Source organism: Balaenoptera physalus, assembly GCF_965194825.1.
Source record: "Balaenoptera physalus genome assembly, chromosome: 4".
NCBI classification, from domain to species: domain Eukaryota; kingdom Metazoa; phylum Chordata; class Mammalia; order Artiodactyla; family Balaenopteridae; genus Balaenoptera; species Balaenoptera physalus.
This window is the reverse complement of record NC_138891.1, coordinates 72,084,866-72,152,996: the sequence shown is the minus strand read 5'-3', so window position 1 is coordinate 72,152,996 and position 68,131 is coordinate 72,084,866. Positions and strand designations below refer to the sequence as shown.

At 50.7% G+C, this 68,131-nt stretch overlaps 2 protein-coding genes across 3 annotated transcripts; both read left to right on the top strand.

The window, feature by feature from the left end:
• The first annotated feature begins 13,890 nt into the window (after nt 1–13,890).
• LRRC15 (leucine rich repeat containing 15) lies at nt 13,891–29,194 on the top strand. 2 transcript variants are annotated; one of them, XM_082461513.1, is made up of 2 exons: nt 13,891–15,818; nt 23,583–29,194. In XM_082461513.1, exon 2 carries the CDS (start codon nt 23,588–23,590, stop codon nt 25,313–25,315), a length of 1,728 nt encoding a protein of 575 aa, XP_082317639.1. In that variant the 5' UTR covers nt 13,891–15,818; nt 23,583–23,587; the 3' UTR covers nt 25,316–29,194. The 2 variants fall into 2 exon arrangements, with proteins under 2 accessions (XP_082317639.1, XP_082317640.1); XM_082461514.1 differs by lacking the exon at nt 13,891–15,818 and adding an exon at nt 15,891–19,773.
• A 411-nt stretch (nt 29,195–29,605) lies between these two features.
• CPN2 (carboxypeptidase N subunit 2) lies at nt 29,606–40,705 on the top strand. The gene is made up of 2 exons (XM_082461515.1): nt 29,606–30,309; nt 38,771–40,705. The coding sequence occupies exon 2, from the start codon at nt 38,780–38,782 to the stop codon at nt 40,421–40,423; it is 1,644 nt and encodes a 547-aa protein (XP_082317641.1). The 5' UTR covers nt 29,606–30,309; nt 38,771–38,779; the 3' UTR covers nt 40,424–40,705.
• The last annotated feature ends 27,426 nt before the right edge of the window (nt 40,706–68,131 follow it).

Genomic DNA, 68,131 nt, shown 5'->3' with positions numbered 1-68,131 from the left:
TCCTGTGCCTCTTCTTCTAGCTACCCAGCCCCCCGCCTAGGGATCAGATGCTCACTCGGCTACTGACCAGCTATGTGACTGTGAGTGAGTTCTTTTCCCTCCTTGGGCTGTGGTGTCCGCATCTGTAAAATGGGGGTCTGGACCAGGAGGTCACTCCCACTCTGATGCCACAGAAACCCAGAGTCTAGGACCTGAAAAAAATCACTTCCCTTCCTTGTCCATTTACCTCTGTCCTTTCAAAGACACATCCCTGCCCCCTCCTCCCCGCCCACCCCAGGCTGCCTTTGAATGGCTGACCCTGCTCATCTCCCTCCGAACACTTAGGCAGCTACAGAAAGGGCCTTTTCCCAGAACGAGTGGAGAACCAGTCTAAGTGCCTGTCCAGGTGTCCCCGTGCCCATGCCTGTTCCTACTGCCTGCACCACACTTTGTAGAAACGCATTTTGGCTGGTTGTGCTCATGACTCCTGGTTGGAGGGCACCTGGAGAGGTCCCCTCTGAGCCCCAGGTTCAGTCCGTGCTGTGGCGGAGTCCAAGGCTCCCCGCTAACTAGGAATGCAGCCTGCGTGTTCTGCAGCAGCTACCTGCTGCCCAGTCCCTGCCCACAAAGAGAAAGCTCATCCTCTGGCACCAAACCTGGAGTCTCACTCGTCCTAGTGCAATGGCCAGAGGATTATCGTGGGTTATCGATAATAACCCCTGGGTTATCGTGGCCCTGCTCTTGCCCCCGCCGCCGATGGCTGGGGATAGACGTTCTTGGAACAATCATGGTGAGACACGGGTGAGAAAGTGCTTTGTGATTTGAAGAGCTCCATGTGAGGAATGACTACATCTGGGAGGTCCACTGGGCACCCATGGGACAGTGAGGCAGGGCCTCCCCAGGACTTGGGTTCTCCCTGGTAGCATCTGGGGAGGTGTGTTAGGTCAGCAGGTGCTACTGTACGTGGGCTTAGACGTGTTGAGTCAGGTGCTTCCTGGAAAAAGAGTGCGAACCAGAGCAAGAGCAAGACAGAGAGAGAGAGAGAGAAAGATGGAGAGAGTGAGAGTACACGTGGACCCCATCTTGGCTGTGCCCCTCACTGCATGGCCCTTGGCAAGTTCTTCTCTCTAAAATCAGTTCCTTCAACTGTAAAGCGAGAAGGTTGCTTTCAATGCCAGACATCCACATGCCCCTATCGGTGAGGCTCTGTGAACTCAAGGCTCTTCTCCGCCTCCTTGGGACTCCTGGACCACATAGCTCCTGAGTTGTCACCAAGGCTGAGGCAGAAGGGAGACCAGAGCGGTCTGGGCAGCTCGGTGGTTGGAGGAGGGAGCCAGTGGGGCCATGGAGATCCCTGCTTGGGCTGCATCCTCCACAGGCCTCCCTCACCGAGCAGGAGCCAGGGGGAGATGTGAGGCTGGTTCCCAGGGGCCCGCCCGCATGGTGGGTGGTACAGCTTCCCGGGCACGTCATCCTCCTGACAGGCCTGCAGTGCCAGCCTCTTAATCAGAGCCCAGCCCTTTGGACTTGGTTTATAGATCGAGTTATGGGACATCACATAAACGCCCAGTGGAAAACCAGTTCCTGCATCTTCCTTTCTTCCTGAGGAATTCCTGCTTCTGCTCAGAGTAACCAGGTGGTCCCATTGTTGGGCATCTAAAGACTCTCCCTTTTAAAAACGCTTGATTTTATAAGAAGTCAACTCGAAGATGGGCAGGTCTGGATTTTCTGGAGGGAAGCCCTGCACTTCAACACTTGGCCGAGAGAGCGGGGTCAGCCTCACGGCCACTTGATGTTGTTTCGAAGCTCAGGTGACAGGAGCAATATTTAGGGCGAGTTGCTGGAAAGAGAAGACATGGGAAGTGGCTCATACACTCCCCCAGATACCCTAAAAGATGTCTCTCAGACGAGCCAGAGGTGTAGAGAGCTGTAAATGTATTTTAAAAATTCCTATCCATAAATCCATACAGAAAAGTATATAAATCGCATGTGTGCCGCTGGATGAATGATCACAAAATGAATTTTGAAGTATTCACTTTTAGTCGCATCCCTGAATACCTTTGAGTCCTTCACTTCTGTTTTCCCTCCTTCTTTCCTTCTTGCTTTTTTTTTTTTAATTAAAATTATTTTTTTTTTTCTTTTTGGCTGCCCCGAGCGGCATGTGGGAATCTTAGCTCCCCGACCAGGGATCGTACCCATGCCTACTGCAGTGGAAGTGCGGAGTCCTAACCACTGGACCGCCAGGGAAGTCCCCCTTCTTGCTTTTAACTTAGGTTATTTTGTTACATTTTATTTGAGCCACCTCAAATCCTTTCTGGAACCAGCAGGGCTGAGAGTCAATATACAGAAAGATGAATGGGTTGAGGGATGAAGACCTATTTCTCTGAGATGACTGGGAAGCTGCTGCACCCAGAGTCACCAGCCCTGAGGGCCATGACTCCATCCTAGACGTGCGGAAACGCCTCCCAGCAGGGAGGGGGTGGTGACCTTAGCAGGGGAGAGCCCGGGGTCATCCTTGTTCTGCCCTGACGCCAGCTCTCTCCTCCCCGTCACTTGTCACCTGGGTCTCCATCCATCCTGTCAACCACTTCCTGCCTTCCTTCCAGGTTCCCAGTTGTAATAAGTACTATCACGCATTCCTGTCTTCAAAATCCTCTGCTGTCAGCAGCAAAGCTTAGTCATTTCCCTTAATTTGCCAGCAGGGAAATGGCCGATGCCAGAGAAGACAGCCTGTCATTCCAAGGACTCAGGTGATGGCTCTGACAGTGGAACCCAGGCACCACGGTCATTTAGCCTTGTTTTCCCCTCAGAGCAATAACCAACAGCTTCATCTATGAGGAGCGGCAGCTCTTTCAGCTCTCATTTCTTATGCAAAGGCTGACCAGAAGGCAGTCTTCAGGGATAATATGTTGCTCCTCTGAAGAGCAGAAACTGATGGTCAAAGGTGTGGTGTAACACAGAGAATGCTGGATTCTCATCCCAACCTTTGACTGAGACTTCTCTAGAATTCAGTTTCCTTTTCTAGAAGAGCATAGATTTAAACTGGATGAAATCTAGGCTCCTTTCCGGTCCACGCCCTCCTCCAACCCCTCCCCCGAAGCACATGGTTTGGGTGGGTAGTGGTGTGAGAACCACACATTTTGGCACTTTTAGGTGCCAAAAATGGTGCTGGATAATAACACGTGTATAAGCAACCGTTTGAATAAAAGAAGAAACCCCAATTCCTTCTGATACCGATTTTATTTAGAAAACTTTGCTAGACATTTCTTTTTTGGACAAGTCCTTAAAAAAGGGAATAGGGGCCAAAGGCCTGAGATGAACCTTGCTATGAGAATGTCTCACTTTCTGAACTGCAGATGCTGCAACCTTCCAAGGTACTGGATTGAATAAATGGCCTAAAAGCACAGGTTGGAGTTTTTCAAAGCAAATGAGGGGGCAGAATTACAGAGGCCTCAGCTCAGGCAAGCTGTCTGAAGGGGCTCCAATCTGAAATGCTCTTTTCAGGTCTTACGATGGAACTGAGTCGCTGAAGGCTCCAAGTGCAACGAAAGCTCTGAAGGAGTTGGTCACAACTTATGCAGACCCAGCCCAGCCGACTCCCATCCTGAAAGAGCCGCTGCCCCCCAGCCCAGCCTGGGGAGGAGCCTGGGTCATTCTATGCACCTGCGCGGTGAGAGAACGCCAGAAAAACGTTTACCATTTACATGTAATAAATGATAATAATAACAATAATAATAAATAAAGCTGGAAGCTGTCGGGTCTGGGCACTGATGTGTGCGGTGGGCAGTGCAGAGTCAAGAGGGTCTGAAATTAGTCAAGGCGAATGCAAACATAAACTGTGAACAAAATTTGCCCACCTCCCTCCTTCACTTCCCTCCTCCCTCCCTCCTTCCTTTCTTCTCCTTTATCAGATGAGATCGGGTGAAAAGTTATGATGTTTTCATAGAATAACAGACCGTCATAAATAGTTAGCTCGTGTAATGTCCCCACTTTATGGATGGGAAAACTGATACCCAAAAGCGGAAGTGACTTGCTAAGGTCCATGTTCTGGGCTCCTAGCTGTCCATGCCTTTCTTGAACCTGTTTGTCTAGCTAACTGCGTTTTCTTGCTCCTTTTTGGGTTGTATACTGAGAGGAATTTATAGAGAGTGTGCTGAGCAAGGCAGGTTTCTCAGAGTGGGGAGCAGGGGAAGGATGCGGCTCCTTGGATTGAGCCCAGGTGCCCCTGTGTTTTTGCGCAAACTTCAGTCATGTAGGTCATTCAAAACAGACTTGTTCATTCATGTAATAATTAAGGAAAACACAGCAGCTCTTACAGCGCTCATCTCTGACCTTTAATTAGGTGTAGTGACGCGCTGGAAGCTGCTCTAGCCGTGAGGACCACGAAGTTGTTAGTTTAATCATTTCAAAGGCTGCTCTGTTTCATTGTGGCATAAAATTTGGAAGTCTCATATGAAAATTTACAATTAAATATAACTCGAATAAATTGCTTTAGGCCAAAGAGAACTTTACCCTTCTTCCTGTGACCAGCCCTGTCCCCTTCCCACCCCCATCTGTTAACTGTCTATTTTCAAACTCCCTGAATCCCTTTGAGGTAACTAGATGATTGGGCTCTTTGAAAAACAGTGTTTAAAAAGACATTTGGTAAGCTTACCGGCGTCAGTCTGTAGATTTCAGAGAGAGCTACTGGTTAGGCTCAAACTGTCCTACCTGCGTGACTTGAGGCTGCTGGGACAAGAAAGCAGACTCTGAGGCCTCTTGGTCTACATGGGCTGGTCTCTTGATAAAGTAATGAAACCATAACAACCACTACCCTTCCTGGTTTGCAGTCAGCTATGGAAAAAATTCCAAAAAAGTCTCTCAGCCTGGCATACAAGGGCTTCACAATCCAGTTACCTATAAAAGCTCACACCCTCAAACAAGTACCCTTTCTTGCCTTTGGGCCTTTGCTCACCCCATGGCCCTTGTCTGGAATGTCCACCCACCCCCTTCAAACTCTTTCAAAATCCCATTCATCCTCGAAAGCCCTGCATCCACCCTGCCATGCCTTCCTTGATCTATCTCAGCTAGAGAACGTTCCCCTCCTCTGTCCCTTCTGGACACAATGTTTGCATGAGGTCAGGACCTGTTTTTAGTTTGGGATGCTTTATGTTGGTTGTTTATGTGTCTCAGGCCCCTGAGACTGAGCTCTGAGGATGGGGGCTGAAGGTCATTCCAGATGGTCTCTGCAGACAGTTTGTCCCTAGCAGAGCGCCTACCTGGAGCCCAGCTGATGGCCACAAAGGTTTGCTGGGACATTTGTTCATCTGGACTGTGAGCCTAGCCCATCCCTATGATCCTACCTGCATGACTCACTTAGAAAAACAGCATTTCACCTGGGGGCTGGTCCTGGGCAGTGGAGGTCCCTCCTGAGAAACACTGAGCCCTGGCTCACAGGGGCTGGCATGGAGGATGGGGTCTTTAAAATATGGGGAATTTCAGGAATGTTTTCTTCATTATAAAAGTCGTCAAATCAATTTCAGAAAATGTGGAAAAAATATAAAAGACAAAATTATAGGGGAGGGAAAGATGCTTCTTATTCCCGTCACCCAGAGGCAGGCCAGTCTTCCTCCAAGGCTCAGACATGTCTGCTGGGCGAGGGGAGCTGAGTTCAGGCCAGAGCAGGGGGGTGGCTTCTGTGACCTGTCCGCGTCTGGGTGAACCAGGAACCAGCTCACTTAGACTGGGTTTCTGTGTTCTTTATTTCGGATAATGTTTTCAGAAAGGCCTAATTTTTAATTTCATAGAAAAAACATTTCACCAGTTAAATAATCATCTTCAACTCTGTCTAGCATACCATTTTTAAGGGTACAGTTCTGTGGCATTAAGCATATTCATATGTAACCGTCATCACCATCCACCTCTAGAACTTTTTAATTGTCCCAAACTGAAACTCTGTACCCATCAGGCATTAGCTCCCCATTTCTCCCTCCCTCAGCCCCTGACAGCCACCATTCTACTTTCTGTCTCTGTGAATATGAATACTTTAGGCACTTCATATAAGTTGTATCATACAGTATTTGTCCTTTTGGACACTTGGGTTGCTTCTCCCTTTTGGCTATTATGAATAATGCTGCTATTAACATGGGTGTACGTTTATCTATCTATATCTATCTACCTATCTATCTATATGTACATATACGTACATACACCTGGAAGTGACATTGTTGGTTCATATGGTAATGCTATGTTAAATTTTTTTAATTTTTATTTTATATTGGAGTATAGTTGATTTACAATGTTGTGTTAGTTTCAGGTGTACAGCAAAGTGACTCATTTATACATATACATATATCTATTCTTTTTCAGATTCTTTTCCCATATAGGTTATTACAGAGCATTGAATAGAGTTCCCTGGCTATGTTTAACTTTTGAGGAACCAACATACTGTTCTCCATAACAGTTGCACCATTTTACATTCTCACCAGCAACACACAACTGTTCCAATTTCTCCACATCCTCTTCAGCATTTACTAGGTTCTATTTTGGGCATAGAAGCCATCCTAATGGGTGTGAAGTAATATCTTATTATGGTTTTGGTTTGCAATTCTCTGATGACTAGTGATGTTGAGCATCTATTCATGTGCTTATTGGCCATTTGTATATCTTCCTGGAGAAATGTATACTCAAGTCCTTTGCCTGTGTTTTAATTGGGTTGTTTGTTTGAAGACTGCTTTTTCACATGTGAAATCCCCTCTACTCCCAGGCTTGACAACCTCTGACCAAACAGCTTCCTTGGGACACTCATGACTCAAAACACATCACCATCATCATCAGGAACAGAACCCCAGGATGAAAAACCATCTCATGACACCTGCCTTTGGAGAAACACCATTAATAACCTGGTATAGGTGGAGATGAGTCTGGGAGCTGTCACTGGGGATTTTAAGAAGGTGACTTTCAGAATCCTCCTACGCTGTTGGTGGGAACGTAAATTGGTGCAGCCACTATGGAGAACAGTATGGAGGTTCCTTAAAAAACTAAAAATAGAGCTACCATATGATCCAGCAATCCCATGGGCATATATCCAGACAAAACTCTAATTTGAAAAGATACATACACCCCTATGTTCATAGCAGCACTATTTACAAGAGCCAAGACATGGGAGCAACCTAAATGTCCATCAACAGAGGAATGGATAAAGAAGATGTGGTGTGTATATATGCAATGTAATATTACTCAGCCATTAAAAAAAGAGTGAAAAATAATGCCATTTGCAGCAACATGGATGGACCTAGAGATTATCATACTAAGTGAAGTAAGTCAGACAAAGACAAATATCATATGATATCATTTATATGTGGAATCTTAACAAATGATACAAATGAGCTTATTTGTACAGAATAAGCTCAGACAGAAACAGACTCACAGACATAGAAACAGAAACAGACTCACAGACATAGAAAACAAAGTTAGTTACCAAAGGGGAAAGGGTGGGGAGGGATAAGTTAGGAGTTTGGGATTCACAGATACACACTACTATACATAAAATAAACAGTAAGGACCTACTGTATAGCACAGGGAACTATATTCAATATCTTGTAAAAAACTATGATGGAAAAGAGAAAAAAGAAGGTGACTTTCTGCTTGTTTGTTCCATTAATATTATTCTGCATATTTTAAGTGTTTCATTCTTCCCTCATGAGGCTGGTGTGCAATACTTTACATGGCCCAAATCGTGCCACTTTGGGACAAGAAGGAAGATTAGAAAGTCATTTTTTTCAAAGACTGCCCTTTTCCTGAGAAGTAAAAAGCAGCCATCCTCTTCTATAAGAAGAGGAGGGTGGGGAAGGGAGAAGGGCCCGCCCACCTACTGAGCATCTACTGTGATCAGGACTGAGCTGGGCCCTTCTCACATGATTTTTCTTCTCATCCTTTCATCAGTCATGTCAGGCAGGTTGTTACTGAGTTCACACACGGGGACAGGGAGGCTTGGAGAGGTGACGAACTCACGAAGGACCCAGCCAGAGACAGGTAAAGGTGGCAAGCACCCCAGAAGCCTAAGCCCTTTCTGTGACAGCAGGCACTTCTGCTCCTGGTGCTGGGACCACACCTGAATTTGGTGTCAGGAACCTGTTTCAAGAAAATATCATTCGCTGTATTTCTTCACAATTCCTCCCTCTCTGCTGGACATTTCCACTCAACCTCTGACATGTTGAATCTTGTCACCCCAAAAGCCCGGTGTCCCCTCCAGGATGAGCCTTCTCTCCCATCCCTCGCTCCGGGACCCTGCCTCCTCCGCCTGCTCATTCTACTGCCCCCACAGCACTGCCACGCCCACGGGCTCCCCACCACCGCCACGCCCACGGGCTCCCGCACCACCGCCACGCCCACGGGCTCCGCACCACCGCCTCGCCCACGGGCTCCCGCACCACCGCCTCGCCCACGGGCTCCCCACCACCCCCACGCCCACGGGCTCCCGCACCGCCGCCACGCCCACGGGCTCCCGCACCACCGCCACGCCCACGGGCTCCCGCACGACTGCCTCGCCCACGGGCTCCTGCACCACCACCACCGCCACGCCGATGGGCTCCCCACCACCGCCACGCTCACGGGCTCAGCACCACCGCCACGCCCACGTGCTCCTCCGTCAGCTGCCACATTGTCGTAAACTCTGCCCCACCCCTCAAACGCTGCATCATGCTGCTCCTAACACCTCCCTCACTGCTCTTTTTGGTCCCTGCAGTTGGCTGCTCTGCCTTTGTCAGCCTCAGTAATATTGGGAAGCCCCAGGCTGCCTTTCTGAACCCTCTTCTTACCTCACTCTGCACCCAGACCCCTTGAGAATCTGACGAAAGTCATGAGATTTTTTTTTTTTCTCTCTAGAAAGTCGCCCATGCACAGCACATGCACTGACACGCTATCTCACGGAGTCGCCTGCTGCCTCTCGCGCTCATCCTTTAGGTGTAGAGCCTGCTTTAATCAGTGAGGTTCTTGGACTCCAGATTAACACCATTTCTGGACAACGTCCTCATCTATGGCTCCTTAGACCTCCATCAGCACCCAGACCCTTTCCTGAGCTCAGACCCTGATTTCAGACTCCGCCGGACAGTCTACATTGTGATCCCATGGGACTCAAATGCAGCCTGTCCAGGTGAGTCTGCCACCTTGCTCCCAACGCCCTCCCCTGTGTCTTCTCCCCCTCTTAATGGTACGCACCATGCTGAAAACCTGGTTGCTTTCCTTCATGAGTTTTTTCTCTTTCATCACCTGTGGCATGGACTGCTAAGAGCCCCCCAGTGACTGTGCACACCTACTTTCATAGTTGTAAGTGTTTTACTTTTGTACGTGGCGTTCAGCTCAAGACTACATTTCCCTTGCAATAGGGGCAGCCATACGACTAAGTTCCGACCGATAGAAAGTGAACAGAAATGATATGTATAGCTCCTAGGTCATGCCTTGAAAAAGAAGGACTGAGCCCTTCCTCCTTTCCTTCGGCTGGAATATGAATGTGAAGGCAGGGGATGAAGCAACCATTTCAGCCATGAGATGGCAACCATGGATTGAGATGGCAGAGCAATTAGGTAGATGGGATCTCAGTCCCTGATATACCACCATTCCAGCTCCAGATGGAAAATAAACCTTCATCTTATTTAAGCTCTTGCTTTTTGGGGCTCACTTTGTTGTGACCTAACCCATATAGTGACAGCCCCATTGTGTTACCCCACCTACCACCATAATCAATCCATCACCATGTTTTACCAGTTTTACTCCTTACATAACTTTTGATTCAGTCTCCTCTTTCAGTCCTCACTGTCTGGTCTTAGCTTAGGCTTTCATCATCTCCCATCTGAGCTATTGCTACACTTTTTTTATTAGGTCTCTGTACCCACACCCCCTCCTCCCAAGCAATCCATCTTCCGTACTGCTGCCAGAACCATCCATCCTCTACACCAGTGTTTCTCAACCTCAGCACTCTTGACATCTCAGCCCAGATTACTCTTTGTTGTGGAGGGCTGTCCTGGGCACTGGAAGCTATGTAGCAACATCTCTGGACTGTACTCACTTAACGCTACTTGCATTCTCCAAGTTGTGACAACCAAAAATGTCTTCAGTCATTACCAAATGTCCCCTGAGAGGGTGGCAAAATCACCCTTGGTTGAAAACCACTGCCCTACACCAACCTGACCACATCTCTCCTTGGCTGAACCCTTCCATGGCCCTCCATTGCCTACAGAATGAGTCCGGTTGGTGGGACCCTTCAGACAGTACATCCTGCGTTCCCCCTGGATGGTGTTCCTGCAGAGCCCTCACACACACCCTGCCCTCTGGTTATCTGGAACTATTTGACACATGCTCCATGTGCCATGGTCCTTGGTGCCTTTTAACTTTTGCAAATGCTATTTGTTCTTCCCAGTGTACCCAAATGCCTGCTCATCCTACCAGGCTTAGACCAAGGGTCACCTCCTTGGGGAAGCCTTCCTCCCATGGCTCAGGCAGGCTGGGCGGCTCCCCTGTGTGGCCCCATCTCATACATGCCTTACACTTGAATATGACTGTTCACGTGTTTGAGTCCCCTTCAGACAAATTCACTTCTGTATACGGGCCCTTGGCTGGGCCTGACCTTTAATGAATGCTTGGTTTGCTGAGCTGGGGCTCCAAGCTGAGCAACTAGGATGGCGGAGGGAAGGAACTATATGATGTGTCCAAAGGTGCAGGAGAGGAAAGGGCTTGGAATGAGGTGAGCCTGATCATGAATCCCAAATGTCTGAGGGGCTGGCCTATGGGCGGGGGCAGGGACGATGGGGCCTGAAGTGGGGAAGAGAACCATCTGTAGAGGGTCCAGGGAGCCAGGATTCAATGTAATAAAAAGAAACATTAAAAAAATAGAATTTTGTTTTTTGTCTTAAAATAGTTGTCCTAATGATCAATTAGATGAAATTCAGGAATGTATGTTTATTTATTTAAAAAAAAATTTAAATTGAAGTATAGTTGGATTTACAATATTGTGTAAGTTTCAGGTGTACAGCACAGTGATTCAGTTATATATATATTCTTTTTCAGATTCTTTTCCCTTACAGGTTATTACAGAATATTGAGAATAGTTCACTGTGCTGTACAGTAGGTCCTTGTTGGTTATCTATTTTATACAGAGTAGTGTGTATATGTTAATCCCAGCCTCTTAATTTATTCCTCCCCCAACCCCCCTTTCCCCTTTGGTAACCATAAGTTTGTTTTCTGTGTTTGTGAGTCTCTTTCTGTTTTGGAAATAAGTTCATTTTTGTCTTTTTTTTTTTTTTTTTTAATGAAACATAAAGCAACAGATAGTTCTAAAAAATCCTCATTCATCACTACTCCCTACCCCCACTACTGGAGCAGTTTTCTGTGTATCCTCCTAGATCTTTTTCTGTGCATTTATATAATAGATATAGACAAAGATATACTTGTGTGTACATGTAAACACACACACACACAGATATACATCTGCGCTCTTCTCTCTTGTGTCTCCTTATCTGTGCTGGGAAAGGTTTTTTATAAAACGGAGTAAATGGACAGAGACTTAGGTGGCGGCCACATCCCAGTCCTGTTAGGAGAGGCTGTCTACGTGAGCACAAGGGATGCCTGTTTGTCTTTGAGATTCACTGCTCTGAGGAACAACCTAAAATTCCTCCTTCAGAGAACAGCTGGGGCTGTGGGAATGAGCTGGGAACCACAGCCATTCATCTGGAGCTCAGGGGCGTGGCCTTCTCTGCCTCCAAGACAGCTGGGCCACCGGGAGGGGAGCAGCAGGTGGGGGCAGAACAGGGCCACCTGGGGAAGGTGAGAAGTTGGGGGACAGGCAGAGACAAGAGCCCTGGGCGCCCATCTCAGGCTGACTCCGTGGGCACTGAAAGGGCCATGCGATGGGAAAACTGAAGTTTTGTACCATCTGGCTTTTTGTGTGATCGTGATCAACAAACGGAAAGAGTGCTTTCCTAAAACCAATAAGTGCAACCATATTATATATATTAGCCTGCTTAAAACATCATATACATTTTTCTTAGCAAATAGAGGTGAACCCCCTCTTTTATATTAGCTACTTGGTATGGGTTTTCATGATGCAGGGAATCATCGTCTTATGGACGGACATCTGCATTATTTACAAAGATCTGTTATTACCAACAATGCTTGAACATATAGCTTCGTGCCCACATGGTCCTGTCAGTGAACGTGGCACTGACACTGGTTTACATGTTTTGAGTTTTGATATCTACTGCTCCACCAATTTATATTCCCGTTAACAGTGCGTGAGACCACCAGCATCCTTGCCAAGCCTGGGTGTCTCCATCTTTTTTATTCTGCCAATCTACCAGAGGACCTCATTGTGCAGTACTGACAGCCCCATCCTGGAAGTAGACCAAGTGGGTCATAACTTCACCTCTTGAGGGTGAGGTGGAGGGGCTTCCTCCCCAGCGGGGTGGCTGGTATGGCTTGCAGTTCCCTGGATTCTGTGCTTATTCACCAAACTAAAGAAACATGCGTGGGTGGGAGTGCTGAGTTCTCTGAACCCCGAGGCAACCTGGTCCTTCTGGTTCTCCCAGAGGGGCTGGAAAGTGAACCCTGAGGTTTACAGGACCTGCGGGTAGTGAATCAGGCTTTTACTTTCACCAATAATAGATTTCACTTCTGGGGACTGAGTGGGGTCATTTTGCTTTCTCTGTAGCAGAGAGTATGCTTCTCCGTGAAAGAGAGGGGCTCAGTGAGCGGAAGCTCTGAGGTCCTATAGCTGGATCCCGACAGATGCTCTCATTTTTTAATTTTTTTAATTGAAGTATAGTTGATTTACAATAATGTGTTACTTTCAATTGTATATAGCAAAGTGATTCGGTTATACACATATATATGTGTATATATATATACACATATATATGTATATATCTATATTCTCTTTTTTTCGATTCTTTACCATTATCGGAATTTAGTTCCCTGTGCTATACAATAAATCTTTACACTCTTAATCTGGGGAACGGTCCTTCCTGCACGGCCTGGTTACTGTATTGAAACTCGTGTCTTTTCATGAGGACCAAAGAAAATGATAGAAGTGCTTTGAAAACTGCAAGCACCCAAGGGTCCTCCATGAAACCTGGAAACCCTGTGGTACTGCACGTCCTGCAGCGTGGCTCTGACTGTGCCTCTCTCCTCCTCCAAGACCTTCGGTGGCTCCCTTCTGCCTGCAGAGGGACATCCCGCTCCTCAGGGATGCATCCCAGCCCTCCCAGCTGGGTCTGTCACACACCCTGGGCTCTAGCCACACACAGTGTTTGGTTGTGAGCTCTCTCGCCTTCTTGCTCTGACTCCGTGATTGTCCTTAACTGCCCCCTCATTTCCAGATCCTGTTCATCTTTTTTTTTTTTTTTAATTTAACAAATTTTTTTCTTTCTTTATTTTGGCTGCACCACTTGGCTTGCAGGATCTTAGTTCCCCAACCAGGGATTGAACCTGGGCCACGGCAGTGAAAGTGCTGAGTCCTAACCACTGGACCGCCAGGGAATTCCCCCTGCTCATCTTTTCAAGCCACCTTTTACATGAAACTCAAGCCCTATCCCTTCAAACGCACCCACAGGTATCAACCTTACCCCAAGGAAGCTTCTGTCAGTGACTTCACTCCCCTCGTCCCCGCCTAATCCTTCCTCTCCACCAATCCCAACACAACCGCACTTCTATCTACAGTATTATGTGTGTCCGAGCACAGAGTGTGGTGGAAATAGCATACAATCCACAGTCTAGGATTTGAATCCTAGTTCTGCCACTTAGTGTGTGATCTTGGGGAAATTAGTTAACTGCCCAGGGCCTCAGTTTTCCTATCTGTAAAGTGGGGGCAATTACTCCCACTCGCAGGATTATTTGGTAGTCAGTGGTTCTCAGTTGTGTGTGTGTGTGTGTGTGTGTGTGTGTGTGTGTGTGTGCGTGTGTGTTGACTCCCCAGGGGACGTTTGGCCCTGTGTAGAGACATTTTTGGTTGTCACAACTTGGGAGGGATGCTACTGGCATCTAGTGGGTAGAGGCCAGGGATGCTCTAAGTATCCTATGATGTATAGGACAGCTCCCTACGACAAAGAATCCTCTGGTCCCAAATGTCAATAGTGGTGAGGCTGAGAAAGCCGGTGTAGATGAAGTAAAGTAATAAGGTGCTGTGGGCTTTCTGGCTCACAGTAGGTGCTTCACGAACAGCCTTTCTTTCTTCCTGCCCACTGAGTGTCAGCTCTTTACGGGCAGGAAACGTATCTGATTAATCCCTGCGTTGTCTGGAGCTCCCAGCATAAGGCCTAGCACAGGGCAGCTGAATATCAGGATTGGGAAGGAAGGAAAGAAGGTAAAGAGGGAATATTCTTATTCTTTCAGGTTCTATGGAAAGGCAGTTGAAGACCCGAATGTGGGGATATGGAGGCTCCAGGGGAGTAAGAGGGAGGGAGTTTTCCACGTGGACTATTATTTGGAAGGAAGGCTGGTGGCTGAAGAGATGGGCTGGGAGCTTTGTGGAGACCCCCTCCAAGTACCCTGCCCCTTTTGTGCCAACATCACTTAATGGACAGGGCACTTTTTGTTTCTGCCTCTGAATCATGGGGCCACGGTGAGGAGGAATGTGGCATGATTCAGGCTGAAGGGCTTGACCATGGCAAGCTCCCTAAATGACTGTTTCAGTAATAACACTATGCACTTTTATGTTTTCCTTTCATCACAGCTCTCAAAGCACAGTGCAAACATTAATTAAGGCTTTCAGCATGCCATGAGGCACTGTGTGTAAACATTAGTCTCCCCACTTGGCTGAGAGGGTAAACTGAGCCAGGGGAGGGCAGGTGGCTTAATCCAGTGTGGCTCATACCTTGTTGAGGCTCCACCTTGGAGAAGTTGGGGTTTAACAGCCTCCCTGCCCCTCCAACTATGACTTCTTTCTCTCCTTCCCAGGCCCTCTTGGTGATACCATGAGTAGAAATGGTTTCTTATTTCCTACTGGGGCAGCAGGACGACAGCTCCAATGCAGAGGTGCAGGGCATAGGGAGCTCCGCATTCTGATATATCCCTTCACTGCCATGTGTCACCACTTCTGGGAGGGGGCAGTGAGGGGACAGAGCATGATGTCAGAAGGCAATCGAAACATTGTTTTTATGGACTTCCCTGGCAGTCCAGTGGTTAAGACTCCAGGCTTCCTTTGGAGGGGGCACAGGTTCGATCCCTGGTGGTGGAACTAAGATCCCACATGCCCCGTGGCACGGCCAAAAAATTTAAAAAATAAATAAATAAAATAAAAGAAACATTGTTTTTAGGAGGGACACTGGGGGTAACTTTATCTTTCCTCGGAATTTTTCCAAAACCTTAACAACAGGTGAAGCGGGTTAAGCAAATAGGAGGGTTCCTTGTATTGTTCCTGCAAATGTTCTGTAAATTTGAAATTACTTCCGAATTGAAAGTTTAAAAGGAAAAGAACGGATGTCTTTTCTAGAACCGCAGCGGCCAATGCAGCGGAGAGAGTCCTAAAGAAACACTGGAGGAAAAGAGACAAGAGGAAAATGTGTTCTTAAAAAAGAAAAAAAAAAAAAGTCCAAAAAACTGGCAGAAGGAAACCCCTTCCGCTGAGCGCACAGGCTTGCCTCCTTGGGTGACGCCGCACCTCTGTCCTCTCACGTCGGGGCGCTGCAGTGGCGCGCGTGCCCCTCCCCACCACCGCGCCGACACTGCCCCTGGCGGTGACTCACGCCGGGCATCCTTTAAATACGGGGAGGGCCCGGCGAGCCGCACTCATGCAGCAGCCGTGAGCCGTCCCACGTCCTCCTCTCTGGCTCCCTCTGGTTGACGGCGGCCGGGCGGGCGCTGTGCTGCTGGTAAGTAGGAGGGCTGGCCTCCTGCCTCCTCCCTCCCTCCCACCGGCCTGGAAGGACCCGGCTAGCCTCCCCCTCCTTTTTTGCTGACCCCGCTCCCCCGGGAAGAGCGTCCAGAAGGGGCAGGGCTGGCGCGGTGCCTGGGGATGCTCTCAGAACGCGGCCGGTGGAGCCTGCGCTGGAGGGGCACGTGGCCGAGCTCACGCTGCCCAGGTGCCTGGGGCCACAGCCCCTCTCTGCGGATCCCTGACCAGCCTCTCACTCTTTTTGTCCTGACCCGTCCTGGATGTCGACCTGGGACGCTGAGAAGATGTTTTAGACCGGCAAAAAGTTGACTTTGAAAGTTGACTGAATATCACACCAGTTACCCACCGAGTTTACCTCTTTTGGGATACTAGCTCCACTGGGAAAAGAGTTTCTCTTTTTAAGATCCAGGTTATCTGAACCCAAGTCCTCTTCCCCAGCACTTACTATGGTGGCCACCAGCAGCCTGTCCTGTATTTGGGTCTGTTGAGGACCAATGGGGGTATCCCAGGTGACAGAGCTATCCTCTTTTCATAGACTGACTTCTAGTTGCTACAAAAGTGGCTTCAGCAGATGTGTTGGCGCCTGGTTTGGATTTCCAATTTGGAATTCAGCTGTGGACTCAGGGTTTTCCAGATTTTAAGTTTGTGTGTGGCTTAGGCAACTTCATTCTGGCAGCTTTCCCCTCTTGCCTTGGCCACTAATGGCTTTGGGTAGGGAGAGTCAGGGCTGGAGATGGATTTGTGATGAGGCTGGTTTGCATTTAAAATTGTGACTGTTGTACCTTTACCAGATTCTCTGCTCAAATGTAGAGGCAGGAGCGGGGCCAAGGAACCACCTGTGGAAAACCAGAACTTTTCTAGAGCTTCCCACCATGCCAAGTGTGAGAGACCCAGTCTACCTCCAGGGCCAAATGTGTGACCTCAGGGCAGGCTGCGACTCTCTCTTGGATGACACATCACTCAGACTGAAGGTGCTAGATGCCTGTCTGTCACGCTCTGGCTTCTCCTTTAGGATTATATCACCATATCAACCAGTGTTGGTGCCACTGGCTCTGTAATTTAGAAATTCTGTAATGGCTGTCACTTCTTATACTTTGAATCGATTGACCATCTGGGGTACATTCAGGGCCAGACAGTCCTATTTGCCTGTGGTCTTGAGTCAGCTGGGCAGGCTCTGCAGGGATGAGGAGACAAGAATGTGAGAGAGGTCGGGGTGCGGGGAAGGCTTCTGAACAGACCCTGCAGAAAGTCAGGGCACGGAAGGCTCTCCCAGGGCTGGGGACACTACCTGGGCTTGCTCAGTAAATGGAGGGGGGGCGGGGCTGCCAGTGGAAGTAGATCCAGATGTGGAGAAATAAGGAGAGCTGGGAGAGAAGCTGTTCCAGCTCGGTCCTGCCAGCAAACACTCCCGGGGCTGTGACTACACGTGGCAGTTTTCCTCCCTAAATCCTGACCGTGAAAGACTGACTGCAGCTTCTGGTTTCACTGCCTCCCTGGGCTTTGGGGACACAGGATTTAGGAACTTCTGTCAAGATGCTTTGATGAGGGGCTGGTCCATTTAATCTAAGTTGGGCCCCCCAGGTGTTACCCTGAGAAGGGGGCTGTAGCCCATGGTTTTTAAAATAAAAGCCCCAAGTGGAAGCGTCTCCCTGCTCGGTTGGCAAGTTTGTCAGTATGTCCTGCCACTTCTGCCAAGCTAATTACAGCCTTGCTCTGGCCTCTGCCAGAAGCCCTACCTCCCCTAACCCCAGGGCTGGAAAGGACTTGTTTCCTCGTACTCATTTCCTTTTCTAAACAAATGGACTGAACTTTGACCTTGATGGGCCGTAAGAGATGGGGTCAGTGACTGAGCCAGGCGGCGGATAAGCGTGTGGCTGCTCTTCCCTTGGGGCTCCAGGATGTGTCTGGGGTGGAGCCCTGAGCCGGGCTGTGTGTTGAGACGATGGGATCACCCCCTTCCGGTTGAACAACCTCTTCTGTTCTTCCATCCACTCCTCCAAGCCACTCAGGTGAAACTGAGCAAACACGAGCATCAGAGCAGCCTTGAGGAAGAACATCCCTCAAACCATGCAGCCTGGGAGTTGGGAGAGGCACTTGACCTTGGCTAATCATGCTGGGCAGCTGGAGGGTGGATTGTAGATGAGCCTGAGATCATTTTAGAATGGAGGGAGAGAAGCCACCTCTTCCCCGCATCCAGGCACAGCTGGACACGTGGTTGACGAGGTCCTAAAGCCTCATGGTAAGGTTCAGGGTGGGTCACCAAGCTCTGTGGTTAGGTAGAGTCCTGATCTGGGTGTCTGGAATCTTCCACTGACTGTGTGAGCCCAGGCAAGGCCCCTCCTCCCTCTGGGCCCCTTAGATTTCCCATCTACAAAATGACCAAATGGTTTGACCAGATGGGCTCAAAAGGCCTTGGCATCTCTGATGCCCTGGGCTCTAAGTTCTGCTTCTGGGAGCAGCCTCTACTGCTGAGTTCAACTTAGCACAGACCCCAGATTTCTGACAGGGACGGAGAAAGGGCCACTGAAGGAAATATCGACAGAGGGGGCTGGACCCTGTCTATGGCCCGACCTTCAGCCTCCCCAGTCCAGGGTTCAGTCTCTCTGTCTTGGCAGTAAATGACATAGGTCAGGAGCATGGGGTCCCAGCTGGTCTAGGCCTCAAGTGGTGCTTCCGACTGTGGGCTGTGGGACCCTGCATCAGAGTCACTTGGGGAGTTTGTTCAATGTGCAGGGTCCTGGGCCGTTCCCCCTACCCCCCAGACCTAGGGATCAGGAGCTCTGTGGGTGGAGCCTCCAGAGATTCTGATTTTACTCAACAGGATGAACAATAATTGTAAGTAACATTTATCGGGTGTTCATTTTGGGCCAAGAACAAGCCTAAGTGCTTTACATGCATTAACTCGTATAATCCTCATCACTGCAGTGCTGTGAGTTTGGTTCTGTTAAGCGAGTTTCCCAGGCACTTCCAGGCGACATTTATGTACTGATCTGGGGAACACAGTGGTTACCCCCTTCAAGCAAGACGGGGAGGTCAGGATACAGTGAGCCTCTCATTCAGACACTGGCTTCAGACCCGCTGGACCGCGCAGAGAGGAGCGGCTTGATTGAGGCTGACGCCGGCTGTGTACAGAGGAGACAACACAGCCCCATGCCTGGCATCTCCCTCGGTGGACGGGGCAACGTCTCAACGCTGATGAGGCCATGTTTTGGGAGACCTCTGTGCGGTGAGGGCACAGGTCAGGGAGGGAGATTTCCTGTCTGGGCCTCAGTTTCCCCAGGTGCGCTGGGAGGGGGCCTCCCTAAGGTGCCCCTCTCAGCTCCCTGATCCATGAAATGGCTCTTGGCCATGTGAAGATGCGCCAGTTAACAAGTGGGATTGCCCTGCCTGGAAAACTTTTGAAGCAAGGTTCAAAGCAAGCAAGGGCCTGAAAAGATGGATACAATGTCCTCAAGCCTCCATGTGAAGGTGGCACTGCTGGTGGTTCCACGTGACCTATAGGGGATGGTGGGAATGGCGGGGCTTCAGGCCAAATCTCCTTTCTGTCTCTGGTAAGATATCAGAGCTGCCAAGGGCCCCTGGGAGTCTTTACAGTAGGGGAAACTGAGGTCTGGAGAATTTACCTAAACTCACACTCCAACTTAGAGTTAAGACAGAGTAGCACATCCGTCTCCGAGGTTCTTTCCAAAAGCTTTGCTCCATGGCATTGAAATAAGAAAGCGTCTCCTCCCAGGGAACCTCGTGTTTCGGGAATGTGATGATGGTATTAAACCCAAAAGTCCCAACCCACCAACCAACAAAGCTCAGGGCTTCGGGGCTAATTATGTGTTTGCCCATGAGTCATAGAGGCTGTTTTTGCTAGAGAGACCAGAGCCAGAGCGCCTGGTCCAAGCGCTTCCACTCCTGGGGAGGGACCACGTCAGAGTGCCCAGGTGAGCTGTCTGTCTGTCCTTCCGTGTGTCTGCGGGCTCAGTGAATTCCCTGGGCCAGCGACAGACACGACGCTGCCCCCTCTCCCAGGACAGGGGCTGGACCAAGTCGCTGCAGTGACTAAGGATGCGTTTGGCTGCCTGGAGGAGGAGGGTGTAATTAGGGCAGCTTTGTGGGTCTTTAACTGGTGTTTGTCATGGCTGCCAAGCGGCACAGGGCAGCGTGGATTATTAGTCCACTGCGTGCTGGGCTCCTGAGGGCCTCAGGCTGCCGCGGACGCCGGCCACACTTGCTGGAAATCCAAGGGCCCAGCTGGTTGTCCACCCTGCTTCTGCGGCCCCGCCCTCCCCTGAGGGCTCTGCAGCTGGGTTTGGGGTAGGCTCCCTGGAGGTCCTTTGCAGCAGTCAGTGCCAGCCGTGGCGGTAACAAGTGCTGGAAAGTAGGAAAGCAGTGCATGTGGTGCTGGAGTGGGCTCTGCAGACACGAGGATTCATAAAAGGGAAAATCTGCAAATTCTTGCAATGTTCGTTAAGCCGAGTGTGGTACGTTTTAAACAACAGTGGCTCTGTTCCCATAAGGGAGTTATCTTTTTCCTCCTCTCCCCAAGCCATGAGGCACCAGCCCTGGCCGTGGGCCCTTCCTGGGGCTGGCTTGACGCCGCCTCCCCAGCTGGGGAGTGCAAACTCAGAGAGGTCTGAGGTGGGTCTTCGGAGGGTTCCTTGGCCCGCACCCTCATTTATAGATGGGGAAACTAGACAGAGACTGCCCTGGGCCTTCCAGGTTATGGGCACTTTAATTTAGTCCCTAATACTTGGGCTACAACACCGTTTTGAAGCATCCTGGGCATAGGAGTATACATAGAAATTAAGTGCTACATGGCTAATCACCAGGAGTGATGCTTCACCTTTTGTAGGTCAGTCCAGGGGGTAGATCTCTCTCACACATATATCAAGGGGATGGGCAAACACCCACAACTGTCTGCGTGGACCCCCTGGGAGCACAGGCACAATTGTCCTGGTTGATGGATCTCATATCCTTGCCCTGGGACTCAGCCTTAGAATCCTATAGTCTTGGTGATGGACAGCTGTCATCTAGTCCAATACTCTACCAGGTGTAGAATCTTCTCTCCAGCTTCCTTACCATGTTTCTGCTTAGTTTCTGCTTGAACACTTTCAGGGATGGGGAGCTTACTGCCTTATGAGGTTGTCCATTCTGATTCAGACAAGCTGTCTTTGGTGATGAACTAAAATGCACGACCCCATAGCTTCTGTGTGCTAGTTTCGACCTCGAGAGCCACACTAAGGCTGTTTTCTTTATCCCAGGGCAGCCCTTCACGTACACTAAGAAAGTGCTTGCAGGCTTATCACATCTTCTCTTCGTTCTGCTATTCATCCACAGTTCCTTCAATGATGCTCAGATGGTCTGGTTTCTGCATCCCCTCACCATCCTCTTACTCTTCTCTAGAAGGTCTTCAATAGACCAGTTTGTCTTTGGCCTTCTTGCAGTTCAGGGTGAAACTGAGAACAGCATTATAGATGTGGACTGATGAGGGCAGTGTAGGGCAATACTATCACCTCCTTTGTTCCATACTTAATACTTCTATTAATGCAGTCTAAGATCACATTAGCTTTTGTGAGCAGTCTTCTTTCTCTGCTACCATCAATAAAAAGCCCTAACATCTAAGGGTGGATGTTAAGTCACTTTTTCAGTGCCTCCTTTCTAAGCTGTTCATTTTCTGCTCTCAAGTTCTGGATCCAACATTTATCTATACAAGTTCATTCTTTCAGATGCGTCCATAGCTTAATCTGGCCCCCTTCCTTTGAATCTAGACTCCATTGTCAAGTTGTTATTTTTCTTTCATTTCTCCACAGTTCTACATACTTATTTGAGTCTTTGATGGAAGGTACAGCAGGTCAGGGCTTGGATGGGCTGTAACTAGGGCAACAATCAAGGCCTGGGTGGGTGGGGGTTGAACTTGGGTTCTGTCCTCAGAGTAAGCTTGTTGGGGGCAGGGGAGGGGTGCATTGATTTGAGGCCAGGTTGGGAAGCCTGGATTATTCTGAGTTATGGGCCAGACTCAGGACTCCATGAGTTCAGGGGAACAAAGAAAGGCCAGAGAAATACCTTCTCCACCCAGCCAGTTTATGCCTTATAGGCCATCATTTGAAATTCCTTCTTCTGACTCAGGACTTCTGCTCATTAAAAGGACAGACACTGCAGTAACACTCACAGTTCTCATCCAGGAATCTGGAGATGCTGGCTTTAAGCTCTGAGCCTCAGCTTCCCTGCTTCCTGCATTCCCCCAAAATGATGGGCATGCATGAACAGCAGTTCTTAACCCTTGGGGAGTTAGAGACCCCTTTGAATCTCGGATGGAAGTTACAGATGTTCTACACATACACAGAAATCCATAGTCCCTTGACTAAGAATGCCAAGATTAAAAGCACCTTGAGGCCTTCCTGCCTCCAAGAGTCTACAAGGGCCATGTCGTAGGGGAGCTTGGCACTTGCTCACACGTTTGCACAGAACACCCTCAACAGCCTTTCTTCAATTTGCTCCTCACAACGGCCTCAGGAGGGGGCAGATGTTATCACTCTCACTTAACAGATGAGGAAGCTGAGCCTGGAGGCCTCAAGCTTCATTCGAGTCAAACAGCTGATTTGTGGTCCTTAAATATTCACGTAGGGCCCAGTCCCCATGCCCCCCATCTCCACTTTCTATTTGTATGGACCTGATCTCAAACACCAAACCTTCCATGACTTTGACTCCATTCCCAGATCAGCACCATGTCTGCGGGAGCGTCTGGGCCTACCAACTTTCAGCTCAAAGTACATCCTAAGTTTTCTGGGACTTACTCAAGGCCACCCAGTGTTTCTTTTGGAAACTGGGACTGGTACCCAGAAGGCAGACCTCAGACGTTCGGCCGACCCACAGCAGCCCCTTCCAGAGAGACAGGAAGTGGTGTGGATAGTTTCCTTTTATTGGGAAGGTGGTTTGGATTAAACCTAGATGAAGCCCCTGTGAAAGGGTTAACACAGGGGCAGGTTGGTGGTGGTGGCGATGGGGCAGTGCTGGTCGGTGTGCGGCGGGGCCCAGGGAGAGGGAAGGCTGAGCTTCCCTGCCGTCTTTTCCACCAGGTCGCAGTGTGGCCCTGCTCTGCTGGCTTCTGCTGCTCCTCCCCACAGGCGTTCGTGTCTGTGGCCTCCGCATCTTCCCCCAGGTTCAGGCCCTGTTTATTTGCTCTCGTTTCCTATCTTTTCCTCCTGAGGAAGCCACGTTCAACTAGCAAGTCCAGGTGCTCTGAGAGACACAGAGATGGATAAGATACTGCTCCTGACTTAAGGAACTCACAGGGATGGGACACGAACATCCCTGCCCTTGCAAAGCCTGTTGACTAGTGAAGGAGACAGACGGGGACACAGTGAATGCCATGTGTGGCTGCTGTGGCTTAGGCCATAATGGAAGTTGGGAAAATCACCTGCACGGGAGGGTAACTACAGCTGACTCATGGAATCCTGGAAAGCTTCCTAGGGGTGACTGGGTGTGAGCTAGACTTAGAAGTGTGGGGAAAATTTGGATGAGGATGAAGAGCCCTCCAAGTGGGGCGAATTGCTTGGGCAAAGGCATGGAAATAGGAAGGCCTGGGGGAAAACGAAGAGGCTGCAGACCAGACCACAGGTAGCATGAGATGGGTATGTGGTGATGGGGTTCAAAGGCAAGCCAGTGTTTGGCACCCAAGGTTGATGTTGGCTTAAAAACAGCTGAAGCATCAGTGAGGCGGTCCTGACTCGTGCCCTTTCTCTCCTTGCAGAGGCCATGCCGCTGAGACATTATCTCCTTTTGCTGGTGGGCTGCCAAGCCTGGGCCGTGGGCTGGGCCTACCATGGCTGCCCTAGCGAGTGCACCTGCTCCAGGGCCTCTCAGGTGGAGTGCACGGGGGCGCGCATCATGGTGGTACCCACCCCGCTGCCCTGGAACGCCATGAGCCTGCAGATCCTCAACACGCACATCACCGAGCTCAACGAATCCCCGTTCCTCAACATCTCGGCCCTGATCGCCCTGCGGATTGAGAAGAATGAGCTGTCCCACATCGCGCCCAGTGCCTTCCGTAATCTGGGCTCGCTGCGCTACCTCAGCCTCGCCAACAACAAGCTTCAGGTTCTGCCCGTCAGCCTCTTCCAGGGCCTGGACAACCTAGAGTCGCTCCTCTTGTCCAGCAACCAGCTGGTGCAGATCCAGCCGACTCACTTCACCCACTTCAGCAACCTCAAGGAACTGCAGCTGCATGGCAACCATCTGGAATTTATCCCCGACGGAGTCTTCGACCACCTGGTGGGCCTCATCAAGCTCAATCTGGGCAAGAATAGCCTCACCCACCTCTCACCCAGGGTCTTCCAGCACCTGAACAACCTCCAGGTCCTCCGGCTGTACGAGAACAGGATTTCAGACCTCCCCATGGGCTGTTTTGACGGGCTTGGCAACCTCCAGGAGCTGGCCCTGCAGCAGAACCAGATTAGTATGCTGTCTCCTGGCCTCTTCCACAACAACCGTAACCTCCAGAAGCTCTATCTGTCCAACAACCACATCTCCCAGCTGCCCTCCGGCATCTTCATGCAGCTGCCCCAGCTCAACCGGCTCACGCTGTTTGGGAATTCCCTGAAGGAGCTCTCTCCGGGCATCTTTGGACCCATGCACAACCTGCGTGAGCTTTGGCTCTATGACAACCACATCACCTCCCTCCCGGACAATGTCTTCAGCAGCCTCCGCCAGTTGCAGGTCCTGGGCCTCAGCCACAACCAGATCAGCTACATCTCTCCGGATGCCTTCAATGGGCTGGTGGAGATGCGGGAGCTGTCCCTCCACACCAATGTGCTGCAGGAGCTGGACGGGAGTGTCTTCCGCATGTTGGCCAATCTGCAGAACATCTCCCTGCAGAACAACCGCCTCAGACAGCTGCCAGGCAATATCTTCGCCAACGCCAATGCCCTCATGACCATCCAGCTGCAGAACAACCAGCTGGAGAACCTGCCCTTGGGTGTCTTCGATCACCTGGGGAAGCTGTGTGAGCTGCGGCTCTATGACAACCCCTGGAGGTGTGACTCAGACATCCTTCCGCTCCACAATTGGCTCCTACTCAACAAGGCCAGGCTGGGGACAGACACGCTCCCGGTGTGTTTCAGCCCAGCCAGTGTCCGAGGCCAGTCCCTCATCATCATCGACGTCAATGTTGTTGTCTCCAGTGTCCAGGGTCCAGTGGTGCCCACCCAACCAAAGACACCCAGCTACTGTGACACCACCTGCATCTCCTCCACCACTGAATTCACCAGCACTACGCAGGACTACACCAGTCTGACCACCATCGGGACCACCGATAACCATGAGACACGGGCCACAACCCCTACCCAGAGCGGGCTGGCCATTGCTGCCATTGTGATCGGCGTCATTGCCCTGGCCTGCTCCCTGGCTGCCTGCATCTGCTGCTGCTGCTGCAAGAAGAGGAGCCATGCAGTCCTGATGCAGATGAAGGCACCCAATGAGTGTTAAGAGAGGCAGGCTGGAGCCAGGGCTGGGGAACGGTGGGACCCCAGAGGATCCGGGATTTCATTGTTCTGCCTCCACCCCTGGGTCCACAGAGCCATCCCCTGCTCCCCCTCTCTCCGGTCCCCGAGAGAAAGGTGCCCCCACCTTTTCCTGACCTGCCTGGTTCTCCTGTAGAAGAGGTTCTTGCAGAGCCTTCTTATCAACAGGGAGACCTAACCCACTGTGGCAAAAACCCTGCGGTGTTCCCAATTCACATCCCTGGGCTTCTCTCAAGAAAGCCCCTCCTCTAAAACCTCACCAGCGCTCCTCCAAAAACCACCTTCCCTGTGTCTGCACCCCTGCCAACCTCTATAGACGCAATTATTACACACCTGCCACTTTGTGGGAATAGTTCTCCACTGGGACAGCCCCGCTCCCAAGTATTATGTAAGTTGATTCCCCTTCTTTGCTCCTCTTGTTTGTGACATGGCTCTACCCTGTCCCCTCAATGAAAGGTCTCCCTTCACTTCCTACTCCTGAAGGCAAGGTGATTTCTCTCCTCGAAGAAGGCTTCAAACCGTTTAGCTATCTCTTAAGAACTGCCAAGTGCCCTGGCTTTCAGGATGCTATGAAAGAGAGAAGCGAAAAATGAGGCTGCTCAGGTCCTGGAGGCCGGACTATCATCAGCATCTCTTGTGATTTTTATCTGGAAAAGGAAGAAAGGCACCGCTGCAACAAGTTTAGCCGCTTAGAGAATGATATTTCTGAACTGCAAACTTTGCTTTGAAAATTTTAGTCCTTTAAGGAATAAAATCATGTAGAATTTCTCACCCCCCAAAAAAACTTGAAAATCAGCTTATTGGTACTGGATGGAGAAAGCAACTTGGTGCCTGGGGGTCCTTGTGTTCACCCCCAGGATTTTTCTCTTTTAACTTTTTATGGAAGTGTAATATGCATACAGAAAAGCAGGAGCATGATAGTGTATAGTTTGATGGATTGTCACAAACTTTACACACCTGTGTAATCAGCACCCAAATCAAGAAACGAGACATCGCCAGGATCCTCCATCCTGAGCTTTTACTGGAGAAGACTGGGGCTTGTGGAGGTGGCATGAACTTACCTGGGAACTGGCTCCCCATGGGTCAGGATGAGCCCCTCACTGTCCTCCACCTGCAGCCAGCCCTTGCAAAGGCCCAGCTGCCAGGGTTGGAGGAGAAGATGTAGGTACACTCTGGCCTGGATGGGAAATTGTATTAAATCCCAGACCTTGAAGCACCAGGCTTGGCCAGGTCAGAGGCATCTCAACTAGAGGGGCCCATGCAACCACACACTCTACCCTGCCAACAAGCTGTCTGTTGCTCATTGGAGGCTCTTCTGCCTGGGCCTTTTATGGGCATGATATGCCTATATCTGTTTTTAATTTTCACTCTCCATTTGGGAAAGTGAAATAGCTCAGAGATGAGATCCTTTAATTGGAGAGCCATGTGTAATGGAACCCAGCAATCCCTCTGGTTGTGGTAAAATTCTCCATCGACATTACGGTCAGCTAGACACTGAACCTCAGCGTTCTCATCCTCAGCAGGCAACATGGGTACACAGATAGGTCACACTGGGTCAGGGCCCTCTGTGGAGCCTCTCCCTGCCTGTGGTCTGGTTATAAGAGTTGAGTTGTTTGGTCCAGAGTTGCAGTCACATGAATACCTGCCCTCGCCATCCTTCCTGCTACATATATATTCACACTGGTAAAGAGAGTACACTCAGGACAATGCATGTCTTTCTCTGGACAACTGGTATACCAGTTTAGAAGTAGAAACAGTGAAATGGAGAATTTCAGGTGTCTGTGTCTGCCCAGGAAAGAGCTGCATCCAACACTACAGGGATTTGGAAATCTGCGATCAATCCTGACTGGCCTTTACTAGTTCCCTCTGCCCCACGAGACAAATAAGAAATCCCCTTGGGCCTTAACAGCATGATGCTGAAAGGTCCCAACAAAACGAGTGTGTAAGAACTTGTGCATTTTGTAGCTTTTCACTCTCTGTCACAGGGAATCTGGGAGAGATGGGGCCTGTTAAGGCAAAAGACATAGTATCCCCAAGGTAAATTTGGGTCTCCAAAATGTTTTCAAATTATTTATAGCACCTGGCGGACATGTATCAAGGCTTGCCAGGGTCCAAAAGGACGTGAGTCCAGAACTTGGGTCATGGGCATCATTCCACTGATGGTGGCCTGCCATATTGATCCTGGGGCCCAAAGGGGCAGCTTGGCTTGGTCTCCTCCAGACAGGAAGCATGGTTTGCCACTGCATTCCTCAAGATGCTCCTTGTAAGTAGGCTCCAATGTCTCCTTGTGCAAAGGTACAAGCGGGCCAGAGATGGCAGAGAGGTGAGGAAGGAGTCCTCTTCATCCAGTGTGTACTGCCAAGCTGAACCCAGAACCCCTGCGTATTGATGGCATTGGCCATGACCTTGGAATATCTTCCTCACTGGCCCAGGATATCACACGTGTCTCCAGGCCAAAGGCTGGCCTGAGGGCAGCTGTCCTCAGATGACTCCCCAGAGGAGCAGCCTGGGCGGGGCTGGTGGACCCTTTACCTGACCTTCTGGGCTTGCCTGTTCCTTTCTCCCACCAGAGTGGACTGGAAGAGCCCCTGGGCCTCCTCTTCCTTGGCAGGCGTTTTGGTCTTTCTGAACCACGTTGTCTGGTCAGGGAGCTGCCAGAAATTGTGGGTGGAGTTTCCTTTCCAACAGGATGATGCATTTGCTCACTTCTTGGGGCTGGAGTGAGCTGCTTGGTCCCCCAAAAGTTGAGCTCACTTTCTCCCTTTGCTCACTGGCTTCTAGTTCCCCTTGCCAGTACTCCATTTGGAGTGGAGGGTCAATGTTGGAGGAAAGATAATAAAAGCCCGCTAGAACCACTGTTTTTCAAAAATGCTTACTGTGCATGGGTACCCTTCAAAGCACTTAAGAGCCATTCTCTTTTTAACCCTCACGGCACCCCTGCGCATGAGTAGTACATGTGAGAGGGTCTAAAACCACTGGTCTTCCGCAACATTATTCAATAGGCTGTGGGTTTACCTTCTCTCTTTAAGCTTTGTACAAGACCTCATGGCCTGTCCTGGGCTTTCATCGTTAAACCAAAGAAAACGGGGGTCACTGTCCTGTTGCTCCGCAGTCTTAGCCATTGGAACCTCACCTGCTACTGTGTGGATCCAAAGCTTTGTGAATACAGGAAAAAATTAAACTCCTCCACCCTTCTCTCAAGGGAACTGTTGGGCTGAGTGTATATTGTTCCTCCTCGTTAGAATTTAAAGGCACAACACCCTTCTCAGAACTCTTCCTGGGCAACAATACAATTGTCACAGATGTCTGTGTAGTGCAGTGATGGGAATCATTTCCAAACTCAGGAAGCTTGTGGCGAGCAGACAGCTAGAGACAACTAGATAACTAGAGTTGCTAAAGAGACACTGGAGGTAGCCCGGCCTTTAGCTATGAATCACTCAAAGAATTCAGCCTACAGATCCCACAGTCGGAACTGAAAAGGGGCTGCTGGGGAGCCGGTGGTGGTGGTCTTGGGGGGCAGGTCTTCGCTGTGGTTCAGAGAGGCATGGGGCAGACACTCCTCCAGGACAAACTCCTCCCAGTCTGAGCTCTCTCCTTGACCTAAGGAGAGATTGTTCTCACAAACCTGTTGCCTTCGTGCTGCCTTCAAAAGTAGATCAGTTTTGCCTGGCTTAAAGAATCATTGCAAATAGTCCCAGGTGCTTGGTGATGCATTTAGAGCTTTCTAGGCCCCCGAGGTTTTATAGAGTGTGAGCCCTGGTGGGCAAGGTTGGGGGTCTGTCTTTGCTGGATGCTGCTTGTAACAGATTTGGTGTGCAGAATCAGCAATAAATGGTATACACAAGACACGTGTGATACTGTGGGCGCCTTGGCTGGGGGATCTCACTGTTGATTCTACGCTTGTCACACGAATGCAAGGCTGACCTGGACAGCCCCCCACAGAGACCAATTCCAGGCTGGGAAAGGTCTTTGGAAAGTGAGCGGGGACCAAAATGATGTCTATAGGTCACTGTGACCAGAAGGGGCCTTAAGAATAGGTTCAACCCATTTTATAGATGAAGAAATTAAGACTGGGACAGGAAATGTCCCAATCTTATTTCCCCTAGTCACCTAGTGAACTAGTGGCTGAGCTTGCAAGACAACCAGGCTTCCAGACTCCCAGGCTGGAGTTTCTTCTATGTCTCAGAAAGGCAGTGAAGTTCACTCAGCATTCATTAAAGTGCCTGCAGGCATGCGCGCGCGCGCGCACACACACACTCTTCACTTTGTTCTGAAGCCCCTGGATGAACACCTTCAGGGCTGTTCACTCCCTCCTCAAGCAACTGCTTTCATCCTTGGATAATCCCAGTGGTTAAAGCTTCTCTCTCTATATTGGGCCAAAATTCACCTCCCTATATCATTTCCTCCTCTTAACTCAGAAAGGGTTTACAAACTTAAATAAGCATTAAATAAAGAAACAAACACAAAAGGACAGCAAACCCACAACCCTCTTAGAATTTCTCCTGGCGCTGAGAGCCCACTGGTGCGTGTGGCCGGCTGTCCAGCTGCGGTCAGTCTGGCCTTGCACTGGAGGGGATGTGGGTGTGCAGCCCTGATCCCAGTCCTCAGCCCAGAGCAACTTACTGGAAACTTTCTCGGGCCTAGTGGCTGCCCTTAGGGTCCTAAAGTTGCCAAGACCATAACCTTAGCTGGATTTTGGCCCCAACGTGGATCCGTCCATGGGAACAGTTCAGGGTCATTTTGTAATCTTCAGAGGCCTTGCCTAGATTCTCTTCTGCTGTCCTGTGACCCTGGTGACATTCCGGGAACGCTCAGGCCACGTGAGGGGAGGAACCACTGCCTGGAACTTTGATCAGCACCAGGACTGCTGGGTTCATGCTGACCACTGACCACACCAGAAGCCCTTCTGCTCCTGAGGAAGAGCCAGGGCAGCTGGTCCCCAACCGTGAGCCCCTCGCGGTAGGTTTCCTGGGGTCACTACAGGGCTCTGGGGGTCTGTGGGGATGTGGGAGGAATCTGGCCTGGGATCCCAGCTTGGGGGCAGGAGATGGGCTGGCCACTTGTCCCAGGTTTCAGAGCATGTCCCCAACTCCACGTAGGCTGCACCTTCCGTGTCCCCTCGCCCGGTCAGGAGAAGCCCCTGAGGTACTCAGCCAGGGTGGTGCTGGGCTGGGGCTGGAGGCAGGTCACGGTGCGGGATTCTGAGATGAAGGTGACCCAGTCCCTGGGCACAGACAACTTCTAGTGGATGGTGGGGATAAAGTAGTGTGACCATATGTCTAGGTTTTCCTGGTCCCACCCTTGTTTATGCCTGTCATCCTGGCATAATTATCAAGAGCTCTCCTTTTATTCTCAGAAGTGTCCTGGTTTCGATGATAAAGTAGGAATAAAACATGTATGTGGCTACGTTTTAGCAAACATTTATTATTTGCCAGGCACTGCATTAAGTGCTTTATTATTTACCATCTAATTTAGCATATTTATCATCCAACTGAGTGCTAATTTTAACACTAAGGGATGGGGTTATAACCAGGTATTGGGAAACTGAGGCTTAGAGAGGGAGTGACCTGCCCAATCCCACACAGCTAGTAGATAGCGGTGTCAGAATTTAAACCCAGGGTACAGCAATGACAGCGCCCTAATCCACGAAGCAGGATGAAGAATAAGACCCTGGATACAGGCTCACGAGAGCCACAAATACATTCTGTTCAATTCGGCACCCAGGGCCTGAGCACCTCTCTGGCTCAGCCCTGGGCCAGGTGCTGGGGTGCATGGCCAGGTAAGAGATGCTGCGGTCACAGGACCGCCACCTCCCAGGGGCTCCTAGTCAGGTGGTGCAACTGACTAGAAGGCAGAGCAGAAGGGCCCACGTGTTCAACAGAAGACAAGTACCTGCAGGATCCAAAAGAGGCGCAGTCCAGGAAGGCTTCCCGGGGGACGTGTGACTTGTGCTGGCCTGGAGGGTAGGGAGAATGGTAGCAACAGGGAAAGGTCAGCAAGGGCATTCTAGTCGAGGGGGCTGCCTGAGAGAGGGCTAGAGGTGGGGCCCATGGGGAGCATTTGGAGAAAGGACAGTGCCCGGTTCACAACCTCCTCTTATTTCAGAATGTTAGTGCCCTTCAGGAAGCTATGACAGTGGATAAAGTTTCCTTGAGCCTCTGCAATGTAATTGCAAGGAAGGAAAGGAATCAAGGAAGCCCCTATTAGGTACTCGGAACTGTGCTGTGTGTTTTACATGATCTAAAAAATGTTTTAAATGTTTTAATATTTTTGGCTGCGCTGTGCAGCATGCGGGATCTTAGTTCCCTGACCAGGGATCGAACCTGTGCCCCCTACATCGGAAGAACAGATTCCTAACCACTGGACTGCCAGGGAATTCCCTATATTATTTTTATAATAACTTTCAACCTTATTACAACAGTGACACCTATTTATTATTTTTAAAAGTTGAAAATACATTATTAAGCCAAAGGAAAAAATTAAAATCACCTGCAATTAATTCTATTCTTCAGAGATAACCACTGCAAATGTTTTGTGTACCGTCTGAAGCTCTCTAGGGGACCATCAAAGTCACTTCAGTGACATAAACTCAGGTGTGGGTTGAAAAGAGCTTATTCCGAATAACAAAAGACGTTCCTCTCATCACTCAGGATATTCCAAGGGTTTTTGGAGCTCTGTGCCAGGAACCAGGAAGACCAAATATAAATTTATTATATCAGAGTATCATAAACCCACGGCCAGTTATTTCATTTAATTGCCACAATGACCCTAATGCACGGTAATGCGGGTGTTTATTAATAATAATTATTATTATTATTATCATCATGATTGTTCTCAATCTACAAATGTGGAAACTTGGACTCTGAGGGATTACTTCACTGCTTGGGATGCCCTGGGCAGCAGGGTGGGGAGGGCAGGCTGGCTGGGGAGGGGGCCAGCCCAGGTCCCACTGCCTCAGCCACTTGGCTTATTTCCCTGATTGAGAGGAAAGGAGACTGGGGTCCTGGAGACTTGGGTGAGGCAGTCAGGGGCTCCAGATAAGCCTTGGAAGCCCCTCTTCCTGCTCCCAGATGTACTAGAGCCCGAGGGACAAAATCCAGCCACGTTGGTGAGACAGATCCTGATGTGGATACCCCAGGTCCAGGGACAAGTCCCCTGGGGGTGTCGGGCTGGGCTCTGGGCTCCCGTCACCCTCTGGAAGGAGTGAGGGTTGGCTCTGTGGTGGATGACAGATGGGCTGTGGTACAGAAATGTACCAATCCAAAAGTAATCTGAGAAGAGGAAAGAGTCCATTCGCAATCAGTCACCCCTTCCACCCTCCTCCACAAAAAGCCAGGCTTCCTTGGCTTGCTGAAGGCATGGAACATTTTTGTGGGCATTTGCTGGTCTCCGCGCAAATGCAGAGGTGGTTTCTCAGATGACAAGCTGGAATCTTCTGGCTGCCGCCCCACTGTCCCCTCTGCTGCCATCCTTCACAGTACCTAGGTGGGGATGTTCCCGGTCTCCAGAGCCTGTGGTGACCTGCTCTGGAGGGTGGCTCAGGGAAGAGGCCCAAGTCCTGGGCATCCTGGCCACCTCAGAATCTGAGCTCCACTAAACCAAGGACAAAACAATGACCCGTTTCCCTTGGCCAGAAGAGCCAGAAAGTGCTGTAGCGAGACATCCGGCTGGCCCATAAATGAGGTGTTTGAATGAGCTCACCAGTTTTTCCTTAGCTGACTCCTGTGATTACTTTACAACAGAGCTGGGGCTGGCCTGGGCTGATGTAGCTGAGTGCTCTCTGTGTACACGGCTCTGGGTTTGGAGCTTTCAACGCATTTTCTCATTCAACCCTCGGAACCACCCCTTGAGGAAGGTAGTATTGAAACTTGCTGTTTTGAAGATGAGGAAATTGAAGCACGGAGAGGTTAAGTAATTCAGCCAAAGCCACACAGCTAGTAAGGGATGGAGACAAGATTTGAACCCAGGCTGTCTGACACCACAGCACAAACTCTTAGCCATTCTAGAGTGATGTGAGAGTAAGTCTTGGGCTGGGAGTGGAACATTTGGAAATTATCAGTGTTCCACACCCTCACTGTGAGTACCATCTACCACTTCCTTTGCTCCAGTGGACTGGGGCAAGAGGGTCTTGCCCTGAACATTAGAGGCTCTGTTCTGGCTCCCCTCCCACCATGACACCCCCAAGGGGTGAGAAGTTTGCATGATCAAAGGGACATGCCCATCTGGAGGCTGTGTCCCCATTTCAAATCCTGATTCAGGTACCCAGGACCCAGGGCTTGTGTGGCATGCCTCCCGAGGTCCATCTTCTCTAGGCGACCCCGTCACAGAAGTGCATTCCCTTAGGCTTGTGAGGTGCTGGGACACAGCCGTGGGTGGGATCTCTACTCACAGTACCGGAGAGAGTCCGGTGGGAAGAGAAGGGGACAGGCGGTAGGCAAGGTCCCTTGTGTATGTTCACCTTGGGTCCTGAAAATGTGAGGATGGGTCTTCCTGTTCCAGAAGCCTTGTGGTGTCACTGCAAGCACCTTGCTGACAGCTCAGGCCATCAGGACGGATCCTAGCCCCACACTTCTTAGTCGTGTGCCCTTGGACCCATTGCTGTAGCTCTGGGACCCCCAGTTTCCCTGTCCTGGAAATTTCTCGATGTGCTCTGAGGATCAAGATGCAGGTGTGAGAGCTTTGGGAGCTGGCAGGTGGGTCTCGCCCCCTAGCTCAGCCCCCCACATCAGAGAAGCTGCTCCCACCTCTCCCACCGGCCACTGCCTGAGCCTAAGCTGATTTCTCTACACTTGATTTTCTGTGCTGCTGATGCCATAGTTTTGACTCAAGTCCTGAATTCTCCAGTTACATCCCTTTGTTGGAAAATTCTAAAGTATATTATTTCTTTTTTTTTCTGTATAACTATAATTATTTTATTAGTTATCTATTTTACACATATTAGTGTATATATGTAAGTCCCAATCTCCCAATTCATCCCACCACCACCCCCTGCCCCCGCTTTCCCCCCTTGGTGTCCATACGTTTGTTCTCTACATCTGTGTCTCTATTTCTGCCTTGCAAAACAGTTCATCTGTACCATTTTTCTAGATTCCACATATATGAGTTAATATACGATATTTGTCTTTCTCCTTCTGACTTACTTCACTTACTTCACTCTGTATGACAGTCTCTAGGTCCATCCACGTCTCTACAAATGACCCAATTTCATTCCTTTTTATGGCTGAGTAATATTCCATTGTATATATGTACCATATCTTCTTTATCCATTCGTCTGTCGATGGGCATTTAGGTTGCTTCCATGACCTGGCTATTGTAAATAGTGCTGCAATGAACATTGGGGTGCATGTGTCTTTTTGAATTATATTTTTCTCTGTGTATATGCTGGGTCATATGGTAGTACTATTTTTAGTTTTTTAAGGAACCACCATACTGTTCTCCATAGTGGCTGTATCAGTTTACATTCCCACCAACAGTGCGAGAAGTTTCCCTCTTCTCCACACCCTCTCCAGCATTTGTTGTTTGTAGATTTTCTGATGATGCCCATTCTAACTGGTGTGAGGTGATACCTCATGGTAGTTTTGATTAGCATTTCTCTAATAATTAGTGATTTTGAGCAGCTTTTCATGTGCCTCTTGGCTATCTGTATGTCTTCTTTGGATAAATGTCTATTTAGGTCTTCTGCCCATTTTTTGATTAGGTTGTCTGCTTTTTTAATATCGAGCTGCGTGAGCTGTTTATATATTTTGGAGATTAATCCTTTGTCCGTTGATTCATTTGCAAATATTTTCTCCCATTCTGAGGGTTGTCTTTTTGTCTTGTTTATAGTTTCCTTTGCTGTGCAAAAGCTTTGAAGTTTCATTAGGTCCCATTTGTTTATTTTTGTTTTTATTTCCATTTCTCTAGGAGGTGGGTCAAAGAAGATCTTGCTGTGATTTATGTTAAAGAGTGTTCTTCCTATGTTTTCCTCCAAGAGTTTTATAGTGTCTGGTCTTACCTTTAGGTCTTTAATCCATTTTGAGTTTATTTTTGTGTATGGTGTTAGGGAGTGTTCTAATTTCATTCTTTTACATGTAGCTGCCCAGTTTTCCCAGCACCACTTATTGAAGAGACTGTCTTTTCTCCATTGTATATCCTTGCCTCCCTTGTCATAGAATAGTTGACCATAGGTGTGTGGGTTTATCTCTGGGCTTTCTATCCTGTTCCATTGATCTATATTTCTGTTTTTGTGCCAGTACCATATTGTCTTGATTACTGTAGCTTTGTAGTATAGTCTGCAGTCAGGGAGTCTGATTCCTCCAGCTCTGTTTTTTTCCCTAAGATTGCTTTGGCTATTTGGAGTCTTTTGTGTCTCCATGCAAATTTTAAGATTTTTTGTTCTAGTTCTGTAAAAAATGCCATTGGTAATATGACAGGGATTGCATTGAATCTATAGATTACTTCTAAAGCATATTATTTCCAAGTGACAGTGGGTTAGAAGTTAGAGGTACGGCAGGGGCGGGTGAGGCACAGTGTCCCCATGAGGCTTTTCCTTTCACCTGCGCCTCTTGCTTTGGTCCCAGCTTTCCCAGCAGGAGTGATAAAGGAAACCAGGAGATCTGCGTTCTAACCCAGGCCCCACTGCAGACACCTGGGGGTCTGGCCTCGCCCTCTCAATGAGGCTGGCCAGATGGTCCCTAGGGTCCTCATGTCCCTTCTAGTGGGATTTCTTCTGGAAACTGCCTTTGAGAACCAAGGACCAAAGGGGTTAGCAGGAAGGAGACTGTTGATAATATTATGGCACTTTACAAATAGGAATTGCTCCTCTCTTACTCTCGGTGGGGGAAGGAGGAGGGAGGGCTCAAGACCATGCTCACACCTGGCTACGGTCATTCACTCCGGGCTGGAATCATTCCAGGGAAGGGCAGCTCTGCCTCTCAAGCTGCTCATCTCAGCCATGGACGGTTCAGTTCAACAGACCCTATCATGAATCAACACGAGCGTAGAGAGGACTACACCCCTCTTCTCACAGAAAGGACAGCTGTGAGAACCCGTCATCTGGAGGACGATGCCAGGTGCTAAGATAGAGAAACATATCAGGAGTCAGAGAAGGCTTCTGTCAGGATGCCCAGGGGTTTCGTGTAGGAGCCTAGGGACAGCCCAGGTAGCAGGTATGGGTGGGACCATGGCTAGGTCATCCTTCTTCAGCCAGGCCCTCTTCTTCTTATCTGTATTCTGTGCATGCAATATCAAGAGAATAAAGTCTCACGCTAAAGCTGAACTCTGTAATGCTGGTCTATGGGGTGGCAGGACCAGGAGGCTTGTCCCTTTCCCTAGTGTGTCCTGAGTGGCAGCAAGCGCCATCACTGTTATAGACCTTCCCAACCATGGTGTATAATCCACCTCCTGTGGCTTACCTATGTGGCCATCAGAGGAGCCTCAAGGGAGAGGCAGCGCTTTTTCAGGGAGAAATTGTTCCTTCTCTATTGATTAGGCAGAAAAGTTCCTGGAAAAACTGAGAGTTATTGAGTGTCTGAATGGGAAGAGGGTACAGGGGGCTTTTTGTAAGCACTGTGCTTGCATGTGGAGCCTTTTGGCTGAAGCTGAATCTTGCGATGGAAGAAGCAGCCAGCAGAGAGCAGCAGAGAGGCAGGCAGCAAAGGGTGCTTGGGGCCAAGATTCCCCAACAGGGAGCCAGCTGAGTTCTTGCTGAGGACAGGTAAATTGAGAAAAATTACGATTATATTGCATGAGGATTTTCTCTTTCTTTCTGCCTTTCCTTCTTTCTGTCTGCTTTCTTTCTTTGAAGCTAAATATATTCTAGCTAAAGGGCATTTTGTTCTTCCTACTTTTTTGATGTTCAAATAATCTTTTCTGTAATGATGGTGGTTTGCGACCTTTAACAATGGTTAACATAGCTTATTAATTGCTCACACTATGTCAGACACTGTTCTAAAAGCTTTACCTATATTTACTCATTTAATCCTCCAATTACCCCAACATGGTTAGCACTAATATTATCCTCATTTTACAGATACGAAAATTGAAGCACATGCCCAAGGTCACATAGCTAGAACGTGATGGAGCTGGTATTCCAACTCACGGAACTTGAACCACTAGAAGCCATGTAAATGATGATGTGGGTGGGAGCAGTAGAGACGTGGGGGGTACAGACCCCCTAATGGGACAATTAAGGCCCCGTTGATCTCGTCATGTGGGAATGTGAACCCAATGCCCCTAAATCATCCTGAAATCTGGAAACATTTAATGTGCTATTTCTCAGTTTCTACATGCTGGCTAGTGGTTCAGACATAAAAAAGACTGAGTGGGGCTTCCCTGGTGGCGCAGTGGTTGAGAATCTGCCTGCTAATGCAGGGGATACGGGTTCGAGCCCTGCTCTGGGAAGATCCCACATGCTGCGGAGCAACTAGGCCTGTGAGCCACAAGTACTGAGCCTGCGCGTCTGGAGCCTGTGCTCCGCAACAAGAGAGGCCACGATAATGAGAGGCCCGCGCACCGCGATGAAGAGTGGCCCCCGCTTGCCGCAACTAGAGAAAGCCCTAGCACAGAAAAGAAGACCCAACATAGCAATCAATCAATCAATCAATCAATCTTTTAAAAAAAATTAAAAAAAGACTGAGTGGTAAGTAAAATGTGCTTCTAAGCTGTGTCACCAATTCGTGACCTGTGGTAGATGCTGGCGTTTAAAAAAAATTAATATTTAGTGAACTAAAAATTTGGTCCCCTTCCCTTATTTAAAACAAAAACCTACAGGTCTGTGGAATCCCCTCATCTGGGACCTGCCTGTCCACACAATGTTGGAAAGCTCCATGGGCTCCAGGCTGGTGATAGGGGTGGCCGGCAGGAGGGGAGCATTTTGGTAGCAGCACTGAAGAGAAGGCGGACTCATTTCAAGATAAGAGCCCGTCTTGTCCCTGTGGCTGCTCTCAGCCTCAGCGGTGCAAAGAGCTGAGGGTAAGATCTCCTCATAATTAGGCTCTGCAATGTGCTGAGATTTGAAAACTCAGGAAGAGTTACAGTTAAAAAATTTCCAACTCAGGAATAATCTGCCCATATTTTACGTACTATCTTAAAAATTCCACAGTACCCATGGTCTCCTTTTATACCCCTGTTCCATGCCTTTTGGTCTCGGTCCCACCTCTTTCTCCAATCTGGAAAGAACACGTCAAGTCCACGAGACCAGGGTCTTGGTCCTGCCACTAACCTGCAGGGTGGGACTGTGGATTGGCCACGAGACACCTTTGCTGTCAGAAGGTTAGAACTCTGGTCCTATTGACCTTGCAAGGCTGCTGTGAGGTGGTATGAAAACAACAATTAAAAACATAAACTAGCTTCCCATCTCCTGGCTCTCTGACCGGTGTGCTGGTCACCGGGCTGCCTGCCCTTGACGAAGGTGCCACTTCTGCTTTCTCTTCCCGCTCAGATCTAGGAGATGCTGCCCAGAGCCTGGCTACGCTGGGCCTGCCTCCTGCTCCTGGCCACGCCTACCCAGCCCTGCCCCAAGGGGTGTGACTGCTTCACCCGGGAGGTGTTTTGCTCCGATGAGGAGCTGGCCGCCATCCCGCTGGACATCCCGCCACACGCCACAGACATCATCTTCGTGGAGACCTCGTTCACCATGGTGGGAGCCAGGACCTTCAGTGGCAGCCCCAACCTGACCAAGGTGGTCTTCCTCAACACCCAGGTGTGCCACTTCGGGCCGGATGCCTTCGGGGGGCTGCCGGGGCTCCAGGACCTGGAGATCACTGGCGGTGCCTTCTCCAACCTCAGCACTGACATCTTCTCCAACCTGACCTCGCTGGGCAAGTTCACCCTCAACTTCAACATGCTGGAGGCTCTGCCCGAGGGCCTCTTCCAGCACATGGATGCCCTGGAGTCCCTCCAGCTGCAGGGCAATCGGCTCCAGACCCTGCCCGTGAGGCTCTTCCAGCCTCTGAGACGTCTGAAGACCCTCAACCTCGCTCAGAACCTCCTGGCCCAGCTGCCCGAGGAACTGTTCGCCCCCCTCTGCAGCCTGCAGACCCTGAGGCTGAGCAACAACGCACTAGCCGGCCTGCCCCGAGGGCTGTTCAGCCACCTGGGCGGCCTGCAGGAACTCTTCCTGGACGGCAACTCCATCTCCGAGCTGCCCTCGCAAGCATTCGCGGGGCTCTCCCGCCTGGAGAAGCTATGGCTGCAGCGCAACACCATCGACCACCTGCCCCGGTCCATCTTCTCCTCCCTGGGCAAACTGACCTTCCTGAGCTTGCAGGGCAATGCTCTGCGGACACTGCCCGCTAGCCTCTTCGCCCATTCCCCGGGCCTGGTCAGCCTGTCCCTGTCCCACAACCAGCTGGAGACCATCCCCGAGGGAGCCTTCGCCAACCTATCCAGCCTCGGGTCCCTCACGCTCTCGCACAACGCCCTCACCCATCTGCCGGCTGGCGTCTTCAGGGGCCTCGAGGGGCTGGTCAAGCTCTATTTAGGCAGCAACAACCTGACGGCCCTGCACCCAGCCCTCTTCCAGAACCTGTCCACGCTTGAGCTGCTCAGCCTCTCCAGGAACCTCCTGACCACGCTGCCCCAGGGCATCTTTGACACCAATTACAACCTGTTCAACCTGGCTCTGCACGGCAACCCCTGGCAGTGCGACTGCCACCTGGCCTATCTCTTCAGGTGGCTGCACCAGTATAGCGACCGGCTCTTCAACAGCCAGACCTACTGCGCTGGCCCCACCTACCTGAAGGGTCAGGTGGTGCCTGCCTTGAGGAAGGAGCAGCTGGTGTGCCCGGTCACCCAGGACCACCTGGGCTTCCAGGCCCTGGGGCCGGAGGACAGGGAGCCAGGGGGCGGCTGGGATCCGGCCATGAAGGAGAAGGCGACCTGGAGCCGGTGCACCTACAGCACCCCCGAGGGCACCGTGGTGCTGGCTTGTGATGAGGCCCGGTGTCGCTGGCTGAACGTCCAGCTGTCTCCCAGGCAGGGCTTGGCCGCCCCGGGACTGACGTTCAATGCCAGTCAGGAGTGGGACTTGAAGTCCAGCTGTGGCTCTGTGAGGGTCACTGTGTCGATCGAGGCTCTGGCAGGGGAGCCCTAGGTGCAGAGCAGATGGGCTGGGAGCCTGGGCAGACAGCCTCCGGGCCCAACCAGGCAAGAGCCGGTGAGGGGAGCTGAAGCTTTGGTTCTTCAGATGCAAGGGATGGAGTTGCATCTCCCGGGTGGAGGAAGGGGGAGGAGGCTGGACCCCCGAGTCTCCGCCTCCCCCTCCTCCTTCATCCCCCCCAGTCTCTGAGTCTGAGACCTAACAGGGCCTTCCTCAAACTCTGCAAAGCACCCGTTAAAGCTGCATCGTGGTCCGGAGAATAAACTAATGCCGTTCCCCTGGTGTTTCTCTATTATTTAATACCCACCCTAATCTCATCCCCACCCTGAGATACCCTCTTACCAGTGCTCCATTTCCACAAAGTGGAGGCCACCCTCTCTTGACATCCAGTTCAAGAGCCAATGTCTGTTTCTATTTCTCTGCCTGGAACTGTGGTTTTAATTGATAAAGACAAATAGGGGAGAGGATAAAAGCAGAGGTGACCAGAAAGATGAGGGGCGGGGGTCTGACTCCGCATTCAGGGGACTCACGCCGTTCGTGCCCCACTCCAGCGCTTCCAGGAGAAGTCAGATGACAGGGGCTCTCTGGAGGGGAAACGCTTTGCCTGTTCAGCCGACAGGATTGCTGCTCCATGAGGAGAGGGGGAGGACAGGGAGCTGGGTGGGCTGGGACCGATGCCCTTCAGTTCTAAGTGTCGGCGTCTGTGGGCTGCTCACTCACTGAAATGGTCCTCTCTTGGTTCTGGGGACACCACCCTCTTACCCAAGCCCAGCTGCTCTCCCAGTTTTACCCAGTCACCTCTTGCACGCTGGTCTCCTCGGGGCTGGCTGTCATTCAGGCTCCCTGGGTAATCCCTATGCAGGCCCTTGGGATCAGATGCCACCTCTACGCTGATGACCTCAAATCTCCAAAAACCTAAGCCAAATCTCGGACTCAGGTTTCTGGCTCCATGATGAGATATCTGCTTGCTCTGCCTGCAACCCCGTGTTTTATCATGACAGCCACAAACACGTCTAAACCAGACTCCGACCCCAGCTCCTCCTGGATCCCAGCAAATCGCCAAGCCCAGGAGCTGGGAGTGGTCTTCAATCTCTCCTCCCCTTATTCCTCTTGGCCAACCAGTCACTGAGTGCTTCTGAGTGCCCCTCTGTCCATTTCTCCTTTCTTGTTCCCAGCCCAGGGAAGCTCTTTGTCTCCTTGGATTGAACCATGACCCAGCCCCCTTCCTGGTTTCCCAGCCTGCAGTGTGGACTGACTTGGCTGAAGTGCCGGGGTATGGGAGGGAGAAATAAATCAGATGTACAGCAGGCCCTCCAGGAGCTCATAGTCTGGTGGAGAGATCAGAAAAGGATGCATGGGATGAAAACACAAGCAAGACGGGGTGGGCACCAAGAAGGCGCTGGGGAGTTCAGGGGAGGTGGAGGTCTGGGTGAGCACAGACCTCGGGAAGCTGCATTTGATCCCTGGGCCTTGAGACTGTGCAAGAAGAGTGTGAGCCAAGGGATGGAGACAGGCAAGTGGGTGAGGACAGGGCCATGGCCTCTGGAACAGGCTACAGGTGGGAGAGGAGATGGGGAGATAAGTAAGGCTGGAAAGCTAGCTGGAGCCTCAACAGGCCCAGGGAGGAGTTCACGTGTTCATTAAGGATGCCCAGCTGTTACTGAAGGACTTTATGCAGAGGAGGGCCATGCTCCTGCCTGTGAAGTTTGAGGAGAGCAAGAGGCAGGGAAAACAGTAAGGATTCTTACTTGGCTTGAGCTGAGAGCTCAAGGATGCCAAGGAAATAGAATGAAAAGTTTTCAGCATCCGAACAGCACATACACAGATGGATTAAAAGACTGAAATAATTTCAGAAATGCAAATTCAAACAATATAGATATCACTTCATACCTATTGATCCCATGGAAATTAGGAAGCTGGATTATGCCCAGTGTGGGCACAGGGGAGCCTCCAGGTACCGCTGGCTGGAGCAGCCACTCCTCCAAGGACACGAGCAAGCCTGAGGCAAAGAAAGGGTTTGGTGAGGGAGTCAGGGGTCCAGTGGGTGGGGCTGGAAGATGGCGGGAGGGAGAAACCTGGGGTGACTCTCAATTTTCTCTCCTGGGAGGCAGGGAGGACAGTGAAGCCATCGACCAAGGGCAGGGGCATTTCTGGGGAAAGGGAGGAGCAAGATACCAGCTTTAGACAAGGAAGTACAACTTCACCCTCGTGTCCAGTGACGCCCTTTTAAAAAGGCATGCTTCCTGAGTGTCAAACCAGTTAAATTCTAAGGTGATGGAAGGTAGTTTGGCAGCTGTGCCAAAGGAACAGACTCTCTCTCAGATTCATTGGGTTCAGTTCCCAAAAGCATCTGGTTTAAGAATAATCCTGACCAGGTCCTCCAAGGTTGGGGAACGTTGCTTCCCCAGAAAGGAGGAGGCCCTGAGCGACTGAGGGTCCCGTGATGCCAGCCCCCGAGGTTTGTGCTCTCACTGCCCAGGCCCAAGGCTGGGCTGCAGTGGCTGCTAGCTTCCAGCTGGTTGTGATGTCCACTGTCTGGGGAAAGGATCACCACACCAGCACACAGGAGGTGCTTCCCAAATCTCCATCAAATGGATGCCCATCTGAACTACAGCTCCTGGTCCAAATAGTCCTTGGGTCTACCGCCAGGGATAAAGGAGCAAGATAATCCAGCAGACATTTCTCTTAATTATATTCCCTCCCAATATAACTCTTTGTTAGGTTAAGATATAATAATTTTTCTCTGTGCTGAATGGTGCTGGGGAAAGAGCACCGGCTGACAGGGCAAGCTGCTTGCTGGCCCTTTCAAGTTGGTTGGATGAGATCCGTCACTGTGCTCTTCGGGTAGGGTTGCCAGATTTACAGATAAGCACATACATGCTGCAAGGGACATATTTATACTAAAAAAGCGATTCGCAGTTTATTTAACTGGGTATATTATTTGGTGACCCAACCATCTGATGAAAGTGGGGAAACAATGGGGGTGGAGATGGGGGCTCGGGGGTTCTCTTCAGGGCCAGGGAGGCCAGGCCTGAGCCTGCAGTGGTGCAGGTCCTGACTACTGAGGGCTGCTAGGGTCTTGAGGTTGGAGCTGACAGGAAGCAGGGGGCGCTGAGCGTCCCCCCAGACCGAGGTGTGCAGACAAAGAGGCAGCTCTGAGTGTGCTGTGCACCCAGGGCCCTCGGTCCTGCTGCCTGTTTCCTTGTGAGGTGGTTCCAGTCTGGGGCAGCAGTAGAGCTTTTGATGGGTTCTGGAAAGAATTCAGGACACTTGGCTCCCCCTACCTTAACATTTGGCTTTTGGCAAATCATGGCTCCTCTCTGGGCCAAAGGAGGTTGGTTCTCAATGCTGACTGAATCTTAGAATCACCTGGGGGAAGTTAAAAAAGACAACAGGGGGCTTCCTTGGTGGCACAGTGGTTAAGAATCCGCCTGCCAATGCAAGGGACATGGGTTCGAGCCCTGGTCTGGGAAGATTCCACATGTCTCGGAGCAACTAAGCCCGTGTGCCACAACTACTGGGCCTGCACTCTAGAGCCTGTGCGCCACAACCACTGAGCCTGCGCTCTAGAGCCCGCAAGCCAAACTGAGCCTGCGCACAACAACTACTGAAGCCCGCACGCAACTAGAGCCCGTGGTCTGCAGCAAGAGAAGCCACCACGATGAGAAGCCCACGCACCGCAATGAAGAGTAGCCCCTGCTTGCCGCAACTAGAGAAAGCCCGCGCACGGCAACGAAGACCCAACACAGCCAAAAATAAATAAATAAATAAATAAATAAATAAATTTATTAGGAAAAACAGAAAGACAACAGGGTCCCACTTCCAGAGACGATGATTCAACTGGCCTAGGGAGACCCAGATATCAGTTTAAACACACACACACACACACACACACACACACACACACACACACACACACAAAACACCCCCAGTGATTCTAATGCTCAGCCAGGCTTGAAAACTCAGGGCTCGATTTTGTCCTGTTCTAGGTCTTCCCACTATCTGTAGCTGCCCCAGGGTTGTGGAGCAAATGCTCACCTTATCAGACCCACCTGGTGTAATGCTTGGGATGAATTCATGAACAAAATAAGCCACAACACTGTGTCCCAAAATATCTCACAGGTTTTTTTTTTTTTGGCTTGTTGGTTTTATTTTATCATCCTCAGTGTTCTCAGATTTTGGAGAAACAATAAGCTGAGTGCACGCTGGCTTGTTTTCTTGCAGTACGAGGGTGGCTTAGTTCCTCCAAAGCACCTCAGAGCAGATGGGAGTCCTTGCCCTGATGCCTGGAATGGTCCACAGTGCTTCAGTGATTTCCCCACCACTTGCTAGCAAGGTAACCTTGGGCGAGTTACTGAAACCCTCTGCGCCTGTTTTCTCATCCATGCTGTTTATCATGGGGATAATAGTACCCACCTCACAGTGCTACTGGTGAAGATAAAACATTCATTCATGGAAAGAACCGAAAACAGTGAGATGTGGTAAGTTCTCAAAAATGTTATCTCTTATTTTTATTATTTCTAGAGAAGTGTGAGTGTGTGTGTGTGTGTGTGTGTGCGCGCGGGGGGAGGCAAGAACTGGCCAATCTCTTGGCCATTGCACTTGTTTCACCCGTATTCATTGGTGTTTCTGGGAGGATGTTGACATTGCTGTTTATATATCAAGATTATATTATTGGGAGGATTGGAAATGCCATTTACAAAATTATTCAGTGCTAACAGTGGATACTGGAAAAGTGGATGGTGCTGCCACAGATAGACAATTTCGCACAATACTAGTGCAGTAAGGAATTCTTTCTCACACTGTTTTCGGCCTGCCTCCATCTCTTGCATCCGCAGACAGTTCAACATCTCACAAACCTGCAAAGGTTCCGATTCTGGGTCTCAGGGCGCCCCCGCGTGACCAACTGGGAGAATGGCTTTCCGGGAAGTCACAACCAGGGAGCTCCAGAAGGGACAACAGACCACATGGATGCTTCCCGGCTGGCAGCTCCTGCCGAGCTTCTGTTTCCTGCGATTCTGGAACATGCCCGCGCCCAGGGAGCAGTTGGAGCGGAGGCTGAGGTCCCGGGCGCACCTCCCGGGAGGTTTAGACATGCCGGGCGTTCAGATTTGTCCCAGTGATGTTCTGCATGGCGGGGGTGGTGCGGGGGGGAGAATCCTGCACGACTGTGTGTTGTCTTGCGTCTCCCATGGCTTCCAAACCTCCAGACACTGCTGTGGGTGAAATCCTGCCGGTGACGATCTCTGTTCATATACACTCAAAGTTGTGGTCTCTGCCTTGTTGTCTGCACACTTTTTCCAGGACTGCCCCTTAGTATATATACATTCTGGGAAGACTGTGCTTTATTTTTTTTGGAATTTTATTCAGAGTTGTTCAAGATTTTGGAAAAAAGTCCCCCTTGGCAATTCTTAACCCTTATTTCAAGAAGTCGCGTATAGAGGAAAAGCAACTTCTCTTAAATTCATCCTTTACTCAGTATTTAGTAGGTGAAAGCCTCTAACTACTTCATCAAGTCTCTGGTGAAGTCTTATCCAAGCATTTACACAAAAAATGAATATTATTTTATTATAAACTGCCTTTTGTTTCTAGTTTATGACAGTCAGAACATTTGATTTTTAAATTCTCTTTGAGATCTGATGATATCTGTGAAATTTAGTTCGGGAGACTGAAGGGGGTGTTAAGATTTATTTGCTTTAAAAGCAGTGTTCAGGGGGCTTCCCTGGTGGCGCAGTGGTTAAGAATCTGCCTGCCAATGCAGGGTACACGGGTTCGAGCCCTGGTCTGGGAAGATCCCACATGCCGCGGAGCAACTATGCCCGTGAGCCACAATTACTGAGCCTGCGCGTCTGGAGCCTGTGCTCCGCAACAAGAGAGGCCGCGATAGTGAGAGGCCCGCGCACGGTGATGAAGAGTGGCCCCCACTTGCCACAACTAGAGAAAGCCCTCGCACAGAAACGAAGACCCAACACAGCCATAAATAAATAAATAAATAAAATTAAAAAACAAAAACAAAAACAAAAGGTTGCCAGTAATCTTAAAAAAAAAAAAAAGCGATGTTGGGTCTGTTGGTGATGAGCTCCACTGTTCCAAAGTAACAGAAGGAGCAAAAGCTAGATGTCAAGGTCTCCAGAGAAACAGAACCAGGAGGATATATATATACAGAGAGAGAGAGAGAGAGAGAGAGAGAAGGGAGATTTATTATAGGAATTGGCTCACGCAGTTATGGAGGCTGAGAGATCCCACGATTTGCTGTCTGTAAGCTTCAGAGTCCAAAGGCCGGAGAACCAGGAGCTCTGATGTCCAAAGGCAGGAGAAGACAGATGTCCCAACTCAAGAAAAAGGGTAAATTGGCCCTCCCTCCACCTTTATGTTCCGCTCAGGCCCTCAGTGGATTGAATGGTGCCCACCTGCATTGGTGAGGGCCATCTTTACCCAGTCTATGGATTCAAATGCTAATCTCTTCTGGAAACATCCTCATAGACACACCCAGAAACAGTGTTTTACCAGCTATCTGGGAATCCCTTAGTCCAGTCAAGTTGACACGTAAAATGAACCATCACAGTCTCTGTCAGTGGAGGTTTTGAAGTTATTTCCTGGCACCTTTTCCCCACAGGCAGAGACTGTGGCCCCCTTTCCCACACTGTGTGATGGTATATCTCATTTCCCCGTTGCAGAGAAGCTTTGTAAAAGGGAGTAGAGATTCAAGTTGCCTTTGGAGAGACAGAAAAGATTAGGAAGGCTCATTTGTGGCATCCGCTCTGTCTCAACCTTGCTCTGCGACTGTGAGCAAGTTACTTGCCCTCCCTGGGCCTCTGAATCTTCATCTGGTAACCAGGGGCTGAAAGTTTTGAGCACTGATGTCCTCTTCAGGTGGGTGTGTGGAAGGTCTCACCTCCTGCCCCGGCCCTCCAAGGTAGGCTCACCTGGCCTGGGGGATGCTGGGCACCTGCAGGAGGGCCCAGCCAGAGTCTAAGCTCTCAGAGCTCTGGGCCCTTGGGCCCTCGACATGCAGAGTGCCATCGGGACCTTCCAGGCTGGCCCCTCAGGAACTGCCTACTGGTTGTGACCAGTGATTGTCAGCTCACTCTCTCCTGACACAGCCCACCTTCCCTGGGCAGCTCCAACCATCCAAATGGGCCTCCCTGCTGGCCTGGCCAAGTGGACACTCCTGTCCCCACAGTGACCTTCAGAAATGGAAGCAGCTTTCCCATCTCCTCAATCATCCCAGCCCTTCAGTCATCCCAGCTCCAGTGTAACCATCCCCAGTCACAACTTCTCATAAGCAGCTGCTTCTCGCAGGGTGTGGTCTTCATAGAAGCCATGGTTGGGAGCCCTCATGAAAGATGTGCCCTCCTCCTGCTGTGGATGGACCACAGGTGTGGAGTGTAGACCTGACCGCCTTCCCGCAGGGCTGGGCTCTGGGCCAGAGGCCCCCCTGGTAGATAGAGAAGCCGTTTTCCTGATGCCGTCATCTGATAGGTTCCCTCCATGGCGGACACCAGGGGTTGTTTTATTTCTTCCTCAGAACCATGTGGCTGGCCTGCGTGTGTGCTTTGGTTCCACTCCTGCAGGATGGATTATCCCAACAACAGCCTTGCCAGGCTTTCCTCGTCAAGCTGGATTTCATAGAAATTCCAGAGACTCTGGGGTCAGCCTTCATAGAGAGATCCTTCATGGTCAAAGACATTCCTTTTGTTGAGTGGGGAGCACTAATGACCCTGCAAGGCTGAAAAAGGTGGCATTTGCCTACAAGGCCTTTGAAGCAGGTGTGCTGATGGTCTGGAAGGCTGGTGTGCTCAGGCTGCTAGAGCTTCATGGGGCCTCACCTTGTCAGCTGCAGAAGCGGAAACTCAGTTCTGAGAACGACAAAGGAATGAGGAGAAGAGACTCTTTGATGACCTTGCTAATTAGAGAAACTGTTCTGGAATAATACTGACATTTTCTTCCTGCTCAAGGGACCAGGCTCCTGCTGACTTTTGTGTCCATGGTTGAGAGAGATCTTTGCCCTTCCCAGGAAAGCCTTTCAGAGATTGTCCCACTGAAGCCCTTCTGCTAGCAGAGACCAGGATTGGATACCACCCCTCAGGATTCGGGACAATCTAGTGTCCCATGTTGAACTGAACATTCAGCACAATGGGACTGAATTTTTTTTCTGGAAACTCCTTGAGCTGGAAGTCATGAATTTGGAGAGCAACCTTCCTGGGTGGCTCCCATGTTCTGTCTTCTTCGGGCCAGTCCAGCACACAGGAGGAAACTCAGCTTTGTTTTTCATGGTCTGTATAATTTATACAAGCAACAGGGACCCAGGCTGCATCCCCTACTAATATAGAGTTCTCTCTACAAAATATAGATAATTTTGTCCCCTATGGCAGCCGGAGGGGGAGGGGAGGGAGGGTATGAGGAGGATGGTTAAGATCCATCCTCTGGGGCAGCAGAGGGCAGGCGCAGGGCCAGGCCAGAGCAGGAAGGCACCATCAGTGTTGACAGGGAGGGGTCTGCGGAGGGGCTACAGGAAAGCAGCCAGGGGCTGGGGGCCCAGGAGATGGGGGTGCCTGCGTGGGGGTCAGTATTTGTGGTGGGAGGGGGTTCACTAGTGTCTTTGGTAGGGGTTGAAGGTACCACCAGTGGGGGACAGGGGTTGCACAGGAGTCTCATCAATAGAAATAGGGTAAAGGTGAGAGGGTCGGGGTTGGGGTGACCTCAGATCCTAGGAACCCAGGAGCCGAGTGGCTGCCGCGACACTCCCGGTCCAGTTATGCAATGCCCCTCCCCCAGGAGCAGGGGTCCGGGTCTGAACTCCTGCCAGCTCCGTGGTTCAGCCAAATCGCCCTTAACCAAGAAGTTGATCGTTTCTCATAATCAGATTTCACCTCTGCCTTGGGGAATCATGGATTTGGGAAATTCACAGATTTCAGCGTGGGAGCCAATTCAATCACCTCTTTAGAGGTGGCGTGTTTTCTTCTCTTGCCAAATTTGAGGAGTCTCTCCCTGCAGTCATTGTGGTGGTGAGCTTGCCTCAAGGGACTTCTGTATCCCCATCGAAGCTCTAATCCATGAGGTTCTTTCCCAGATGGCCCCAGAGGATTCCCAGGTGGGTGCAGCTGTCAGCATCTCAGAGGGACAGCGGGTCTCGCTGAGGCTGCACCATCCTCAGGCACATCAAGCGCCAGCCCTGCTGACCACCCGACAACCACCTGGCCTCCCACCTGCCTGCGGCCACATCCTTGCCAGCCTCCCCTGTGCGAACTCCAGCCCTCAAACCACACATAGTGACCACCCCTGTGACGGCACTTCATCAACCCTGATGTCCTCTGAGCAACCGTGACCCTCAAACTTTAGCCCTCCTGTCACTGCCACCTTGCCCAGAACACCAGTCTTTGCGGTCTTCATAACCATGGCCTGATCGGGGACGGAGGCACCGTGGGATATGCTTCCCTCTGCCTCGATTTAGTCCCTCTCCAGCAGGGAGCACACTGCCACGCTGTGGGGCTGAGCCCATCCAAGAAGGAAACTCCCATTCACCATTCACTGCATGTCCCGGGAGGTTCTGCAGCCAAGGCCTCCCTCTCTCCCGATCAACCTTTCCCCTAACAACACCCACATGCTTCTGCCAGCCCTGTTCTCAGCAGCACAGAGAACACTCAGCTCACTGACCCCTTGTTTCTCCCCTCTGCCCCTGCCAGGGCTGCAGTGGCTTACCATCGACACACCTGCTGCAGTGTGTTCTCAGCCTGTCCCTTAAGTATAGCTCTTTGGTGGCTTTTCCCCAGCTGTGCCATCAGCCTTGGTACCCACAGGTTGTCCCTGGTGCCTTTGAGGCTGAGAAAGTTGCCAGGGAGAGAGGCGAGCCCAGAACAGAACTCTTCCCATGGGAGGAATCCCATGGAATTACCTGAAGCCAGTGTGGGCACACACCTCCTCCTGCCCACAGTAGGGGACATACGACTTCTTGGGAGAGGAAAGGGGTTAGACTGAACCCTAGGAGGCTGAACAAGGACATTTTAATTCAATCCCTGGTTGGATTCTATTTTTGCTCCAAAATCTGTGTGTCAGACATCATACTTCTGGCATCTGTGAAGCTGGCAAACTTGTGAACACTCTCAGAGTCTTAAAACTTGCATTTGTGGAGTTAGCATATCCTAATAAACAGCAGGCCGAAGCCTTAGGGCAGGGGTCCCCAACCCCCAGGCCGGGGACACTCCTCAGCCTGTTAGGAACCAGGTCACACAGCAAGAAGCGAGCGTGAGGCGGGAGCAAAGCTTCACCTGCCGCTCCCCATGGCTCCCCATCGCTCACATTACCGCCTGAACCACCTCCCACCCCCAACCCCTAACGCCCCCCGCTCTCCCTCCCCCCGTAAAAATTGTCTTCCACGAAACTGGTCCCTAGTGCCAAAAAGGTTGGGGACCGCTGCCTTAGGGCGTTTGCAATAAGTATTATTAGATCCACTGCCTTTGCCCACAAACCCGTCGTCTATTTAAACTGAAATAGAAGAACTCGTTCATACAAAATTTCACTATCCAACCTCTACACTCTCCAAATTAGAGCTCTAACCAGGAAAAAGAAAAATGTCTCACGAGCAGCCAAAATAAGTTTCCAGTGCCTTGGATGAAAGCGCGTGCATTTGCTCAAAGAAACATTCCTGCACTCAGGGTCTGTTCACTTTTATGTTAGACACAAGTCCATCACGTTTGGTCATATGGTTTCCAGACTGTAGTAGATTAAAGGCAAAAATCGTAAATTGGGAGGAGGGTGGCGGTCCTGCTGGAGACTTGCTAGCAACAAACAAAGAGACACAAAAATGGCAGAATCAAACACGAATTCCCGAAGAAGAGGAGCTGGGCCATTTAGTGGCGGGCACTTGGGTAGCTCCCAGGGCAACACGTATTACAGCGCAGAGCTGGAGGTAAATAATAAGCCCTGATGGATAATGTTGACCCGAGCTGCCTGGAAAAGTCCACGTTACGTACAACACTGGCTTGATTTGCGGTCCCCTGAAAGCAGAGCTTGGGGCAAGGGCTTGGATGCAATCTAATTGGGAGGTGATCCCAGGAGGCAGGCGCATGCGACAGGGAAGGAGGAAAAACCAACGTACGGACGACTGCGAAAGCTGCCCTGCGTAACGCGGCTGACTCCAGAAGGACTGCCTGAGAAACATCCAGAACGACTCTAGGAGGCGGAGCATTTCCCCAGCAGCTCCCACCCCCACCTCCCATCCGCCCCCGCTTCCGGAAGTGGGCACGAGGATGGCGGAGGAGGGAAAGCCCGCCGAACCCGGAAGGTGCCGCTGAGAAACGGCCCTGATGGAGGCGATTGCTGCGAGCGGCCTGTTTACAGCAGCGGCTGCGAACTCTAAGGGGTGTAAATGTTAAACGTTTTATCAATGAACAGGGCGTGTGCTCAGTTATCCAGAAGACGAGTCAATCCAGAATGGTCCTTCATGAGGGCTCTGGGCTCGCAGTGTCCCTGGGAATGTTGAAGGAGCTCCTGTGCTGGCGGATGTGCTCCTGTCGGGGCCAGAGCCTATGGGAGCTGTTTTCAGCGGAGGCTCCTGGAGACTTTTCGTTAATCCCGGCGTCAGCCCACCGGACACTTCAGTGCCACTCCTACTGCCGCCTCCTTCAGCCGCTTCTCTGGAGGCGCGATGCCTTCACTCGTCCCCAGATGTTGCCGGGTGTCTTTGGTCAGGCTCCCCAGAAGCAGACCTTGAGGTGAGGGTCCAGCTGCGGGTGATTTCTCATCAGGAACTGATCCTTGGAGAGGCTGGTAAGAGAGTGGGAGAAGGTGACAGGGACGTGGTGGGAAGTCTAGCAGTATGCGACCTCAGACAGAGAACCAGCCCCAGCCCCGGCCCGCAAGAAAGCTCTGGAGTGTAAATTATTTCCCAGTTTGCCCCAGCCGGCCCCAGTGGTGGGAGGACAGCTCTGCAAAGAGCCACAGGTGCCTTGGTCAGGGGTGAAAGCACGCAGGGGCCGGGGAAGGGTGCGCGGGACCAGTGAAGGTGGCCCAGGGGATCTGGGAGCCTTGCCGTTGTTCACTACAGTTGGGTCCTCCTGGGAGCCCGGCGCTGGGCTAAGGTGTGGTTTTGCTGTGTTTACTCTCTATCCACTGGGGGAAGGAGCTGGTTCTGGTTACCCCTGCCCTCAAGTGCACAAGACCCTAGGAGACCTGAGTCCTCCACTGGGCCCTGTGACCACAGGGCCTCAGTTTCCCGTGTATTAATGAGGGGGATTGACTTGTAAGACAGCCTCCCGCAGTGGTCACCGAAGCCTGATGTGGTGGCGTGTGCATACGGAGAGAACGCACTTTTTAGTTGTCATTTGTCATTTCTTATCTAGAGATATATGATTAAAATTCTATTATAAGGTTGCTGATGAGACACACAGACTGTTTAATGAGATGGTAGGGTGGAATCCTAGGAGCATTTTACTTCTGTAAATTCAATCCTAAGATCTAAGGAGAAAGGTTGAGGGTAGTGCCAGCGAGAAAGAGACAGGAGGTGGGGCAGGTAGGTAATTTTAGGTGGATTTTTTAAAATTGGAATATAGTTATTTACAATGTTTTCGGTGTACAGCAAAGTGATTCAGTTATACATACATACATATATAGGTATATATATATTCTTTTTCAGATTCTTTTCCATTATAGATTATTACAAGATATTGAATATAGTTCTCTATGCTATACAGTAGGACATTGTTGTTTATCTATTTTATATATAGTAGTGTGTATCTGTTAATCTCAAACTCCTCATTTATCCCTCCCCCACCCTCTTTCCCTTTTGGTAACCATAAGTTTGTTTTCTGTCTGTGAGTCTGTTTCTGTTTTGTAAATAAGTTCATTTGTATCACTTTTTAAGATTCCACATATAAGTGATATCATATGTATTTGTCTTTCTCTGACTTACTCAGTATGATAATCTCTAGGTGCATCCATGTTGCTGCAAATGGCATTAGTTCATTCTTTTTTATGGCTGAGTAAAATTCCATTGTATATATGCACCACGTCTTCTTTATCCGTTCATCTGTCGATGGACATTTAGGTTGCTTCCATGTCTTGGCTACTGTAAATAGTGCTGCTGTGAACATAGGGGTACATGTATCTTTTTGAATTCAAGTTTTTGTCTCTTCTGGATACATGCCCTAGGTTGATGTTTTTAGGGTGGTGAGATAGTTGAGGCAAATCAGGCTTAAGAACAAAAGGCAAGAATAAAAGATAATTGCCACTTGAGGACAGGACAAAAGAAGTGTAAACAGTTGAGAAGCAGTATCCTCTGGCTGTTGCCCACCCACATTGCGCAGAGCACAAAGGCCAGCTTTTCCCGTAGAGTTACTGTTCCATGGTGAGGGAAGCTGTAGCTGTGTGGGCTCACTTGCACTTTAGAATCTACCATGACCAGATCGACCACGTGGGTGATGGCTGTAGCTCTGCTCTCCCGAGCCCATCTTGGAAGGAGGGGCTTTCTGAGTGATGAGAGTTTTCCTGCCTGTCTCTAGCATCCATAAAGTATATTGGCAGGATGCGGGGACCTCTCAAAGCTGTGTGCTCCCGGCTGACCTATTCTATGCCTGGGAAGGACGCTGCACCCCAAAGAATGCTTGGGGCCGGGGTCGGGTCACGGGCGGAAGCCTGAATGCCAAGCAGTCATTACGGGAGATTGATGGAGGGGAGCGCCTTGCGGGGGCCCCAGAGGCCTGCCGCAGTTTCATTGCGGTTATTTATGGCCTAGCTGGGGCGTCAGAAACGGGATGACAGCTCGCCGTAAGCTGACCTGGCTGGCGCACAGCCTGCAGCCTCTGCCTGCCCATTCCTCAACTTGAGGAATGTCAGCCTCAAAGACAGTGACCAGACGTGGGAGGTGTGGAAGGAGAGATTCCAGAATGCATCCTAACCCTGAGACCTCTTTATCCAGAGAGAGGTGTGTGTGTGCGTGCACGGGACACATGCTTGTACCCCCTAAATATTTATATAAGGAGACATTTGTGAAATAGACACAGCACAGCTAACTGGATTCGTTTTTTTTTTTTTTTTTTTTGGGTACAGGGCAAGGGAACACAAATAATCCCAAACAGCGAGTAATCCAAAAATGGTTCTTTGTAATTGGCTTGGGGAATATATGCTAAAGGTTTTTTGTTTGTCTTCTTGGTTTGTTTGTGCTGTGTGTGTGTCTTTTGGCAACAGAAGTACCAGTCTAATCCTATTTAATTTATCTGAGCTTTGTTTTCTTAACTGACACTGCGGGTCAAGGAGGTCCAGAAATGTCCTGGGTGCTAGGGGCTTACTGACATGGTTACTGAGATGGTCAGACGTCTGTGGATGATTCAGTCCACCCCAGGGACAGACAGCAGGACCCACCACGGTGATTAGCAGCAGCCTGACTGACAGTGGCCCAAGCAGGGTGAGGGGCCAGTGGTGTGCAGCCAGAAGCCCAGGTCAGAGTCCTGGTGAGGCCACTTCCTTGTATCCCATGGGCCTTGTCACCCCTGCCGGGTCTGCCTCAATGACCCTGTGGAGATCGAGGACACGAGGCAGAGGGAAATGCTCTGAAAACTGGAAAGCACTCCTGGTGAGGTCTGTATCATGACATCTCTGCCTGGAGGGCCCTCCAGGGAAGGAAGTGCCCACCCAGAGGCAGTGGCCAGATGTCTGGTCTGGGCAACAGAGCAGCAATTCTGTGTTTGGGGCCCTGGGGAGGCGGCTCCAGGGATTCAGCCTGGGGTGGGGGGCCTGGGCCGGGTGGCTGCCTGGGGCCCTGCAGAGCCCCAGCAGGGAGTGGGGCGGGAGGACCTGACGCTCCCTGAGAAGGAGGCTGCCTTTTGTTGGAGGACAAGCTGAAGTCACAGTGTGAGAAGCAGAAATGAGTATCACTTGGTAGTTCCATGAGGCCACTGAGCTGAAAAGCTGAAGGGGGTCATTGCTGTTGGGTCCCTTTATGTCTTTTCATCTGTTTACTCCACAGCAAGTGCCGTAATAAGAGACCGTGGTCTAAGGTGACCAATTCATAGAACCTTAAAGCTTTAAATGGACACATTCTCCCCAATACTTCATTTATTTTAAAAACATATTTTACATCTCTAGAGCTGTAGCTCAAATATTTCTCTCACTTGGGAATTCATTTCTGATGCCCCCAAACATCTCTCTCTTACTTCCTGGGTTTCGTTGGACGCACATTGGCGGGATGCTCCATGAGTAGCAAGCAGTGTGCCTGGTCCCCACCCCGGCTGCTCAGCCTCTGGAGGGAAGGCAGGGCTGTCAGCCAACAGTTCCAACTCTGGCGGAAAGTGCCTGACAGAGAGAAGCACAGGGGTCACAGGACTCCAGACAAGTATTTCTGTCAGTTGCTGCACAGCAAATTACCCTAAAATGTAGTGGCTTAAAGCAGCAGTAATCATTTATTATCTCTGTGGGTGTCTGCGGGCCAGCACGCAGACAGAGCGTGGTGGGGACAGTTTGCATCTACACCGTCAAGTGGGGCCTGCTGGGGATGAGCTGAAGGCCCACACTCGCTGTGGGTGCCGGCTGCGGGCACTGGCTCTCCCTGTGGCCCCACGTCCTCAGAGCGTGGCGGCTGGGGTCCAAGGACAGGTGTTGAGGGGGAGAGAGAGAATATGAATGAGAACCAGGCCGAGGGCTGTCCTTTCTCTGACCTGGACCCTGAAGGCACAGGGCATCACTGTGCCCCATTGGTCAGGGCAGTCACGAGGCCCCCCCGCCCAGATCCAAGGGCGGGGACACAGACTCAGCGCTCTGTGGGAGGGGTGTCTGTCCATCATACCGCCAGGAGATCCTGCAGGATGGCATAAGTACATGCGAGTGGCTGTCTTTGGAGAATACGAATGCCATGTCCATCTGGGACGGGACGGGGGCTGGGGAGGTCAGGGGAGGCTTTCTGGAGGGAGTGATGCTTGAACTGAGTCTTAAAGACTGGAGAAAATAAGATGTGTGAGAGGAGAGGGAAGGAGGGAGATTCCAGGTGGAGAGGCAGCGTCCACCCAGGGCTGAGGACTTGAAGAAGCATGGAGAGTCGGTGGCAACTGCAAGAAGTTCCGTGATGCTGGGGCCGCTGGGGAGGGGCCGGGCAGGTGGGAGGTGGGGCTGCAGCGTGGAGGGGCTTAACCTGCAGTTCATGAGCCCCTGGGGTTGTCAGGTCCTCCAAGAATCAGACCCTCTCCCAGGAAAAAGTACTTACAGGGACCATTTCAGGGACCCACGTCAAGGGCCCTAACCGCAGGGGACCTCAAAGGATCCCTTCCTGTCCTGTGTTCTGTGCAGCCAGCTTGGGTCCTGCACTTGCCAGTGATCTCGCAGGTGTGTGTGATCTCAGGGGTCCCCAGGAGCACATCAGACTCAACCCAAATGCCTTTGCGCAGCCACTGGCATCACTGAGCCCCAGCTATTGCTGGCATCTTCTGGGCATCCTGGCCTTCCTGGCATAGATAGAGCCTCACTGTTCACTAAGTGCTTCTGTATGGATTCTATTCTCCCAATGGGGGAGGCATGCTCTCCACTCGACAGATGGGAAACCAAGGCTCAGAGACCATTGTTCACTCGCCCAAAGTCACACAGCTGGTCGCCATCAGAATGGGCATGATGATGTGGGTCTAACAGCCTCTCCAGGCCAGCCCATTTCCACCTTGGCATCCTTTCTCCTGATGCAGGGCCTGGCATATCACTGAGCTGCCTGATACCACCTTGCCCTGCCCCACCCACGAGGCTCAGCGCCGGGACAGTGTGACTCAGGCATGAGTCAGCTTTTGCCTCTGCTGGAAAAGCTCCAGCAGAGCCATGCTGATCCTTCCACACCTGCCTCTCCAGCACTCCAAGTCTGTGTTTCCGGTGCATGCCAGATACCCTTCCATGGCGGCCCCTTACTCTTCCCATGTTAAAATCTGCACTCGTCATCTTTGCTCACCCTGGATGCCTCTAGTGGTCCTGCACTAGGCATTTCCTGTATCTGGGCTTTCAAGTAGGCTTGGCCAATAGCAGGTGGGTGGAGAGACACCAGGGTATTTCCTCCTCTCTCTCTGCTCTAGGAAGCGTCTCCAGCAGGGCCTGGGTCTCCTCTGTGCCCCAACTCCCACTGCACAGGGCTGCTCTGGTTTCTGCTGGGCTGGGTTGCTCCTGGCCTTCCGGTTCTAGTTATACTGCCTCCTCTTTTCATCCCTTCTTCTCTAGATGGTGCCAGTGGTTTTTTCCCATTGCTAACCTCTGTGCTGCCTCAACATCCTATGCAGCTTCTCAGCTTTTACATCACTATACAACCAATCCCCTGCATTAAATTCCCTCTGTTTGAGATACCAGTGTGCTTCCTGCTGCCCAGCTGGACCCCTGACTGAGACCATTCCTTTACCCGAGGATGGCACCAAGTCAGAGCGTTCAGTCACCAACCTCACCTACCCCTCACCCAACTAGTCACCGAGCCAGAAGACAATGCCTCTGGAATCCTCTCGAGCCCAGCCCCCCCGCCCCAAAAACCTTCTCCCATCTGCTGCAGCCCTGGGCAAGTCCTTATCATCTCTGGCTAGGATGAGCCCAGCAGCCTTCCACCAGGGCACCCTGCCAGCCCACCTTCCCCACAGTGGCCTGGGGGCTTTAGACAAGGTCCCCAGAACGTTCCCAGTCAAGCCTGACTTTAGAGCTAACCTTTCCAATCTGGTCCCATGCTACCTTCCAGCCCTGGCCATCCTCCACACCCCCTGCTCCCACCGTGCACCCTATGGCCCTCCACCTGTGTTCACCTGTTCCTTCTGCCTGGACCGCCCTGTCTTTTCTCCTGGTGAATGTCTATTGATTTTTTAAGACCTACAGCAGATACTACCACCTCTAGGGTGAAACACATCACTCCCCATTCTGCCTTCCATGGCCCTGGGTCTGCCTCCCTAAGAGTCCTTCTCACATGAGACGTGAATTTCTCAGGGCTGGGACCCTGTCTGAGCCCTCCTTCTACCCAGGCACCTAGCCCTTACGCAGGAGGTCAGTCAGTCTTCTATTGGCTGGAAGGGAAAGTGCTATTGGAATCAGCTGGCCTCCCAAGCCCTTGGCGATGGGGCCTGCCCAGGTCCCTTTCCTGTTTGAACAATCGGCCAGACTCAGGGGCCTCTCCTCCCCTAACACCAGGGCTGTTCATTTCAGTGACCTTCTCGATGATCCTGGTTAATGTTTAATTTCAGTTTCTTTGTTTTCTGTAAAGCAGATAATAGGGTGGTGTAGCTGGGAATGTAAAAGACCACAAGAGGAAAACAAATACCCACCCATTTTTACTTAACTACAAATTGTTTATTCCCCCCCAGATTTGGGGGATTGAATGGAAATGAAGGCAGAATGTTAAAATGTAGCCCTTCAAAATTGCTATAACCTTATACAGAACGTTGGTGATTCTCTCACCACAGGCCCTGAAGCTGGACTTTAGGAAGACTTTGCACATCAGCAATTTGCTGGACTCTAGAAAGACTCAGTCTTCCCGAAACTTCCATCAGTGTCTGTTTCCTGCATCACAACTCAAATGGCTTCCCGTGGGATCCTGGATAGAGCCCAAACTCATCAACTTTAAATTCAAGTCCCCCCTTACCCCTCTCTGTTCAGCCTCAGCTGCCTCTTTTCCAGCCAGGCATCCTGTTTACAGATCCCAGACAGGACATGGGGTGGGGTCTCACCTCTGTACCTTTTGAGGACAGGGTAGAGGAGTGGTTAGGAGTGTGAGGTCCAAATTTGGACACGTTCAAGCTCCATCCTACCCTGGCTGTGATGGCCGCGCAGCCTCCAGGAAGCCCGCTCTGAGGCCCCTGACCCACACTGTGCATCCCTCCAATGTCCACCTGCTCCAAACGCCGTCCCTCCTCAACTCTCAGGACATCAAAACCTCCAATCCTGTGATACCGATTTCACGGTCATTTATTTGTGTTTCTCTTGTCTCTCCACCCGGACTCTGTGTGCCCCTCAGAGTGCCTGCATGAAAAATGACAAAAAAAGGATAGAAATTCACCATGAGCTGCAGTCAGAGCTGGCCATCCAGCCTGCTTTGGGGGCAGGATGCTCAGTGTATCACATCTATAAGATAGGTGCCTGTAAGATAGGCCTCTGATCTGTCTCTCTTCCCTGAGAAGTCAGAAGAATAATCATGAACAAAAAATGGGTATGAGCCTCAATGGGTGGGGTCAGTGGCTGACACTCAACTCTCAAACCTGGCCCCTCCTGAGTCATCTTGGGCAGGCGCCCTCCCACTGTGTTCTCTGTTGCAGTTTCCCTGTGTTTCCACTCCCTGCCTCAGTGCACTCCCAAGCAGACAGGACAGGAGGGACCTGGGCCTCCACAGGCCCCTCCTTGAGTTCATGAGGTGCCTGACCCATGGGTGAATAAGATCATAACTCACAAGGGCTGCCCCCTGGGGAGGAGAGGGAATGTTTATGAATATATGAAATTTGAGGTGCCCAGAGCGATTGACCCTAGGCAAGTTCCTTCCCGTCTCTGGGCCTCACTTTCCCCCATCTGTATGCAAGAGAATCGGATCAGGTAATCTGGAACGTTCCATCCAGCTCTCTGATCCAGAGATTATGGGGAGGATGTAGAGAGGTTTTCCCAGCACTCAGCACAGCCTGATCCTATGAGGCCTGACCAAATGGCGTTTAGAGCAGCGCTTTACCCTAATGTCAAACGAATCGCCTACATCTAGGTAAACTGTAGATTCTGATTCACTGGATCCAAGGTGGGGCCTCAAATCTTCATTTCTAGCAAGTTCCCAGGTGCTATCAGTGCTGTTGCTGGTCCACCCATTGAGTCATGGCTGTTTAGCCCTGGTTCTCAAGGTTGGTCCTGGGAACGGGAGCATCAGCATCACCTGGGGACTTGCTAGAGCTACGAAGTCAGACCTATTGGGGCAGAAGCTCTGGGGTGGCGCCCGGCAATCCGTGTTTTAAAGCCTTCTAGGTGATTTTGATGCACGGTCAAATCAGTAGAACCACTGTTTTAAGGGAACCGGTTCTGTACTTGGCTGTACATAGGAAGCACCTCGAGAGTTTTAAAAAATACTGGCGCCCGGGTCCCGCTCCCAGGGGTTCTAATTTAATTAAGATGGGGTACCCCCTGGGCACTGGGATTTTTTAAAGCGCCGCAAATGATTGTGATGTGATCCCGATGAGAGAATGTATCCAAGATGTCAGGCCCCAACCTAGGCCTGCGGGGCTCCTGGACGCGCTCTCCGGGCTATGGCCACTAGGGTGCGCTGTTGCGGCGCCTGGGAGGCCAGCCGCAGGGCGGCTCAGACTCCTGCCAGTCCGCGGCTGGAGCGGCTCCGGGGCGGGGGGAGGAGCGGGGGCGCCTGCGGGAGCGGCTCCTGGCCGAGGCGGCCAGCCCCCGTGCATCTGTACCTAGTTAGTGCTGGCCGCGGCCCCACCGCGCTTGACGTCAGTGCTGTGCTCCGTGCTGGGGAGAGGCGGCCGTTGCAGCCGCTGCGTACAAATTGCTTCACCCGGCCAGCCCTGCTGCCCCCCTCCTCCAGGCAGGACGCCAGGCTCACCCTGGGTACCGAGCCGTTGTTCACGCTCCTCGGATGACGAGGAAGCCCCTCCCGGATTCCACCCTGCTGGGGCACCAATGTCCTTTCCCATCTTCCCCGGCAGCTCCCTGCCCCTCCCCTGCCTTGTCAGGACCCTGAGGGTCCCAGGAAATCCCCCGGACCCGGGTCCCCCAGGCCAGATCCTCGGATCTGCCAGGTCAGCTGCAGGAACCAAGTCTTAGCTTTCTTTCTTCTTCTGAGTTGCTCTTCTCCCTGGCTCTCCTCTGCTCCTGCCCTGCTGCCTGCTCCTCTTCTCTCTTATCTGACGTGTGTGGATCAGATATTTCAAGCTGATATGTTCTCATAGCAGGAGTGGAAGAGATGAGGCCAGAGATTGCCTTGGTTTAATATGACAGATAAGGCAGTGCTCTTTGAAAGGAACGTTGTTTGCGTTGGTGGGGAGGAGTAAGGTGAGTCCTGCTTGCTGATGAAACTTTAGTTTCAAAAAAAAAATTCTTTCCTTTAAGCAGGGGTGGGAGTTTATTCTGGAGGAGAGAGTGCACTCAGGTACAGTAATGCTCTCCTGTCTAGCTTCCCCTGCTGGCTGAGGACATCCCTGGAGTTGCTTTTCCCAGTGAGGATGCCAGAACTGCCTTTATCATAAATGCTCCATTACAGTTGTCTTTATTATGAATGCTCCATTTCACCCCTGCTCTTGCTCCCCTCCCCCGTGTTTGATCTTCTGAGCCTCTGTGTGAGATTTCATCTGGAGAAAGGCTTTGTGGGTAAAAGCAGCTTGAACGCCTCTGGTCTGGATGATGCCTGATGACCCTCTGGGTTTCAACAGCTCATAATTCTAAGAGGAGGAGAGGGAATTCTGGGAAGCAGGAGGCAGGCTTGATTCCTGCTCGAACCTTGACCTCAGGTGCCTATTCCTGGTTCCTTCCATTTGACACCCCTGCCCGCTCCCAACCATGACAGAGCAGTGAGGTGGGCATTCCCTGAAGCCCCAGAACGGGGAGAGGCTGCTGGGGTGTTGGAGAGGGACACAGACCGCCAGCACTGGGCAGGTAGCACGGAGCCAGGCCAAGTCAGATGGGGAAACCGAGGCCCAGAGAGGGAAAGGACCTGCTCAGGGTCACACAGCTGGTCTGCAGCAGATCCCTTCACAAGCTAATTCCTCAGAAGCCCCTGGCAGGGCCCCTCAGAGCTCCTACTAGGTGCCGGGTTGAACACCATCAGGAAGCGTTGAAGGACTGACCGCTGGGTGCCAGAGGGAGCCGGTTAGGTTTAATCTGAGGAATACTAATCTCTCCTTGAATCCCGATGATCGACCCCTTGCCAGAGGCAGAGGTCCTTCCAGGGCTCAGCCTGACCCTGGGGCAGCAGACCCAGCTGGGGCTCTGGCTGGAGACAACTGCCCCAGGGCTCAGAGGGGATTTCACCTGCCAGGCACCACCGGGGACAGAAAGCCAGGGAAGAGGCGTGGGAGGTCAGTATGGATCCTGCACCTTCCAGCGTAGCCTCTGAAAATAAAGGTCTGAGCCTTGAATTGGATCTCAAAAGGGCCTGGGGCAGCCAGTTTCCCTGCTGCCAGAGTTTGGGCCAGTTTCCCTACTGCCTCAGCAGCGCATCTGCCCAGAGCCCAGCGGGAAGTCAGGGACTCATGAAATAGCAGCTGGAGGAGGACCAAGGAGATTCATGCTCTTGTCTTGTGGGTAAGGAACGAGGTGGGGGGGCAGGAGAGGGACGGGCCCAAGGTCACTGGGTAATCAGCAGCAGAGTGGAGCCAGGACGCAGGCTCTGGACTCTGAGTGGTGTGTCGCCGCCACTGTCCAGTTTTCCGTGTGGACAGAGGCTCTGCTTTCTCTCTCTTTGGGTTGTGTAATGTGTGTGTGTGTGTGTGTGTGTGTGTGTGTGTGTGTAGACGTTTCCTGTTTTCTGTGTCTCTGCCTCCAATTCCTATCAGCTTCATAAAACCCAGAGCAAAAAATTCTATAACCTCGTTCACCTATTCCAGGATCACCATCAGGAAATCCTCTTCCCACCTCGCTCAAAGCTCCCATGCTCTATTTTAAGTCCCTCCAGGTGGAGCTGGCAGGGTCCGTGGGACTTACTCCAAGGGCCCCAGGGAAACTGGCTGGGCCGTTTTGCGAGGAATGCTTATTTCCACTTCGCAGCCTCCAAGCACGCGCTCTCTCTGCCTGAGGTCTTGAATGTTGCTGCTTTTGGCGGGGCGGGGGTGGGGGGGGGGCGCGGTGTGATCCCAGCTAGTGATTTATGGTCTGTTTACTCAGAAAGCGCTTGCTCATTCCTGCTGGTGGGAAGGGATGGCGGGGACGGAGGGAGGTGAACGCGTGTCCTCTGAGCTGCAGAGGGAGCCGGCAGGGATGACTTACCCACTCCCCCTGACGGTTGGCCTCCATTTACTCCTCCTCCGTGCCGCTCTCCACAGGATGAGAAGCCGAATGCTCTTCTCCCCTACCTGGGAGGCTTCAGGCATATTTTCCGCTCAGAGGCCACTGAATGCAAAATTCCACCCAGAAGATGAGGAAGGAGGAAAGAATTTAGCTGGAGGAGCAGTACTGTGTGCAGGGTCTGTACTGGGTCCTTGTGTGGCAGCCCTAGGATGGAGGTATTGCCTCCATTTCACAGATGAGAAAGCTGATGCTCAGGGGGCCTAAAGTGCCTGAAGTCACACAGAAGTGGATAGAGTTGGGATCCAAACTCTCGTCTGGCTAGTACCAACGCTCATGCTCTTCTTCCACCAGGGTTTCTCGAGTGTACCCTGGGCCGCCTACATTAGAACCACTTCCTCATTCAGTCCATCCTTTTACACAGGTGTTACCAACCCAGGCTGTTCCAGGCTCATGGGAGCCACCAGGAAGCTTCACAGAGCTTCCATGATTGGGGAGACCAAGACACATATAAGAACCAAGTCAATTATATAGTTGTCTAAGTCAGCTTGACTGTAACAAAATACCACAGTCCGGGTGGCTTAAACAAACATTTATTTCCCACTGTTATGGAGGCTGAGAAGTCCAAGAGCAAAGTGCCAGCACATTTGGTGTCTGGTGAGGGCCCTCTTCATGGTTTGCAGATGGCTACCTTCTTGCTGTGTCCTTACAGACGCAGAGAGAGTGCTGGTCTCTTCCTCTTCTCATAAGGGCACTAAGCTCATCTTGAGGGTTCCACCCTCATGACCTCATTTAAACCTAATTACCTCGCAAAGGCCCTGCCTCCGACTTCTATCACGCAAGGGGTTAGGGCTTCAAGGTATGAATCTGAGGGTGAGAGGACACAAACATTCAGTCTGTAGCAATGGTATAATAGAAAGTATAATGGTATAATAGAAGGTGATAATGCTGTGACAAAAAGGAGAGCCGGGATAGGAGGTGAGAAATGGGGAGGTGGTATGTGGGTTATCATTTTGAATATAATGGTCAGGACGGGCGTTACCAAGAAAGTGACATTTGAACCAAGACTTCAAAGAGATAAATGTTTTGCTATTGACCTTGCACTTCCTGTGCCCACTTCATACCTGCTCATTCAGAGCTTCTGGGAATATGTATTTTAACAAGTCTTTTATACATAGGTAAATTTGGAAATCTCTGTCTGCACCCTGGTGCTTCTTCTCCATGCAAAAGACTTTTACTTAAGCGGTCAGGAAATATTTGCCCAAATCTAGGTGTGACTTTAGGTGTTCAAGAATGAAGTTGGAATCCAGGGTCCTGATGATGATTCCCTTTGCAACTTGATAACTGGCTTATACTTAGTAACTGAAATAGGCAAAATGCACTCATGACCAGGACTGGGCCTGGAAGGATCTGTCAGTGCAGGGCAGGATGCTCATGTTGTCCAGTCAAGGTGCAGTCCAGGTTATTGGAGCAACAGGCGGGTGTCATGAGAAGAGCATGGCTCAGAAAACTTGGGTTCTAGATCACCCTCAGCTGTGGTGAGCTTGGCCAAGTCATTTGCTTCGACTTCCAGGTTTATGAAATGGAGCTGCTAAAACTTCCCCTACTTATTTCAATGCTGCCTCCACCTCTACCACCAGCCAACTTGTGTATCCATCCATCCACCTACCCATCCCATCCATTCACCCATTCTATCTATCCATCCATCAATCCTATCCGTCCACCCGTTCCTCCATCCCATCCATCCATCCTGTCTATCCAACCATCCACCCACTCATCCCATCCACGCCATCCATCCATCCATCCATCCATCCATCCATTCACCCATCCATCCACTATCACCACAACCATTAGTATCCTCATTTCATTATTATCAACATTTCTGGTTTGGCCCGTATTCAGATCAACAAAATTCCATGCTAGAACTTATTGTAAAGGAATTAGGCCTGAAAAAAACAATGAAGAAAAATTGTGTGGGTAATGAACCGGGATAGTGAAATCTTTCATCTGGGAAGATTTGTTTAATGAGGTCCAAAGGTGGAGTTCGTGCTGCTTGTCTGGGGGAGCCAGACAAGTGCCTTGTAACTTTAGTTGCAGTGGAAGCCGCATGAAAGGCAGCTTCAGATTTCCCCTGGTGGCTGGGAGCCCTGCCTCAGTGCCCAGCCCTATTAACTGTTGGCTTCCCAGTTGCTGAATCCAGCCAGAAACATCCTCCACTGTTTGAAGTGCTTATTGGAAAAGCAGATTTCATCTTGGCTGGAGCTCTGAGCAGTTCCTTGTGTGGGGTACTCCCCAGGGCTGTAATTGAACACAAGAAAGCATCAGCCTCCTTTTGGCATTCTTGCTTTCATCTCAAAGTCACATTTTAAAATTTATATTTAAAAAAGTTAGGGCAAGGGGCCAGCACGGCTCACGCGGCCACTGGTGCCAGAACCCCCAACACGGCAGCTCCAGGAACGAAGGCTGTGGAGGATTAGAAGGGGGAATTAGGACCATACAGTGGAGCGATGCTTCACGCCAGCTTCTGGGGGCTCTCAAAGTGCTTTTGAGGCTGGGCCTTGGTGTGATGTGGGCTTTGCAGAGCAGGAGGCCTGAGGGTGCAGACCCGGCCCCACTTACAATAGTCCATTCGGAGGAAAATTTGCTAAAAGCCTCAGAGAACAGGAGAATCTGAAGCCTGCTTGGACACCCATACAGGGGCTGATCAGCCTGGTCAGCAGGAAGTGCTCTTTCCTCCCAATCCAAATCCATTGTGCTCCTGGGGAACTTGCTTCCAAAGGCTTCTATGGACACTGGTGACCACGAGTGGGGGAAAACCCCTGAGGGAAATGGCTTGTGCTCTGTTCTTTTTCCTCCGGATGCTCCCTTTCCCAGGAGCTGGGGCAGGATTCTGAAAACAGCAGGTGTCTAATGGATGTTTATTAGATGAGCGCTCCCATGCAAAAAGATTGTAGTTAAGTATGGCACACCCTTTTCCTACAAGCCTTAGTAAGACCATTATCTTCTCAAGGGGCCAATGTGAGACAGAAACACCAAGCTTCATGGAGGACTGAAATACAGTAGCGTCCTGGAGAAGGCAGTGCCCTCACAGTTCAAACATACACCCAAGTACCCAATCTGTGAGGCCCAGCTGCCCCCCTTGCACAGGGCTATTTGTTGCGTCATCAACTTGTGCCCCACTATGACCCGTTAACCGTTTTCAGGAGGTTTTGTTTATGGGAAATCATTATTGTTTATGCAGCTGGAACTTATGTTTATCCCTGTTTGACACTAAGATCATTGATACCTTGTGTTTGCCAAAAATTAAAAATTAAAAATTTGAGTGCTTACAACAAGGAACATACATTCAATAAGATGATAAAAATCATCATCCTACTTTCAGGGCCACAAGAAGGAGGAGGGAAGTAAGCATATAAACCCTAAAACTCTTATTAAATTTAACTCTGAGGGTCCTAGTGGCCAAGAAAAGAAGGGGAGATGTAGGTATATTCGTTCCTTAGGGGAGATAAAATTTCTCATTTTTGGGTTCTAAAAGAAATTTTTGAGGGACTCCTGTAGAGTGAGACAGTGGGCCAGTGTGTTGACAACAGTTTTATGCTAAATGCAGAAGTAGTTTTCACAGGGATATTTTCTCTTATGGCCTTAACCAGCATTTAGGGTGACGTCTGGGATGTGGAAGGCGACCTTGAGGGTACAGTAGAGTATAGGAAACTAAGAGGACTGATAAGATCATTATGCATTCCCTACTTAAGGGCACTGGGTTGGATCTGGGGCAAAAAAAAGAAGAGAGGCAAGATAACAATGGTATAGGTCAGAATAGATCTCAGGGGAATCATTAACTCCGCACATGGCCAACCCCCTTCCCCCCACCCCCAAGAAGTGAGCAGAAAATGAGTCATCTGGTTAAATCAGCTAATGCCTAAGTTTGGCGTTGGTGCCCATGTGCACGTAGGTGTGTGAATACAAGCCCTTCCCCCATCCTACTGCCCTCCCACCCCTCAGCGTACACCCCACCCTAGAGAAGCCTCCTCCGAAGCCTGCAGTCAGCTCCTCTGTCAGTAGTTGATTTTGATAAACAGCCAAGATATAGGGTTTCTTTCAAGGTTTGAAGATCATTAACTCTTTGGAAGAACAAGAGGACAGTTTCTGAAGGCTTGGGGTGGGGGTGGGGGGGGACAGCTTATGGGTGACAGCCTTAATTACCCCAAGTAAATATTCAGGAGCAGAGCCAGGCAAGGCAGCAGAATCAGGGGAAGGAGTCTTTGCTCCATGGCTGCAGGGTTCCTTGTTACACTGAATTGAGCTCCTCTGAGCTGAGCATGATTCCTGGGCCCCTACAGCCCTGCCCTTTGATGGTATTTTCCCCACTTTGGGAGGCATCGGCTTTAGAAAATTTAGCGTATTTACTCACATAGCCTTAACTGAGGACCTAGCGTGTTTCCGGCACTGTGCTAGGCCCTGGAAGTGATGACAGACAGACTCACTGCCCTGGAGAAATCCCCACCCCCACATATAATTATGAGACGTGATCTCATGTGTGATGAGAACATAATAGGAAATAAAAGTAAATTCTAAAATTCTTCTTTACTCAGATTGGCTTTCCTTCTCGGGAATCACAAGCCAGTTTCCTTCCTGTATCATGATCGTGACCGTTACTGACACTTGGGGTGATGGCATGACTTTGGTTTACAAGCTGCATGTTTGGTTGCCATGAAGTCCCTTCTGAATTCTGAGAACAGGGCCATCACTACCGCCTGGCCAGCTTGGGGTGGGCCCCTCGCGCTCTGCTCT

What these genes read in the sequence shown, in the direction of transcription:
- CPN2 (XM_082461515.1), top strand. Translation starts at nt 38,780, where the DNA reads ATGCTGCCCAGAGCCTGGCTACGCTGGGCCTGCCTCCTGCTCCTGGCC.
- LRRC15 (XM_082461513.1), top strand. Translation starts at nt 23,588, where the DNA reads ATGCCGCTGAGACATTATCTCCTTTTGCTGGTGGGCTGCCAAGCCTGG.